We start from the raw sequence: 72,089 nt of genomic DNA on the forward strand, positions 1-72,089 counted from the left end.
TGATTTAAAATTTTTTAAAATGAAAATATTACATTATGCTTTGTCAAAATAAGACGCTTAAGTTTTTTTTTTGTATTTCTAGAAAAAAAAAGTTAAAATCCTTGCAGCAATTTTTCAATATAATTTTTGAAAATCCTTTACACATATTTCAATAATAAATTTTTATTGCATAAAGAGCAACTTTTTTTTTTCTTAGCAATGTGAATGAAGGTATAGAAAAATAAAAGAACATAACCAACATCCGATGATTTTCTTAACTGTTTTCAATAAAAGAAATGAAAGAAAACAAACATCGTATTTAACATCGTCATATTACGAAATTTATCGATTTTAAATGCAAGATGACTTTAATAGTCATCTTTTTTACTGTTCACTTATAGATTTTTCTTTTATTTTATTTTTTTTTTTAGATTTCATTTTATATGATAAATTACTGGTGTTTCTGTCGTAGACACAAGTTGTTCCATGTTAAAATGCCGACGTACATAAGAGTTATGGAAATGAAAATATTTTTTAAATTAAGTTTCAATTAAAGTTTTTAATTTTTGGCGAAATTTGTTTGACGAACTACATCAATAGTTCGGTATATAATCTAATTTATACTGTGCTTATACATATACTTTGTACGAAAAGAATTAAATTTAGTACGGAAAGAATTAAATTTGAGAAAATAAAAAAAAATAATAATTTTTAGTCAAAATTTGTTTAGTTTCATACAGAACTAAGAAAATAAATTTTTGTTACATTTCCAAAAAACTTTCCTACAAAATTCCTGCACCCTTTAGAAAATGAAGGTTGAAATTTTATATAAAAGAAATTTGTTTACCGATTTCCCTTCCTGTTAGGCTAAAACCAATTTAAGTCGTTTAAAAATACAATTTACTAAAAACTTATTATATTGAAAATTACAAAAATTTTCTCTATCTTGTTCTTTTTTCAAATTGGCAAACTACCAACTTTTTAAAATTATTAAATTTTGCAATTTTTTTGAAAGTGGAAAACTAACGGTATATTCAAATGTTAATTAATTGTCTTAGCTCACTTAATACAAGTATGTCTATTATCGCTTGTTTTCATACATGAATATATAAAAAAATTAATAAAATTAAATTATTATAACAAAAAAAACAAATCAATTAAAAGTAAACATTTGAACATGAATAACAACAACTTCAAATTCATTGTTTAGTAAATGTAATTCAAGTTAGACTATATTTAGTGAGATATTTGCATTTGTTTTTACCGACCGTATTGTGTATACAATACGTAGGTTATATGATGGCAAAAAATTTTGCATATCGAGTTTCGGTGGTAAAACACTTCTCCATAGTAGGGAAGTGTAAATAAACTATTTTTAGCAACCTGTCGGTTTGTCGGTCTGTGTGTGCACGCGTATATCTCAAGTTCGGCTGAACCGATTTTGATGAAATTTTATATGTAAGTTTATTTCCACCATGGCACGGATTGATCAACTTTTGGGATATATCAGGCCTCTGGAACTGCACTTTTGAGCGGGCCTGTTTTACATTTTTGAACATTTTGAAGAACATATTCAACCGATTTACTTGGAATTTCATATATAAGTTTTGCTTTACCGGCCGCGAAACCTCCTAACTTTTGGAAGAAATCAGGGTTCTGCAACTGAGCGTTTACTACGGGTCAAATATACATTGTTTTAATACGTGTATATAATTATACTCGTATTAAAACAATGAACATATAAATTTTTTTGGAAAGATCAGGGGTCGAAAACTGATTTGCGGGCCGATTTTACATTTTTCACCATATCTACTGAACGAATTGATAGAATTTCTTGATATTTGAAGAATTTGATATTTGAGTTCTGGTTGTTACCGAAAATAACTGGCGAGCATTTCAGGGAATTCTGGTAGCACAAAGCGAAACTCTACTAGGAGCCCAATTTACATTTTTCTAGGTATGTTAACTATAAGCGTACTAATGTCCTAAAAATTGGAAAGAAGTATTTAAAGAACATTTTTATAATATTCTGTAACAGTTTTACTTAACTAGGCAATACACAATGCGGTCGGTTATGTGTGGTCAGCACATAATCAGATTTTTTTTTACTTGAAAATAATTGAATATTTAAAAGGGATATAAATACAAAGGTGGCGGGGGTCGTACAAAATGCCCGCGGAGGTTGAATGTGACTTCTAAGTCGACGGTTCCCCTTCTTTCCATACTGTAGAAATGTGTTCCTTTACATATGAAACCAATGGTTTAATAAACACCACAAAAGTTCACATAAACGACAGCGATTCACACAAATAACGAAAAAATAGTAACAACAATAAAAAAATAAACATTAATAAATTTTTGTAAGTTTTTACAATTAAAGTATTTATTTGTAAAAATATCGAGACAGCCAATTATTTTTCAATCATACCATTTAAGACTCAAATGTTGTCACATAAAACAGTTTATAAAGTAAAATGAATTGAACATTGAATATTGAATAAAATAACTTTTTTAATAGCAAAGGGTGCAAATTCATGCGTAAAAATTCATTTTGCATATTTTTGAACACCTTGTACATATAATTTTATAAGAACGCTATGAAATTAAAATTCAGAAAATATTTGCTTTACGTAAATTCTTATACATATTTAAAATGTCTACAAAGTTATTGATATATCTACATATATATATACATATTGCAGGTACGAGTACCAATATTTTAATATGAAAAATTAAGTTTTACTTCGTTACTATTTTTTGTTTAAATGAAGATTCTTTTAATCAATAAGCTCTTGTGCACTTTTATACATTATGTATTCATTTATTAATATGAAATATGAAATATGTTCGTACACACATGCTGTATATTATATACATATAACCTATGACACTGTTAAAAGTAAGACTATTATTAATAATTTCATAATTCTTATCGCCCTTCGTTATTCCATATTATGTATGGGTAAGAACAAGTAATATACTTGAAGTTCATTTTACGCGTTTCACCTTGAAATTTCTCAAAATCCTTGAATTTTTTTTTATCGTCTTTGCTTTTGTATGGTGCTTAATTTTTAGTGTGATTCAATTAATTTACTTTTTTTCTTCTTGTTTAAATTATAATAAGATTTACTTTTATTTTTTAAATAATTGTAATCTTAAACACTGACAACATTTTATATTAAATGTTTTAATATATAGAAGTTAACACAAAAGTGAAATAGATGTATTCAAAATATTTGTATAGACATCAAAATCGAGGTACTCTTACGTTACTTGTGATATTATGGTAAAAATTTTATGACAATTTAATAAATAAATTCATAGAAAATTTTGTTTCGACTTCAGCGAATTCTCTTTGAAATTTGATTTTGACAATACATGTAATATTAAATTTTCTTTAAATATAATATTGCATTCATTCAAACTCTCCATCCATTGCTCACGAATAATTTAAATATCAGTAGATACCGAATGATCATAGATGGCGAATAATTTAAATATCGCTTTGGAATCACTTTGGAAATTTTCCCAATATCATTCGACTCAGCGGAGTTTAAGAAGAGATTATTAATTATTTTTAGCATATTATAATTTTAGAATAACAAGCATAAACAATGCAAATAATTCAATTTAACTAAGACGATTTTTAAGATTATCTTTGTAGATTTTTTCAGCTTTAATTTTTCCTATTCCAAATAATAGTAATCATTTATTTATTAATTAAAATTAAACACTATAGCTGTGAAAACAATGTCTACGTATTGTATATGTAAATATCTTTAAAAGATTTAATTATAAATTCTAATCGAATCAATAAATAAATAAATTTTTGCCTATGTACACATTATATGTGAATTAAAGGACCTAATAAAATTTAGAAGAGTTACAAAGGCCATAAATGACATCAGTACATGTATGTATGTAAGTAATAAATGACAAATTTGATTAGACGAATGTGTGAACTTGAAAGGAGCAAAAATCATCAATCAGCAATAATTTGTAAATTATTCAGGAGTAATTTGTAAATTATTGATAGCCGGTAATTATTTTCTCTTAATATACACACCTAGTCATAAAAATACATCATCCTGTAACATGTGGCTGTGACAGAGTTTATATACATTATATACATATGTACATACATATGTATACATACCAGTACGATGTAGTACATACCAGTACGATGTGAAAAAATGTCAAAAGAATAAAAAACAATAAAAATCTGGCTCGTGTCTACCAGAAACAAAAAGTATGAAAAGTCGGAATGATAAAACAGGATAAACTAAACGGAAGAACAAAAAAAAAAAATTTGCAAACAATTTTTTGAATAGAAACTTCCCAAATTTTGACTATAGTTTAAAAATAAAAGGATTGCATACTTGTACTATTGCATAGTCACGACTTTGAATAAATTTGAAATATTATAGAAAAACGTACTTATGCTAAAAGTAAGATTTAGCGAAGTGGGGAAAAATGGAGTTTACGGTATGTATGAAATTGCTTGTTTGTTCTGTCGGATTAGTTGCTATTAAAATCAACCTCCAAGGCAAAATTTGAGCTCTCTAGGTTTAATGGTTTCCGATATATCAGCTGTTAATTTTTTAGTTGTATTGTAGCTATTATAAGAGCAATAATTGAATTTTATCGGAATAGTGACTGTTTTACTCTACTCTTTAATACAAAATTTAAATATTTTAACCTTTATAGTTTTCAGAACATGTCCTAACTAGCTAATTCTATGTTCTATGTTAGCTAATTCTAAGTTATATGGCAATTACTGGAAGAACTTGTAGCCCCACAACCAATTTTAATTATAATACTCGTTAAATTTTTTAGTGTGCTATAACCGTATTGATAGGTTATTCAAAACTTTGGATGCATTGTTATTTTTTATATATGTATCCATTTTATATATTCAAATACATCAGTGGACAGATGGCGTAAGTCGCATTCTAATTTTTCACATTCAATAAGTAGTAAGAGTTATCAAAATGTAAGATTATATTTTTACTATATTAAATTTCAATTGTTTTTAAAAAAAAAAAAATCTGAAACTTTCGAGATGACAAAATTGTGAACAAGAAAAAGATGAAGAAGAAAAAGTAGAAATTTTTTACATATAATTACATTCGTTCAGCTACAGGCAGTTATATAACTAAAGATTATAGAAATTTAAAGTAAAAAAGTTTATATAATTTTTTTGTTTGGACAATCCAAACTAATGTGTCATTCAATTAAAAATTTAAATGAAAGTGGAATATTGTTTTTGATTTGACTGTCGAACGGAAATAAAATAATTCTTTTTGAATTCTGCAGTTATAGTAGATAATTTAAGTACATTAGATAGATAGACTGTTACTTTCTGATTTCAAATTCAATTCATAAAAATTGCTATAAAATAAAAAAAACTTGTCTAGTTAAAGTTGGTCATTCCAAGTTCTAATGATTAAACTTTTCATATTGAAAGCTAAAATCAAATTACTCAAACGCAGAATATGTTTTTTCTAATGCAAAACAGAGCCACAAGTTGCAATAACCCAATGAATTTAATCTTCTCTTAAACCATTTAAAAATAATTAATTATTTTTCTTAAAATTTGCATTTACAAATGTGCCCATTACTTTGAAGATCTATTTATTTTTTCAGCTTTTCATTGGTGTAAACCAAAATTATAAATATTGTACACTAAATTTTTTTTCGGTGCAAAATTATACAAAAACATTATTTTACTTCTCTTTTGTGTCTTTTTCTCTTTATATTCTTCTCTGAGAGTTTATGGTAAGCTTTTTCTTTAAATTCTCACTAAATAAAATTTTTTTCTTTAATATCAAAAGGATTCTCTAATGTTGAGCACTGCAGATATCAAATGAAAATTTTAATAAAAACTCAATAAAAAATTTTAAAGGATATTTGAAGGTAAATAAAGAATATTTTTTAAAAAATAATACCAATAAATAATAATTTCAATAGAAAATTAGTGAATTATTTTTAAGTATAAGTTTTTAGAACATTTAAAGTTTAAAAATTGTAAAGAAAATCTAATTGTGTAGATGAAGTGGTCAAAATTCATAGAAGGATAATCCTTTTGTTATAGATACTTTTATTTAAAAGATATATATATATATAATATTATGCTTTTATGTCTGTGAATACATAATTTATACATATATATGATGTGTACATAATAAAAAACTATATTTACTAACTTCGTTAATAATAAATTATTTTCGTTTTAATTCGAAGGTTAATAAAATTAAAGATTAAAAAAACACAGAAAAATGGCATGTCCTTTTTTTCGTCGCCAACAATCACAAACATCAACGGGAACAACTGATACTACAACTGGTTTATGGACTGGAGAAGATGATTTATCAGAGAGACCTGATGATGCATTAACTTTGACACATTTACAAATGGCAATACAATTATTAACTGAACCTTCTGTAAGTTTTTATTCTTATGCTATGTTCAAATTGAATATTTTCGATTATCAGTAAGGTTATTGTATATTTAATTATATTTTATGTTCTAAAAGAATGACGACCTAAATACTGCAGTATCAGCATTGGTTAACAAATATTCGACAAAATGGCCGAATCTTATATTCCTGTAGGTTGAAGAAAACTCTTTTTTACCATAAACTAAAGTTTCTAACTAAAATTTTTTATATTTATAGAAAAGTTAGTCCGGAAACACTTAAAACCTATCCAAACTATGATTATTTATCTGATATTCAAGACACTTTACTCGATATGGATGAAGACAGTGCAAGTGAAATTTTAGTTTTACTTGGCGAAGAATTAATAACATCTTGTTGTAATGGTATCATTGAGAGAGCATTTCGTTGTCTTGGAACTGATTTACAGGAATTTTTGGGATCATTAGATGGAGTTTATGATGTCTTAAAATTACAGGAGGTTACAAATAATTTTGTCTTTCAAATAAATAATTAAAATTTTATTTGATAATATTTTTTAGGAAGACGTAACTGATACTGGTTTTGTTTGTGCCGGTGACGGTGAATTGATTTTCACTTCAGAACGTCCTGTCATTGCATGGCTTCTCTTGGGATCATTAAAAGCTTTAACACGTATATTATACGGCATTAATGTTCATATTAAAATTGAACCTGTTGAAAATGATCCAAGACGATATCGTTATTTATTTCATTCAGCTGATGAACAACATGAGGCAGATGATGAACCAAAACTACAAAAAACTTCATCAACAAATGCTGATTTAAAAATTAATATGGCCACTTTTTGTAAACAATTTCCATGGCATTTCATTATGAATGAAAAATTGGAATTTGTACAGTTAGGTCGAGGTTTCAATAAATTATATAAATCATATTTCAGTACATATGGAAAATTGGCCACAACATACTTAAATTTTAAACGTCCAAAAAGTTTATCACTTAAATTTCGTGACATTGCTCGCAGAACTTATACTCCATTTTTAATTGCGCTTAAAAGTCCTCCAGATGTTACAGATTTTCCATCACAAGGATTAGAAATTAAAGGCCAAATGGTTTTCTGTCCAGAATCTAATTCACTTTTATTTATGGGTTCACCATTTTTGGATGGTTTGGACGGATTAACTGATAATGGTCTTTTTATTTCTGATATTCCTTTGCATGATGCAACAAGAGAAGTTATTTTGGTGGGGGAACAAGCCCGTGCACAAGATGGCTTGAGACGCCGTATGGATAAGCTTAAGAGCTCAATTGAGGAGGCAAACACTGCTGTCACAAAAGAAAGAAAGAAAAATGTCAGTTTATTACACATGATTTTCCCAGCAGAAATTGCTGAGCGTTTATGGTTAGGTGCTAATATTGATGCAAAAACTTACCCAGATGTTACTTGCTTATTTAGTGATATAGTTGGGTTTACAAGTATTTGCTCAAAGGCTACTCCATTTATGGTCATTAACATGCTTGAAAGTTTATATAAAGTATTTGATGAATTTTGTGGTATTTTTGATGTATATAAAGTCGAAACTATCGGTGATGCTTATTGTGTCGCTAGTGGATTACATCGTGCGAGTAAATATGACGCTCATAAAGTAGCATGGATGGCATTAAAAATGATTCAAGCCTGTTCAAATCACAATACACCAGATGGTGAACATATAAAAATGAGAATTGGTTTGCATACTGGAACAGTTCTAGCTGGAGTAGTTGGGAGAAAAATGCCACGTTATTGCCTATTTGGGCATAATGTAACAATTGCCAATAAATTCGAATCTGGTAGTGAAGCGTGCCGTATTAATGTTAGCCCAACTACCAAAGCGTATGTACAACTACTAAAGTTTAAATATATTAGAGAATTTTCGAAAGTATTTATAATTTGATTTTTCTTTTTTAGATGGCTTACAAAACATGAAGGTTTCAATTTCGAATTAATTCCTCGCGAACCAGAATGTTTACCAAAAGAATATCCAAACAAGGGTGAAGGTGATACTTGTTATTTCTTAGAGACATATCGTCATGGTACAGTAAATCAAAACGCATCATTGGATGAGCATATTGAAGAAGCGCTCAAAGCAATTATTTAAATTGCTGTAAATGGATAAATAAAAGCCGCTTTTAAGGGACCGTTTATGAATATTAATTGCTTTAAATTGTGTTTAAAGTTTGAAAATTACTATATATACATTGATGTTATTTAAATAGAGATTTCCTTACGAAAAAACTATACAAAATTTATACACAATATTCTTATTAAATTCTAAAAAATAGATTATCAATGTAAGTGTAAAAAATATTAAATTAAAAAATGTTTGAATAAGAATTATTATATCGAATGTTAAACCTATAACTTGTATTTGAAGAGAGTCTTCGCGCTCTTTAATTTAATGAGAAATTTATTTATGTAATGTTATTTGAAACTATGCTAATGAAATATTAAAATTTCAGTTGAAAATAAAAAATTATGTGTGTATAACTGTGCATGCAAGAACTTTTGTTTTATAAAAAATTGCATAAGTTTAGGATAAACTCACGTATGGGAGCCACATAAAACAATATTCAAGAATTTCAGATAAATTGTGAATAGGTACTTAATAATTCTTTGTTTGCTTTATTTCTTTTTACTAAAGTTTAATGCAATAGAAACAAAAATTGTAAAATATTCTGGAAAACAGAATATTTAATTAAATTCAAAATGTTTTTTTTCTTGTTCTCGAACTAAATTATTCCCTTAAGGATACAAGTACATTATTATGAAGGTCACTTTGAACAATACACAATAAAATTTTCGTAACGATTTTTCATAATATTAAAATATGTATTATTGTGGTTGTTATACAAATATGAGCGCTTTTACTATATGGCTCTATAAAATTATTAGTTAATTAGTTAAAAAATTAAAACATATGCCAATAATTGAAGGTCATGATATATAAATACTATATACACTTTTAATTATTTATGAATTAAGAATTCCCAAAAGGCATGAAAGTAGATTTTTTTATGAAGACAAATTATTAATGCTTTTAATTCCAATTCCCTGACTCAAAAACATTTCTTTTATTTTATATTATGATTAATTTTTACAATTTAAATAAAATTTGTAATGACTTTCAAAAAAAATAAAAAAATGAATATTTTCGTACTAAATATTTAGAAAAACAAAGTCCTAGCTATCATATCTATAAGAAAAATTGAAAATTTATAATATTAAATAGTTTTAAACCGTGCTAAATATTTTGGATAAAATATTTTTTATACATACATACAAGATACAATTTTTAAAGATTAAATTATTTTTAAAAGTAACTAGTACTTAACATTCAAACAGTAAAAGAGTAACAATTTAAACCTATAGTGCTCAGGAACAATTACAAATTCTCATGACAATTACAATTTGAGTAAACTGATAATAAAGCAATAAAATGCGAATGTCGCACTAGTGTGGTTGTCATTTTTAATCTAATTGTATAATAAGTGTAAAAAAGACTTCTATTTCATTTTTTTTTTTTCATTTTGTTCCAACCAAAGATTAACCTATCTAATAAAATAAATATTGAGTAGACGTGAGTAGATAATGTAATACACACATTATGGTCGAAGTTATAGAATATATATGTATATATATAAAACAATATATACAAAATTTTGTGGGTGCATAAATTTATGAATTTTGACTTTTTTGTTTACACATCACCTTTTATTTTGATTTACGGGATTATGCCAAATTATCTAAAAAAAAAACATAAACCACCTTAAAAACAAAACTCAAACATAAATAAAATATTATATTTATCTATACTTTTATAAGTAACAATATGTGAGAAAAGTATTTTATGTATGTACTCTCAAATGGATGAGCTTTTTCTTTTCAATTCTTTAATTAAAATCTCCCATAGGAATGTAGAGCGTTTGCGCTCTTCTTTTATGCAAAATAATAAATACTCTTTACTTTTTAGTTTTAAATCATACTGAATATATATGTTTTTATGTACCTATCATATTAAGTACCTATGTATGTGTTGCGTGCAAGTACTTTCGTTTTTTGCAAAAAATATATGAGAGTGAATAAAGTTTACTACGTGAAAGTAGCATTTTTGGTAAAAAAATATGAAAAAATTATAAAAGTACTACAATTATTTGCAATTTTAAAATTATTTGCTCTTTATTATCAATATTATTTATATTAGTGATTAATTCTCAAATGTCAGTCTTTCAAATAAAATATTTTATTGTCATGTACGAGTATACACATTATGTCTGCAATATTTACAAGAATTATCATGCTGTACAAGACGATTTACTTTGAAAGATTTTAAAGATTGTTTAAAAAAATTTCTAATTTTATCTACCGTTTCTCCCTGGGAATTTTTAGATTCAGTAAAAAATTTTTTTGAAAACAAAAACGATTGATTTCGTATTATTACACGTCTAGTTAAAAATCTAGTTTAAAGGTTTTAATCGAACCAAAACGATAACACCAATATGTACATTTTTTGATATTATAGAGACATAAAATTTCTACAAACAAACACTTATTTTTTTTTTGTTGTTTTCAATAAAAGCTCAATTTTATAACAAGCCTTTAAAATAACAAAAAAAAAAAAACAAATCTAAGACCATATGATTTTTTTGATTTCTTTCCTACTTTTTTTTTTATTATTAGTATGTGTGTAGTAAGAAATAAACACCCCACCGTTAAAGTAATATAAATTTTTCCAATAATAATAACATAGAAATAGAATATTTACAAAAAAAAAAAAAAAAATTTGCAAAAAAAAAATTTAAAGCTATACAGCCATGAAAACAATAACAGGCAAACAAACAACACTTTTTGTGAAGGTAGGTTTGATCGGAATTGTTTGCAATTATTGTGAGTGAGAAATGTCAATAAAAAGAAAGAAAAAATAAAATAATTTTCCTAAATAAGAATTTCAAAGTTTCTATAGTGAATCCCTGAACTTCCTTCGAATAATACACAACAAATAATGAAAAACAAATTTAATTTAAATGAAAATATAAATTTTTTATTAATTAAAATATAAAAATCCAAAAAAAAAAAATAAATTCATAATGAACAAAATAAAATCAATAAACCACAATAAAGGTGTTTTAAATTATCATAGGTTTTTGGTATAAAAAGTACAATGAAGAAGAAAAACATAATAGAATTTTTCATAAAATTTGCTCCAATGCAATTTTCTAATAAAAATATCTTAATAAAATATTGAGTCAATTTAATAAAAAACAAAAAAAAAGAAAAAAAAATATTTTGAAATTTGATACCCATTTAATAAAAATTTTTTTAATTGAATGAAAAACAATTTTTCTCTTTAAAGAAAAATTATGCAACGCAAAAATAAATAAAAATAAATAAATACATACACACATACGTATGCACTATACATTTCTATAGGTACATACGTTTACACATATGATAGTTTTATGTATAAACAAATAGGTATGTAATAAGCTATTTAATTTCCAAAATTAAAAAGTGTTTCCATTACGTGTATTTGAAATTAAAAAAAAAAATAATTTTGTCATTAAAAATAATACTTTTTAAAAATTATGCAAAGTTCATATTGAAAATCAACGGCATGCCTATAATTGCTAGTATATAATAATATAAATACATACGTAAATAAGAATGTTAATGAAATAAGTACATAACAGTATTACGTCTTAAAAAATGTTGTGAAAAACTAAAGCAAAAAAAAAAAACAAAAACCAAAAAGCCACCCTCTAAAATCAATTACTTGCACGAGCAAATTCATATGTTATTTATACTTACATATAATATAAATACAACAAATCAGTATATAATGTATATACTATAGATACATATTTATGTACATATTTTCATATTATTTAACGTACATATATAATATTAATGAGAATTTTTGATCAATGAAAATCATAATTTTTAGTGATAAAAAAATATTTTGTTTTTATAAACAATTGGGTTACATATACTTGTATATATACATATTATGTATATTAGGGTGGGTCGCTGGTGTAAAAGAAATTTTTGGTAGTAAATTATGCAATAATTATTTTGACGGAAATACATTTACCCTCAGCTTTTTGCTTTTATAGAAATTCGAATAAATTTAAAATTCCGGGAAAAATTTCGAATAAAATATCATATTAAGAATAGAGAAAATTAGACAAACTTACAGCTAAAGAGGTCCAACGTATTTTTGGGAATATTAAAATTAAACTAAAAGGTTACATAATACAAGTCTTGTCTAAACCACTTCAAATATTTATACAGAGAATAATTGACCTGGAAATACAAAATTTATTTTCTTATTGTAAAAAAATTTACTGCAAAAAAAAAAAAATCGGTATAACCTACCCGGTATATATTTTTATATATGTATGTATCTATGTATATATGAATGTACATATTACGTGGTTATAAATAGATATAATTTATTTAACCACTATTTAGTTAGAAATTTAAATATCGTTAGACAGGTATTCGTAACTGGTTTTCATACAATATGTTAAGCGCTTTGAAACAGTGATGTTCTGGGTTAACTTATGTCAATTATCCCCAAATATTTATTTTGATACTTATTTATTTATTTAGAAATATTAAATGTGCCCTAAAATTATAAAAATTATTTAAAAATTCCCCACATGAAACTGTTAATTTTTAATAAATATTAAAGAGAATGTAGTTTCAATTAAATCTTTCCTTTTTTTTGTGTTAGGAATAATTTAAACGAATTTAGAAAAAAACCGTTTTCAAATTGAAAAGATGCTTGTAGCTTGAGTAAAATTACGAACACGTCTGTATTACAGATTAAAAATTGTAAATTTTATTAAAATTTATGAAGCTTATATTAAAAATTTGATATTTTTATTTTAAGCATTAATAAGAAAAAATTATAAGTAAAAATTTTTATGAAATTAAGGTTAAGTAAGATTAAGTTTCGCATGTTAGAAATTGGAATTCTGTGTTAGAAAGGTCTTTTTTGATACCGTCAGGTCTTCGAAACGGTCAATATTATTATCTTCAAATTCAAAATAGTTATTAATGATATTATTATGAAATAAAACGTGGAAAACTGCTCGATATAAATCACAATATCAAAACTTTTATGTACATACATACAAGTATACATATTATATGCATTTATATTTTACACCAACCCTTAGTGGGTTAAGTATGTAATTCTAATATCATACATTCACATGTTCATTCATACATTAGGTATCATAAATTAAACTATATGATAATGAGGCAAAAAAGAAAACAAAATTAGAAAAAAAAATTAAAATATATGTACAAAAACTTGTACTATCGTTGTAATTTCAAATCAAAATCGAGAGTAATTTTAATTAAACGGAATCAACAAAAATTAATATGGTCAACACATAACTGATAGCAAATTCTAATAAATTTGATTTTATTAGGTTAACAAAAATGCGCTACAAAATTTCTTTATTTTAAATTCTAGAAACCCTTCAGTTAATATGCACATACTCTTAAAAGTGGAAATTTGTTGCTTAGTAGAGGCACGATAGGGTTCCAATTTTCGACTTTGTTAGTTAGTTTCACTGGGTACAATACTTGAATACTAAAGTTAAAAAAATTCTCTCACTTAATTAGATACTCGTATTATCAAAAATGTTAAATCAGCCCTTAGTTAAATTTTCAAGGCCTGATATTTTTTTGTAAAATATTGCAAATTTGACTCGCAATACTGGTTCAGTAGCTGAGGATTACAGTAGAAATGTACTTCAAAAATTGAACAATCTTTTATGTGGCTAAAGCAAATACAGGCATAAATTTTCATTAAATTCAGGACAGATAAGCTTCAAACCAATGAGATCGAAACACAACCCCAATTAGCCAACATCTCCATAAAAGCCATTTGATTACGTATCCCTATCATGAATCGTACAAATTCATTTTTGTTGAAAATTAGATATGTCAAATTGGCGCCATCAAAATACCTCTCTTATTGTATGCAATATGGTCGGCAAAATTAAAAAAAATCAAGAGCACATTTTTCTACTCTCAACTACTTTACTTTATAATAATACATGTGTTAGTGTTTACGTAAAATTTGTATTTTTTTAGAATTTATTGTCAGCTTAAATGAGCCTGAACTAAAATTCACGTGCGAAATGATGTGTACTATGTGTATATATATAAGTACATGTGTAGATATGGAGTACATGTATAATTATTTAATAATTGCTTCATAAATATCTACTATATAAGTATTTGCGGAAATATTTTATTACCATTATTTTGCTTCATAATGGGCTATAAAAGTTGCATTTTGTAAATTATGTTCTTTCTAATATTCTCAATCACTATTCATTACGTACATGTACATATAAAATTCATGTATTCATGTATAACTAATTATCATAATACGGGGCTGCCAAGTATAAAAAATAGATTAAATAAATGATTTATAAAAATTCATTTTTAGCTTTAATAATTTAACTTGGTTTTAAACATTGTTAAGATAAATGTATAAAAGTGCTAAAAACTTTTTTAGGAGAAATATTAATTTTGAAAAAAAATTATATGTAGGCACCTGTATATTAGCGTCACAGTTGATTACTAGTTAAATAGGTAAGAAATATTTCAGTGAAAAAAGTTAACGTTATTTTAAACTACTAAAATGTGAATTTTTCCTGAGTAGCTATGTAAGGAATCAGAATTCAATGATAAACTTATTTCAGATGGCTTTAAACTGTGTAAATTATTACATATTTGCAAACATAATTTTTTAAAATTAAAAGGAAAGGAAACACTAAACAAATGTTGCTTGTGGCTACGCTAAAATAACTTTTAAAACATTCATAATTTCACAAAATTTTAAATTTAGAATTTATTTTCTAGAGCATTAGAAATTTGCGAATAATCTCTACGTGAATAAGAGTAAATGAAAGTATACTCTGACACTATAGAAATATTTTTAAAGATAACATCATACGTAGTAGGAAAATTTGAGATAAAAAATTAGAGATAAAATGACATTTTTGATTATGAAAGTCGGAAAAAATTCACAGCTCTTATTTACGTACGTACATACATACACTTGCTTTTGATAAATCCGTATATTTATTTCTTTATTTGAACTCAAAGTTTTCATGTAAACACGCATGAAAATATTGTGCACAATTATTATTTAAATCTAATTCAAAATGATGGGGGATCTATCCTTTAAACATTGTATTGAATACCCCCAAGTTCTCAGTTTATTCTTTAATTAGAATAGAAAAGCTTTTTACTCAATTTTCTTTCCATTTTGTTATTTTTGTTTGTTTTTATAAAATGCTCTTTATCTACTAAAATATTTTTCTCTCTACTTTAAAATTATATTTTAAATTTCACATGCTAACTAGTCGCACGCAAATCTAAATAATAAATGAATTAGGATGATTCATTGTTTAATAAATAAAAGCTGTATAATATTTTTTTTTTTAGTAGCTATTTATATAAAATTATTTCGATTTGTCTTATATTCAAATTGTTTATACATATTAGAATCTATAAAACATTCAAATGGAATAGAATCTTTGCTAATCTTTAATATGTTAGTTTGTTATAAGCCTAAAATTAGTCTAAATTGATTCTGTTTTCCAAATAAGTGGTCTAAATTTAATATTTAGATTACAGAAATGAAGTTTTTTAATAAGAAAATATTGTTTTTAATATTCTTTACTCTTACGATAACTTGCTGTCATTGTAAAAGACATAAGAATTTGGCACAAAACGATTCTCCTAAGTACACTTCCTAGTATACTAAAGTTTTAATGCCATTAACGCCAAATTACAATACCCGTTCAGTACACGTATAGAATGAATCGTGTTAATTTTACTGTTTATATTATATTGAGTTTTTACTGCACATTCTCATATTTATTCAATCATGTATTCTCTTATTATAAAAATTTATAAAATATTGTTTATTCCTCACTTTGTTTAGACAACTATAATAAATTATTATGAACAATATTTTTTTTGCAAACATTATTCTTTTACTAAACAACATATGTATGAATATATTTGCTTAATAATGTGAAGAAAAAGAAATTAATTGGATCACCCTAATAAGCACATTTATCAAAAAACTTCAAAACAAGTAGAAATAAACAAATTAACAAAAAGGGTAACAAAAGTTAGTAAAAATTTCTCCAGTAAATAATATAAACAGGTTTCAGTTTTCAAGTTCATTTTAAGTTCACGTAAACTTGAAATATTCTAAAAATGTATAAAAATGTTATGTAGAGTATGGTAAACATATGTATGTTTGTATGTATTGCCTATATTTATAAGTCTTTTGTATACAAAATTTATCAAATTAATTAAAAGAAAAAAAAACGCATTATGTATTTAATAAAACATGTGTTCATAAATTTTTTTGCTGATCAAGAATAAATTTGAAATTCTTATCGATGTTTTTAGCCCCAAAGTCGTATGAAATATTGTTTTGAGTCATTATAATAATTTATTAATAAATTTATAAAATTTTTAGTAGAACGCTACAAAAAACAAAAATCTAAAACATAAAAGGGTTGTCGAAGTGTATGAATTACAAAATAATATAATTGGTTTTTGAGTTGTAAAACTTTCATAGAAACCTTCATATAAAGACTGCTATTAAATTTAAAACTTACTATGTAATTTTACTTTACTATGTAACAAGAATTACTCAAAAATTCAATTTTATTACATAGCTATCATGTTTATTATTTTACACCCCTGCTTTGAGACATGCATTTGCATATTTACATGTGTATTGTAAATATATATGTAAATATGTTCGTAGCTGTAGCATACTATTTATAATTTTACGGTCATTCACCACAGTTACGAACTTTTATAATGAATATACATAAATACATAATTACATACAACAGATTCTATATTTAGAGCTTTAGTTTTTAATCAACAAAAAACTATTTTCTCTCAAAAATAACAAAAATATTAATAACAAAAATGTGGATACAAGTTACAGTGACTGTAAACAAACAATAAAATTCGCGAGATAAACTTGAATTTTAAAAGAAAATTGTAAAAAATAAAAAAATAAAAAAACTTGACAGACAACAATGGCGTTGTCACCAGTCGTCTCATTATTTGTAAATAAAATATTTTCAATATTTTATTTTATTTAGTCTGTCAATTTATAAGGGATACATTGAATGACAAAGAAAATAATTTGTCTAAAGACTAGAAACAAAAACTGATTAAGTCATTTCTGGGATTTCTTTGTATACATATACATATACTTATGTATTTACGTATTAGTTACCTTTGCTTCGAAGAAAATTTCGAATACTTAAGATTGTAAGATTTAAGGTTGAATTGATTTATTTTACAAAAAAAAACTGATTTAGAATAATTCACATGCCGTTCCGGATAATTGACATCTTTTCCAAACAATTTTATTTTTACACATGTAACGTAGATCTAAAACTAGTATCTTACACAATTGTATCTTGAATTTAGTAATTTATTTGGATAATATACGGTATTTACTTAAATTTGTTGAGATATTATCATATGTATAATATATTTGTTATACTACATTATAATAACGATGTCTGCCTTATTTTACAAAATCCACTCATGTTATGAACTGTGTTCGTTATATACCTACATACATATATATATTCATATTTTATAATGAGAACTTAAAAACAAAGCAATATTCGAAAAATTTGATGAAAATGAGAGTTTACAAAGTTCTTCGAATTTATGATTATACTTTTAACATTATTTTAATTTTTTCTCTTAGTAGCTTTTCATTATCGACCCATTACTATAGTTTTATTACAATTTTACTGATATTTTCAAGTTATCATTTTATGAACTAAAATACCATAATAAAATAAAAATACATAAAAAAAAAAATGAGAAAAAAATAAAATAAAAAATCGGACCCCAACAAAATAAAGTGCAAAAATTTTTAATACTTTAAACACAGTACAAATCGCACGCTACTTGCGAGAAGATGTTTTCGTGAGGGAATGTGATTTTTTGGTTTTTCTTCTTTTTTTTTTCCTTATAGTGAAACAGAAAAATTAATTTGTTAATTTTTTTTAATTTTTTTGTTAATTTTTCTTTAAATAAACTTTTCTTTAATGGTTTTAATGGATATTAAAAATAAAACAGTTCATCATTTACAAATAATATAAACGAAAATAGAAAAAACATTTAAGAAAAATTAATTATTTTAAAATTAAACAACAATTAAGAGTCTGAAAATTTTAAAACAAAACAGCCAAAATGGAGGAACACATAAATTTAGTAAGTATAAGCACGTAAATAAATAATTAAATACATGTACAGATTTTTTTTTGGTTCACATTTAGAATAATTTAGTTAGTGTGTACTTAAAATAATTTCATTCTAGAGAAATTTTCAAAATTAAACGTTAGTACACTGTATGAATATTAACGTATCTTTTATCTTATGATAACGTAATTAATACAATTCAGACAGAAAACTTTGAATTCTATTGCTGCTTTACGAATTGTAATTTAATTTATTATTTTTAATTACCAAAATTATTTCATTAACAAATTAAAAATCAAGAAACACATCACAACAAAATATGAAATAAATTGCAAGTTCTTCAAATCTTTCTTATTTATTTAAGTTAAATAAAAAATATTTTTAATTAAAAAAGCAAATCAATTTTAAAATCTAATTAGGGTTCAACTTTTTAAAACAAAATAAGAAAAAAAATTGACATTCCAATTGTATATTTTGCCTTCAGTCGGTCAATTGGCCTAGAAAAGTAAAATCTTTAAAAAGCAAAAAAATTAAGTTTTAAACATAAAACAAAAAAATTGTATAATTAATTGTTGGAAAAATTATATAATGAGTCTTATGAGTTACCAGTATTGTACGTATTTTGAATCTTTATTATAAAAAAAAATATTATGTACTTCGAACAATATTAAAATTTCTAATAATTCAAAGTATCATACATAAAAATTAATGAAAATGCTAAATTAAATTTTTTGCTCTCAAAAAAAAGCACATGTGTGGTATTTGCCGGTTATTCTATTCTATTTTAATTTTGTTTTAAATTTAAATATTTTTTAAACATATTATCAAGTTTATAATAACCTTGACCTTAAAATAAAAACAAAAACTTTGTCTGAGCAAAATTTTAGTTGCTTTGTTTTATAATAAATTTTTTCTTGGAAGAAAATATGAAATACCGGTACGAACAAGTACTGAATATTGACTTTATTAAAAAAAAAAATTAATTTCAATTAAAACTTATTAATTTTCCAAAAAAAATTTGAATCTGCGTTTTCAAAATTAATTGAAATTCAATTGAACTCAATTTCACCTGATTAAATTTTGTTCACATCAATTTATTTTGCTGGTGTATTTTGAATTTTATCTTAGTAACTAAATGTTTAAAAATAAATTTAAATCAATTGTATTCTATGTTCTATATTTGTTTTTACTAATGTGTATGCGTATAAAATGTATATATACATCTTATGGGTTATAGATATCAAAATGTTATCATTTAAGAAATAAAGTGAAATAAAAATACGGGGCTAAAATGAGAAAAGACTTTCGAAACATCTAATGAGGTTTAAGATATTAGCTATATGGACGAATTGAGAATTACTCTAGAGCTATAATATGATTATAATTTATGAAATTATAGTAGTAAGTTGATATTGATTTCAATTCTCATATTTTTCATAATTTTTAGGAGAGACAGGAGAAAATCGAGCTTTGTTGTGTTTATAATTTATTTAATAAACATACTACATTAATAAGTCAAATTTTGAGATTTACATTTCATTCCAAGTAGTTTCCATACTTTTGACTAAGAAAACCATAAAATTCACAATTTTTTTAGTTTGATAACAGAAAAAAAAGCTGTAATAATTTTGTAAATTTCAATAAATTTTTTTGTATTATTCCAGAAAAACAAAAAATAGAATTTGAGAAACATTAATTTTAAGCATTTTCTGTTTAAGTTGCGTCGGTTTTTAAGTACTAAGAGCTTATACATAGTAAAGAAACATTTTTTTATGCATCATGTTTTCAAATTTTCATTATCATTTCTACCCTTACAAAAAATTTACCACCCTGCTTGTATTAAGAAACCAATTTTTTATGTCAGGGCAAACATGTTCTCGAACAGAGTCTAAAAGCGCGTTGAATTAGTTAGCCAAACCTTTACAAGCCATACTCGGAAATTGCACAATGCACGTAAACATAATATACATATGTATGTATATAATTACTTTCTGGATTAGTTGGCAAGTTTTGATTTGATTTTATAAATATGTACATTATATTGTAATTCTATTTCAAGTTAATTTTCTCATTTCATAAATATATGTATAATATAACAAAAACTTTCAAAACTCATTTTTTTATAATTAAGACAATTCTATTACATTTCATATTCAAAATTAATTAATTAAATATTCGCAAAAACCATTTAACAATTTAAATTTTAAACTTCATTTGTTTAGTACTAGTGTACTACATAGTCGGTTTTTTTTTTTATAATTTATAATTAAAAAAATTTATTATGGTAGTCGTGTGACATAACATGAAATTTGAACCTGTTTGTTATCGTTTCTTTATTTATTTATTTAAAAATAAAAATTTAATAAAAATATAATATGTATACATAATACTTACATTATTTTTAACTTGATTCCTAAATTTTTAACGAATTGCTAAAATAATTTTATTAGCACCATCAAAATTGTTAATCTATTTATAAAACTTTTCTTATTTATATTGGTGTTAATTCCTTCAAATAATATTGGATGCAAATAAATATATGTACATACAATAATCATACATTATATTAATACTTTTTATTGATCGTTGGCTTAGGGTAACTAATTTGATAAAATTCCATTACAATCCATTTTTTATCTTTCGTTTTTTTTTTTAATGATTTGATTAACGTTTTGAGAACTTTTGCACTTGAGTAGCGGGCATAATAAATCGTCATCTAAAATAAAAAAAAATATATTAATAAAATAGATATTTACAATACGTATTGTATAATAAATTTTTTTTTGATTGTTTTAATAAGTAGCTAAGGAAAAAAATTAAAATCATGCTTTAATAAAAATCATAATATTGTCATAATAAATAAGTTAAAATAGCACCATACTTTTGATAAGATACTACGATAATGGTACGATAGTTCAATGAAATTTCATATAAGTTCTTTATTCGAGAAATCGGCAATTTTATGAATGGAAAAGAATTTTATAGTTATTTAATTTGCGAAACTCAAAATAAATGCATGAATGATTACAACTTTAAATTTAAAGTGTAAAATACTATTAAAATGGTAATTTAAGTGTTAACTGAAGAATTAAATTGCTGATATTAGAAACCAATTTATTTTCTTATTCGTTTTCAAGTAAATTAATTTTTTGTAGAATGATCAAAATTAACAAGAACATCGTTTGTCTACCAAGGGCAATTCACAGAATTCTAAAATTAAAAACAATTTATTTCAATATGTATTTCAAGATTATTGACACTTTGTTTAGTACCTAAAAAAATAAAATCAATTATCCAGCTTTTTGCTCTTTGAGCTGGATAAATGCTCAATTATTGAGCATTTATCCAGCTCAAAGAGAAATGCACAATAATATATGTATGTTATAAGTTAATATTAATTGTTTAGCAATGCATTTACGATAAAAAGACAAATAAAGAGGCTATCGTATTGTAATATAATGCTATATTAAACGATATTATACATTTTAAATTCACAAAGTACATTTTTATCAAAAGTTGTTTTATATTGCAAATGGTATGTAACATACAATTTATCTTACAAGTTCACTTTCATGCAATGGTGAACTGCAATATTGCAATGGTAAAACTGAACTTTTTGAAATTCATTGTATAAATATAACTACTGCTATACAATATATTTTTAAAATTTCCTCTTTTTAAGCTTATTTAAGTTAACTCTCTTAATGATATAAAAAATTTCTTGATGCAATATAGTTTTTAAAAATATTATATAAGATCAAAACTATAAAATAGAATTATAACATAATATGTACGTATTGTTCTTTATTATAATTTAGCTGAAAACTGCTGGACCACGTATGGTGCCATTTATCAAAGCTGTTACAATATATTTTATGTTAGTTACATTTGATCCAAAAGGTGAAATATGGACAACAATATTGAAATGTGCTCCAATAGTATGCTTAATGTTTTTCATTCTATTATACGGATTTAAATTTACAAAAAAGTAAGATAATTTTTTTTGATTTTCTAATAATTATTCTGGTCTTTGTTTAAATTATGTATTTGAAAATTTTAGGAGCAAATATTGTCAACGCATTTTATTTGGATTAATATTTTCTTGTGTTGGTGATGCATTACTTAATGTTGCATTATTTCCACATGGAATGGGATCATTTGCAGTTGCCCAAGCATTTTACATATCAGCATTTGGATTTCAGCCATTTAAACCTTGGATCGCAATAGGATTATATGCATTTGCAATTTCATGTAAATTTATAGCAAACATTCTACTATGTTCTAATGCTTTTTTTTTAAATATTTATTCTAATATTTAATTTATTTTTTCTTCAGTTATTTCTTTAATTTTTCATTCTCTTGATGAGATACTTGTTATTGGTCTTCCGATTTATGCATTTCTTTTAACAACAATGTGCTGGAGGACATTAGCACGTGCTGGAGATAAACCAAATATAATAAATATTTTATGTGCTATTGGCGGTATTTTATTTGTAATAAGTGATGGTATAATTGCTGTTGACAGATTTTATATAAAAATTCCAAATTCAAGGGTATATCTAAAATTATTTTTTTTAAATTAATTTAATAAAAACGAAAATGTAAAATTATTTTTAAATGTTACATTTATACAATATTTATATTTTTCTTTATAGATTTATATAATGACAACATACTATGCTGCCCAATTTGCAATTACTTTAAGTATAGTAAATGAGAGAAAGGCTGAAAATCAACAAACAATGAAATCAAATCCAAATAGTCAATTAAAGACTGGTTTAATTAACTCAAATAGGATAAGTGTTAATGAGAATGACAAAAATAAATAAGGAATTAGAAGTAATAGTAAGTGATAGAGTACATAAAAAAATTGAACTAATTTGTATGTAAGGGGGACATTTAATAATAGTATATTATATTATATTTGGAAATTTTGTAAAGAATTAAGTGATTTATTATCAAAATAAAAATTGAAAATATCATATAGAAATTATATATACATATTTGCATACGTAATACATATATATATATATTAATCTACATACGTGTTATATATCTGTATGTTGAAATATGTAGGTCAGTTTTTCGAGAGCATTCAGAAGCTTTTAAAGCTAAAAAATAAAATGCATTTAAAATTGTTTTTATAAACAAAAAATTAATTGATGAACAGAAAATATTTTAAATTAAAAATTACGATTTTTCAAAATGTTCGTTAGTATATTAAAATAAAAATAAGTGAAATAAAAGTAATTTAACTTTATTACTTATCATGGAAAATATATTTCATATAGGCCAACTATAAATTTTGTGAACATTTCAACAATAAATTTATCAGCATGTTAATAGCTTAGTTCATTGGTACTATTTTCATATTACCTTAATGCTGCATCAACATTAGGTACTTTTTTAAATTCATTTTTGAAAAAACTAAAAATTAATTTTTGTTAAAATTTATTTTGCGAACGTTTGTTTCCCTAATACTATTACGACTTCATTCTTTTCAAACAAAAAAAACCAATTAACTTTCTGATACTTGTATAATATTTAGTTTGATTCATCCGTTAAGAAATAAATAAATTTCTAATTTTGTTGTAATTATTTATCTACATTTTTTAAAAATTATTGAAATTTGTTAACGAACTAACGAAATCCAATTCTTAAAACAACTTTTTTTTCAGAAAATTTTCATTTCAAAATAATTTTATTAACAGAGTTATTATAAATTAATTTGTAACAAAATTTTCAAAAAATTTTAGAACCTACCTGTCTGGGTAATTTTGTTAGGTTCGTTTTACAAAGTTTTTAATATAACAGTTTTAAAATTCTAATCAAAATTTTAATACATGCTACTTTAGTATTCATTTTACTTGGTTTCAAATTAGTGTCAGAGTTGTATTCAAATTTTTGAGAAGGATGTTAAGCTCAATTAAAGCGCTTGTATTATTAAATAAAGCAAAATTGCATTTGTTAAGCAAAAAACTTATTTTCTAAAATTAGACTCATATAGTGATATTATTTTATCAATTTCAAAATGGCTTACGAATGATCTTGCATTATATAAATTGTTATATTGATTACAAAAAATTTATTTAATTTAAAATTTAAATTTAAATTGATAATATATATAATACAAACACATATACATAATATAGAAAAATTTTGTAGAAAAAGTTTAAAAGTTTTAAAAAATTAGAAATATTATTAAAGCCAAATAATAATTATTCAAGTTATAATCTTGGTACTTCCGATGTATTTAATACATAAAATTATAGTAATATATTTGTATGAAGATATTTTTATATTTTTGTTTTATTTCTTTTAAATTTTAAGTGAAAAATATTGTTGTAACAAAATTTGGAAAAAATTAAGTTGCAATAAAATCGTTTCGAAAAATTATTTTACACAATTTATTTATTTTGCTGGCCTTATTAATTAAGCATTTAAGTAATATTATCTTTTATATGCTGTGAAACAGAATTAAAAATCAAAATCTAATTTTTTCATGATTTCGGATTTTTCTGTAATAACAATATTCTTTTCAATACACATATTTTTTCGGTACATATGTATGTATGTAGATTATACTTATGTATAGAGTATGTAATTCTTTTTACTTGAATTTAGAGTGCAGTAATGACACAATTGAATCACGATTGTAAAAATGTGATGACACAATTCGCTAAAGCATAAAAATCTTCATTTTTGAAAAAAATAAAAATTCATTTTTGCTAAATTTTATTTCGCGAACGTTTTTTCTCTAACATTCAAAGTAATTTTTTTGGTTTGGATTTTATGGCCCTCTTATTCTGAGTCGATATTATGTATGTATGTACATGTAAACTTTTAATTTAGAATATTTAGCAATTTGGAAAATTTACTAGATTGTTTAATATCATCATCGCTTTTAGTTATTCGCATGGTTAACATTTGTTTTTATGGGAGCGTATATTAGTGAGTTCCCGTATAAAAATGCTGAATTCGAAATTTTTCCATGAAACTTTTTTTGTTTAAAAATGCAGGTGGTACCTTTACATTTTCAGGATATCGAGATGTACGTTGCAAGGTAGGCGCCTACATATACCAAATTCTGAACTTTACCCTTTTAATTTTAAAACTTATATGAGATTGAACAAATATTAGGATCCATATTCTTGTTCAAGAAAAACTTGGTTATCAATAATTGAAACCGGTTAATTTCGCTTCTACCGAGTGTTAAACAAAATGTTTTGAAAAAACTTCCTTACGGCCTCTGATCTTTTCCAATTCTTCATCACCTCCAAACAAATCACTTCGAGGTTCAGGAACTTTTGTTTTCTATTAATTTTAAATTTTTTAAACTACGAAAAATCACAAATTTTACATTTTAAAATTTATTCAGTTAATAGAACAATAATAAAACAACACCTAATTTGTTGTTTGGCTTTCAATTCAATAAGCGGGATAAAATAGGAAATTTGTGTTTTGAGCGCTATTAAACGTTGTGTGAAATATTAAAAGTCTGGAAAAAACGAAATGGAACAAATCAAAACAGAACAGTTGACATTTCGAAAAAACCACGTCAGAATTATTCCGAATTTCTTTTATAAACGTCAAATAAACCAAGCAAAGCATAAATTAAATTCTTTTGGTTAGCCGATCGGTATAAGGATACCTACATAATTTTTTTTCTTTAGATATCTGTTTTATTTTTATAAAGTTCCAAAATCTTAACTTACTGTCTTCTTTTAAAACCATAAAATATTGTTAAGAAATTATCATGGGCTTAGCTGAAACATTACAAGTTGATGCATTACTTAGCGATGTTCAAAGAATGGACAAGCGACAGGTAAGTCCACGTAAACAAAAAAAAAAGATACGCCATATCTTATTTAAAGTACAGAATGAATAATAATTTTGTTTTAGTTTCTCTATCAAATACTAAGTTTTGGTATGATTGTATCATCGGCTCTAATGATTTGGAAGGGTTTAATGGTTGTTACAGGAAGTGAATCTCCAATTGTAGTTGTACTTAGTGGTAGTATGGAACCAGCTTTTCATAGGGGGGATTTACTTTTCTTAACAAATTACCGTGATGAACCTGTTCGTGTAGGAGAAATTGTTGTATTTAAAGTAGAAGGTCGGGATATACCGATTGTTCATAGAGTCATTAAATTACATGAGAAGTGTGTTTTTCAAAAAGTATTAAAAATTCAGTTTTAATTTTTTCTTGTAATAAATTTTAGGGAAGATGGAACTGTTAAATTCTTAACAAAGGGAGACAACAATTCAGTAGACGACCGAGGATTATATGCGCCAGGACAACTTTGGCTAAATAAGAAAGACATTGTTGGAAGAGCGAGAGGTTTCCTTCCGTATGTAGGAATGATAACAATTTATATGAACGAATATCCAAATTTAAAAGTAAGTGAAAAATTGCTAAATATCACATTTACATTTACATGATGGATGATATCGATCGCATCGATAGTTCTAAATCCACGGTCTTGAGACAACTTGCTTAGTTATTTCAAGAGTGATTAATTTTTTTTATGGAATAAGAAGAGTTAAGCAAAATGATTACTCGATTGTTTTATCAGATTTGAATTCTTATTGCCTTCCATAAACAAAAAAAAAAACTACATATGTGTGTACATACCTATATGTACTTGCAAACTTAGTAAGTTACTAGTATAGTTTTTTGTTATTGTGTATAATATTTTAAAAAATATCGGGCATTTTCTTATAAAAATATTAAAAATTCCAACTTTTAAATGAATACCCATTTCAATAAGCATTTAAACTTAATGAGTAAATGTGTAACTTACAAGTATATTCTTTACATAGCAATTAATTTTTAAATATTTTAAATGAGAAGATTTTTGAAAATGAAGCCTTGTATATTTATTTCATTTTATACAATTTGAATAAACATAATGTATGTTGCTAGGTACATAACAATTAGAATTAAAAATTTAAAAAAACAGACTGCAATGGACTTTGTCGTCTATAATTAATTTGAAATCAATTTTTTTATTTTTAGTATGCAATTCTTGGAATATTAGCTATTTATGTGCTGCTGCATCGGGAATAGTAAATGTATTATAAAAAATTTTAACATCCATTTGAATGAAAGTTGTTGTAGAAGTAGCACAAATCCAGTAACTCTTTGAAAACATTCTTCAACCGTTCTTCAATTTTCAAATAAAATTTATTAAATAATGTTTATCAAATATAATATGGGAATTCAGTACCGTAAATTAAAAAAGATTATTTAAAAACTGAAAAATGACAATTAGATAAACTAAAGGAAATATATCCACATGAAAATAATGCATTTTTTTTATTAATATAGTGCGTATGTAACAAAAACATGTTTTGATTTTTAAATTTTCGTTATTTTTAGCATAACAGAAATCGTTTAATGTATAATAGTAATAATAATAAAAATTCATATATTACAGAGAAAGAAATTGATGATAATTTTAAGTATATTAATTATTAAGAAGAATTTCAAAAACCTGAAGAAAAAATGAAAAAATAAAGAAAAAGTTAATCTGATTGAAAATATTTTATTTAATTATGTATTTATAATATAAAATTGTCATACTGCATATTTGAATTAATATGTAATAACTGTCTAAACGCATTTATGCAAAATTATGCTGTTAAATGCAAGTTAATCACGACAACAATGAATGTTTGGTAAGCTTTTTATTAAACAAGTGCCTAGAAATGTCTCGGATTGCTCACCGTTCTGGAATGATGACTCTCAAAAGCCGCATACATTACAAAAATTTATAGAAATATAATTTGCGCATATATTTAAGTTTCAAATTTTTGATATAAATTATACATCAAACTTAGTTCGATATTTTTATTTATTCTTCTAAAAGGTTTGTAAGATGCTTCTGGTTAATGTTATCGCACATTCTCCTTTTTTTTTGCATTGTGGTAAATTATTGTATATGAAAACACGAAAATAAATAATTTAAATAAGAAATCCAGGGGTTATTTTAAAAAACTGCAACATATGAATGATGTTCAAAATTTTTATGAAGTCTTAACTGGAATTTGATCTGGAACTTGTAACCCGTTATCTTATCGAATTGATACTTGAAAATATAATTAACGAAATTAACAAATTGCTGGCCAAATGTTGTAAATGTACGAGTATAAATGTTAAATTTTAATACAATAATTTAATTTTTATTTCTTTGCGCAGAAGATGACGGCCAAACAATTATGCTTTGTCGCCACATTATTATGATGAGAATGATATTATATTATGTACTAATTATGTATCTATCTGTATGAAAATTTGTTTATTTGATTTTTTATAGTTAAAAGATTTTATTAGCACACAATAAGTACTAAATATCTTTTGTGGACGTCAACAAGTTTTTTTTTTCATCAAATCCAAAATTTTATTTTATCCTGATTTTGCCGGATTTTACCCTACGGATTTTAAATCACTGGGAATGTAGAATTTTTTAAGTTCATTGTTTCTGAACAACTTCTACATTACCCCAGATTTAAATAATACGATTGATATACGAAAATTCTAATTTGCATATTGAAGCGAATCTCATTGTGCCAACTATATGAATTTAATTAACATACTATCTATCTTTTACACACTGTTTATCAAAAAACACTTAATAGTCTCATATAGTGAGTTATAATTTAATCATCTTTATACACAATTAAATTATCAAAACTTTTAAGTTGAAATAACGCAATTTGTTTTAAATAAGAACCCTAGTTCTTGTTGCGTTTTTGTTTTTAAAAATTAAACAATTGAATTTTCTTATCAGAATACTCTGAAACTAACAATTTTTGATTGATGTTTTATCAATACATACTTGAATAATATTTAATCATAATTGTAGTATTATTTATTTAATTAATATCAATATTTTTTCTCTTATTTAAAGTATTATAATAGAATAAAAAAAACATTTTATTAAAAAAATATAGTTTCGAAAAATTAAAATCTTAATAAAATTATAAACTGTGGGTCAAAATATGAATGAACTAAATCAGAACTACATACAACATAAGTTAAGTTCAAAAGATCAGAGAGCACCTGTCGTATATTATTTGATTTGTGAAAATTATAATAAACTTTACAGTCGATAGAATAAATACGAATTTTTTAAAATATTTTGTATCTTTAAATAGTTATATGACACTATAGGGTAGATTTAAGAAATAATGAAGAATCTCCTGAAAAATGATTCAATAAAATAAAAATTTAAAAAATCATGTATTTTGTTAATATGTATATTTGAATCAATCACATTGAGACTACACAATCAAATTTTATAAATTTTCATTATTTTAGTTTGCAGATATTCCTAAGATGGGCAGGTATTCAAGGTTTTCGAATACAGTGTTCCAAAAGACATCTGGTGAAATTTAGCTTTTTAACTCGAATTATGAGATCTCAAAGTTAAGATTTCAGAAATCTGTCTAATTTTTGTATTTTTATTAATAACTCGGGTAATACTTCTGGTATTATCCTGCATATTACTTAAACTTTTGTCGAGAAACCAAAAATTATATTAGAATAAATTTTGAAAGAATCTAAAACACTTTTTTCGAAAAAATGACCTTATAACTAAAAAAGCATTTATAGTATGCTTGTTTTTAATGTAAATATTAAATTTCAAAACTTTATGTAAAGAGTATATACATATATAAATCCTAGACTGATTGTGATTTTTTTTTTCACTATAGTTTGGCGATACTATCGAGATTAAGATCTTTAAAAGATATTTTTAAAATTAGTATCTTCTAGGATTTTATACAAAATGGTTTCAGTAATAATATTAAGTTTATTTGCAATTTCTGTGGTATATTTTTTTTATAAATATGGTACAGATAAGCCGTATAAATATCCTCCAGGTAATGTAAAATTATATAAATATAAATAGGAAAAAAAATTTCTATTGAATATAAGTGGAAATTCAATGTAATTTTACAAATCAATGTTAAAAACTCCAAAATCTAATCAATAAATTAATATCTAATATTTTTCTAATAGGTCAAATTTTATTTCTTGTGTTAGACTATCAAATCAGTTAAAAAAATATTATAAAAAAATTCTATTTCTATGTTATTTTCTTGAAAAAAAAAAAAACAAAGTTATTCCAATATAATTGATAACAACAATAATTATAAATTGTTATTGAATTTTAATTTCTGGTTATAAAGTTTTTTAAAATTATAACCACGGTAGTCATATGTACATCTTTTTGTATATAATATTATATTAGTTATATAGAGGAATATTATAGAAGTGTGTATGTATAAAAACTCAATATGTATTTTAATCAAAATCGAAATTCCAAGGATTTTTCCATTTTAGAATTTAAATGCACTGTTATTGCTTTCATTCATATTTTTTTTTAGCTTTCAGTTATTCTAAAATGAAAAATTTTGTTCCGTTTTAAAAGCTTACGGAAATACTTTTTTAATTTTCCTCTGTTCAATTTTAACGCAAACTGTTATAACATTGAATTTTGGAGAGTACAGAAACTGAACAGTAGTAATAAAAAATTTTTAAAATATTGTAATATTTTTTTATTTAATTGGTATGTATAATAAACGTATCATAAATATCAGAAATACAACAAATTAAATTACAAGCAAATTAAAACTGAAATTTACCTATGAAATATTTTCGTAGATATTAAAATGATATTGCAGTATAAGTTGTTCTTTAAATTTAAATCTCAGTTAAGAGCAAGTTCTTGGTATAATATTCATATCTACGCATTTTTAAAAGATTCCTATCTTGTCGTTATGTGTATTTGTTCATGCAGTTTTTTGTACTCTTTTGTAGCTTTTCATACACTGTATCATATAGATATTGATATTCATTGCTTTGGGGTAAAGGCCTAAATACTCCTTTGCTCTCCATTTTCCATATTTCAAATAAATCCACACTGTAAACTATTGAAATCATTTCATTCACATAATATTTTAATTTTTTATGAGTCTTTTGCCAATAAATTCAATGAACATTACATACCTTGTGCATAATATGAAAAAAGTTTGTTAATGTGAAAAATTTTGTAAAGTAAATTATGTATTACATATATTTTATGTATGCATTAGAGTTGCCAGTTTTTTAATACAAAAGGATCGGAAATTTTTTACACTAAATGTAGTGAGAAAATAAATAGTGTTTTTTAAAAGACAAATAAAACTGTGATAGAACAAAATGCAAAGGGGTACTATAAAAATTTCAATTAAAAAACTGACATATTCAAGATTCACTTCAGAAAAATTCTCGCCAAAATTAAGATACTTGGCAAGTCTAATATTAGCTTTAATAACAAAATGTTGTACATTATAATTATTATAAATTATATTGTATAACGCATAAAATGTTGTCATATGAAAATAAACTATAACCGAGCAAATAAATTTTTTTGGGCAATTTATTTAAAAAAGAATTAAATTTCTTAATCCTAGAGTATACATTTATATGTATGTATGGAGGTATGTACGTATTTTGAGATTTTGAGGTTACTTACTACAATCATTATTTTTGTTACACTCGCTATACTAACTGTTATATGCGTATATGTATGTAAAATTAAACACCAATTTTTACGTTTTTTTTATGTTATAACAGCAAACTTTAAGACTTTGCGATTAAGTAAGTTTAAACTTCGTAGTGATTTATGACTAACTATACGTCTGTATAACATTTATAGCTACTCATGTATGATGTTAATTGATATGTGAATAATTTAATGCGATATGAATACTAAAATTTTCTCAAAACTAAAATTTTTATAATATGTAGATTGCAATTACGTTCAAATAAATAAAAAAAAATTGATATTTGTTTTCAAAATCTTTTTGTTCTTGCTACTAAGTGTAATATACATACATATGTAAAAATGTTCAAAAATATTTGCACTTTTTGTTATTGTCAAAACAGTGGACAAGGGTGAACAACGAGAGTCTGTAACGATCACCGCAGATCAGATTTGTAGTTACGATAAGGAATAAGATTCACATTATTCGCTTATAAAACTAGCTAACATTAAAATTATTTGCGAGCTCAGACTATTAATTAAAATGAAAAAGTATTTACGTACTTTATTAATCTTATGAACAGCAGAAATGAAATTTGACTATATTAGCTTCATGGATTGTTCATAATAGTGTATATCGTAATATGTTTTCAGTTTTTTTTGTAAATTTCAGGTCCTCCCAAAATACCATTATTTGGTAGTTATTTATTTTTATTATTATGTGATTGGAAGAGAACAAGTCGTGGTGCTATGATGTTGAGTAAACTGTATAAATCGGACATAATTGGATTATTTTTAGGAGAATTTCATACAGTTGTTGTCAATAGTTATGATGGCATTAAAGAAATGTTTTCTCGACCAGAATTTGATGGAAAACCTGATGTAATGGCAGCTCGTTTAAGAGATCCACATTATGGAAGAACAGGTAATATATTTTTATAATTGCTACCCTCATGTTTAATATAAAATTTGTAAAATTTCAAATATTTAATTTACTTACATTTTAAGGAATTTTCTTTAATGATGGTCCCATTTGGAAAGAACAACGTCGATTTATATTACGTTACTTAAGGGATTATGGATTTGGTAGAAGATTTGATAGTGTTGAACAATTTATAAATGATGAATTATCATATCTGATAAATTTAATAAAAACTGGTCCGAAATATTCTCATGAGAAGGAATTTTTCCCAGAAAAAGGAAAGGTTTTATGCCCATATTTTATGAATAGTTGTTCATTAAGTTCATTCTTATATATATGTTTTAATGAAAGAATACCACAAAATGATCGTAAAATATTTAATGAATTAATTAAAGATTCTATTATATTTAATAAAACCGGTGATCCATACGGTTTATTGTTGAGTATAATGCCATGGATTCGCTTTATTTTTCCAAATTTAAGTAGTTTTAAACCACTGAGAGAAACATCCAAAGGATTATATATATTTATTAAAGATTTAATTGATAAAAATATGAAAACGTATAAAGAAAATGAAGAAAGAAATTTTATTGATTTATACGTGAAAGAAATGAAAAAGATGGAGAATCAAGGTGTCAATAATTCGAGTTTCTATTGTAAGTATAATTCAGAACAATGCAGTCCTTATAATATCTAAACCAATTTTATTTTGTAGATGATCAATTTGTATTAAGTATTGTAGATTTTGCATTTCCTGCAAATTTGGCTATTACAGTACAATTATCTTTAATGTTTCAATGGTTCATTTTGAGACCAGATATTTTGAAAAATATTCAAAATGAAATTGATAATGTTGTTGGACATAGTAGATTACCAACACTTGATGATCGTAAAAATTTACCGTATACGGAAGCAGCATTACGTGAATGTATGAGAATTGAATCATTAACACCTTCAGGATTTCCACATAAAGCATTAGTTGATACTGAATTTAAAGGATATTTTATTCCAAAAGTGCGTATGTACAAATAAAAAATTAGAAAATTAAAATTTTTTTTAAACGAATCTTGAACTTTGATTTATATATATATATATTTAATACATTAAATTCTTTATTTATAGGATACGCTTATGATACCTGGAATTTATGCGTTTCACATGGATAAAAATATATGGAGTGATCCAGATGTATTCAAACCAGAGAGATTTTTGGATTCAAATGGTGAATTGTGCCTCTCAAAAGATAAAACACTACCATTTGGAGCGGGTAAATATAACAGATGTTGAAATGCTATAATAAGAGAAAATATTCAGAGCAGATATCACGATTTTAAAATAATAATTGAGATTTTGAATTCTTCTTATACTCTTAATTTCTATAATAACATTAATTGTCTTTCTATTCATATTGGATTTTGGTACAAGCTGTACATAATACATAATTTCAATTTTAACTTTTCAATTATTATTCTTAACATATAATTTACATGATTCCTGAATACGTACATATGTACATGATATTAACAATGATAAATATTAGCAACTAAACTTTTAAACAACTAAATTTTTAAACTTACAGGAAAACGATTATGTGCTGGAGAAACATTTGCCAGAAATATGATGTTTTTAATATTAACAGCAATATGTCAAAATTTTAACGTTATTTTAAGACCAGAACAATCTTTACCTGATATGACAAAAGCATTTAATGGAATATCAATAGTACCACCAGATTTTTGGCTATATTTAGAAGAACGAACAATTTAGGATGATTAAATTTTTATTATTAAAATACAAATTAAATTTCCTTTATTTTCACATTTTTTTCTGATCCAATAAAATATCGATACTATTATATTACAAAGGTTTAATTTAGATTTTTCTTTGGAATAATTAGTTTATTCAAACAATAGACGACAAATAAATATGATAATTATTTTTATGATGATTAGTAAATTTGTGATCTAATTTGATATTTTTTGATGTATGTATGTATAAAAAAACAAAACACAAAAAGTTAATTTTTATTACTTGATTTATAACCTAAATTGTTATTTACTTTCGCGTTATCATTTCTGGACTTTCAATACAGTATTATAAAGTGTTGGATGAAAAAAAAAATATTTATTTATTGTTGAAAGTGAAATTAAAAACAGTGGAACAGGTTTTTTATCATCTTACTACATAAATCTTTTTATTTTTTTTTTAAATAAGTATTTAAAGAGGAGGAGAATTTATTTAGAAGTGTTATACATTTGATTTTTAGCTTATAACAATATTTGTCAAACAAGCAATTTTATAAATCTTTAATTAAAATTTTAAGTATATCTTTTGGGGTCCTTTATTCCCTTATAATAATTTCCATAGTCCTTTCAAGTCTTTTGTTAAAATAATCCTTCAAAATGTGTTAAAAAAATCCTTCATATTTCTGAAGTTTAAATTATTACGGACCTATGCAAAGCGATTTTGATTAATACGATTTAAGAAATTTTTGTGCGACTAAAGCTTTGATAATTAGGTTTTACTCTAGTATTTTTGAGTACAGTAGTCTTACCTTAACTCTTCTTTCTGTGTCAACTAATTTAATATTAAACTTGAGGTTTGTAAAGTTTACAATTTCTCCTGAACAATAATTAACACAACTATATATTATTTTTCATATTCTATTTCATCATTAACTTTACTCATTATTATAACATATTATGTATACCAAAATTGTATTACATGTACAATCAACATTTACAATATTATTAAAAATTTATTTCAAAAATTTAATTTTTTACGCAACCTAGCCGAATGTTGGGAGTGTAACTAAAAAATATAACATTATACAAAAAAAATTCATTTTGCGTCCGTTTTAAAATTTCTCTCCCTTATAATCTTATTTTTCAAATTTATTATTTTTCCGGTTAATAGCAGATTTTTTTACATCTTTATGGTAGTTAAAACGCATATTAAATACTGCAAAATTAATGGCCACTTAATAATTTTGCGGTTGCGTATAAGATACATAACATGTGAAGATTAATGTTGCCAACTCTTCCTTGTTCAATTTATCATTCTTAGAAAATTAAAAATTCCAATTTTTACCTTTATAAACCCTACTTTTTCTCATATAATTTCCCTTAAAAAATTTTTTTATTTATACACATACATATTGCATTGTATTTAAATAAAATAGGTATTTAATCATTTAACAAGACAAAAATATTGCATTTTTATTCTATCGCATACCTTAATTAATAACGTTAACTTAAACAGGTACTTTCAAATTGTGATAAAAGTTATACTATATTAGTTTAAGAGCTTCAAAGTAAATAACAGAACTTTTTATTTTTGATCAAGTGTCAAAAATGAAAAAAGAGGAATTAAAATAGGTAAATTAAAAAAAAATAGGGTTGTTAATTTTACTACAATTGTAGTATTTTACTACATTTTGGCATTCTATACTACTATACTACTGCAAAGCCATTTTTACTACTTTTTTGCCTTTATACTAAAATGTCATTATTTGCATTGGTTTATGAAAATACCATTATTGTATTGTTAAAAACATCACTGGCACAAAAATAAGAAGACCTAAAAATATGTTTTGTTATATAAAATTTTTGCTTTTCTAAAATTAAAAATTGTTTTCCAAAAAAAGTTTATATTGTTAATGTTTGAGTGCGCGCTTTACGCAATATGTGAATTGATAGTAACCAGATCATTTTATTTCGGTTTTTTGATTTTTTTTTTTTTTGTTTTTTGAAACAAAAAAAAAAAAAATCAAAAAACCGAAATAAAATGTACCTTGCCAAAGCCGAAAATATCAATACGTCGCATAGGCGCGTAGCTCATTTGGGTGACTTGATTTTACATGTGCGGATATAAAAACATTTTTACGCAAGCATTTCCTGCTAAGCATCTATTTAGTCAGACGCCTTACTATTCTTTTGTTTGGTGTTAATGATAACTCCAAATTACTACGCTAAAGCTCTCCATACTACTATTTTTAAGACAAAATGCTACTGAAAAACAAGTTGAAATTAACAACACTGTATGTTAATGAGAAGTTTTCAAAGGAATTCCCCACGAATTTTGTGCTTTTTCTCTTGAAGGTTTCAAAATTCGCTTGAAACGGGACATTTTCTATGATTTGACAGCACTAGTGTATTGTATTTGTGGCTGTCAAATTAATACCTTTTTTACTAAAACAAACTTAAAAATGGTATCCTTTATCCTTTAATAAAAAATACTTTTCTACTTTTGAATCTAATTCTGTAAGTTAAAATAATTATTTCTGTCCTTAATCTTATATCCTTGTTTATTTCAAACTTTCAAATTATTGTTTAATATTACTTAAATTTATTTAGAAAAAAAAATAATTATTTTAAAAAATTTTTCGGTGTGTACTACACAAGCAATATTCAAATTCAATTCAAAATTTTTATTATCGTAAGTTATTAGCTTACGTATATAAGTACAGAATTTACGCTAAATTTTTATTTCAAAACTGATTTAATTCCTAAAAATGCTTTTTATATATGAGTAAACTGATTATAATTTCTTATATACGAATGAAACTGATAAAAAGCAAAAAGAGAAAATTGAATAATTATTAATTAACGCCGTGACGACATAATTAAATATTTATACCTACATATTTAAGTATATATGTAACTTTGGCGTAGGAACAGCAGTTTAAATATTTAAAAATTTTTAATAAAAAAATATTACTTTATTGCTTACATTTATTTGTAAGAATTTTAATGAAGTACGTTCCGATTTTATAACAACTAATTTTTTGTGCGTGTTTTCAACGCCGAATTACCTAGTTCCTAGATGGAATATCCAATTCCATTTAGTGAGTAATCAATTACAAGTAAGTAAGTACCCTTTTTCAATATTAGAAAGCAATATGTGTAATTGACGATATTTCATATAAATTATAAGATCCTGGGGCCTTGCTATGTAATTCGATTTTCGTGAAACGACTTTCGTATTCGGATAGTATCAATTATGGTAAGATAGCATCAATCAATTTGTATTTTGAAAATCAAATTACATCGTAAGACCCCAGATCTCTTTTCGATATAAACGGCAACAGCATCAATAAAAAGAGTTCAATGTTGTGTACAAACATAATAATATTATTCAATTCTCCAAAAGCGAGACATTTTCCTATTTGTATTAGAAAAAAATATATCGCATTCATGTGTACATACATGAGACGCAGGTACCTAAAACATATATAATTACAATTAGTTAACTATTAATAAAAATTCAGATAGCTATATAGTTACGATTATTTTCTATTTACACTCGTGCTACTGATAATTAAATTGTTTTTGTTTCGATAATATTTATACTTTATAGCGAATTTAAGTAATAATTTAGTTGAAAATAAAAGCAAATAATTTTTAATTTATTTTAACATGTGTCAAATATTAACCAACATACATACATACATACGTTGTATATATTTTTATTCCTCTGTGCCGAAAGAATTGATTTATCATTTTATGAATTTCCAGGTTAGTGAGACTTTGTGTGCGATTAATATGGTCATTAAAATTAATTTTAAAAAAGCAACAGTCAAATTTTTTTGATACATGTACTCATATGTATGTATGTATAAATGTATAAACAAAGAGGATGTTTTGAAAATATTTTGTTTTTATTTACGTTTTATTTGCTTAAAATCTTCAGTCTTTGCTTTTATACCACAGTTCTCGTATTTTAAATACACTAAAAAAAAATTAAAATATTATTATCCTCGAATTTAATTACCACACAATACAAAGTGTTCATATTAATTTTAAATGAAAAAATAAGATAATAAAAATTTCGACAGCATCTTCATTGAATTTCAATTAATATTTTATTTTTTAAAAATATTTTTTGTATGACAACAAGTAGCGAAGCAACAAAACAAAAAATGTAATGTGCAATGAAAACCAAATGAACTTTAAAAATCAAAAATCAAAGAAAAATATTTCCATACACTTATGGGTATTTAAAATAAAACTCAGATAAGTTTTGACTATTGTTTTCTTTTAACAAATTTTTATGAAACGAAATAAACAATAAAAAAAAAATAAAATAAGCGCGACAGCGAATTTTTAATTATTTCAAAAAAAAAAAAATTTTTTTTTTAGTCAACTCGTAACTCTCAACGGAAAAACATTTAAATTGTGCGGCGAAAATTTTTAATAAAATAAGAAAATAAAGGAAAGAGTTAAAACAAATTTTATTATTTTTTTGTTATCGCAATTTAATTAATAATTTTCATGTAATACTTAAAATACTTAAATCATAAATTTATAAAAAAATGGTTTCCCCAATTATATTAACAATTTTTATAGCCATTATAATTTATATCGCATTAAAATGGTCATTTGAAAAACCAAAAAATTTTCCACCCGGTCCTCCAAGAATACCGTTATTTGGTGCTTATCTATTTTTATTAGCCGTTAATTATCAATTTTTACATAAAGCTGCATTATTCTTTAGTAAATTATATAAATCAGATACAATTGGATTGTATTTAGGTGAATATAAAACAATTATTGCAAATAGTCAAGAAGGTGTAAGACAAATTTTATTTAGAAAAGATTTCGATGGTAGACCAGATATATATGCTGGTAGATTAAGAGATCCACATTTTAATAGAAGAGGTAAGATTTTATAAATATTTAATTAATATAAATTTAAAAATTTTAAATTCTCATTAAAAAAATTTATTTTGCGATTTAAGATATTCTTTTTTCAATCCTGCTTAAATTAAAATTCAAATAGATCTACGTATTTCGAATAAAATTTTTTATATGGTACTTAACTGATAAATTATTATAATGAGAACATAAAGCGTAACAATTTGAATTGTTTCTAATGTAATTTTCAGATTTGTATTTATTGGATTAATTATAATTATTTTTGAAACTGACTTAGCTTTTCATTTTTTTGTACAATGACTTCTAATATACTAGCAGTTAAAATTATTTAAAATTTTCCAATTTAATTTTGAACAGTGTTTTGCGAATAAATTGTGTAATATTTTTATGAATTATTTAAGTAAAAATTAAAAAATTTTCTCTTCTCTTCCCAGCTATTTTTTAAAAAATAGTCCCACTTAGGGCACACCAAATTATCTTTTTCATAGTGGATTTTCCAGAGTACAAAAACTCTTCAAAATTCAAACTGAAACCTTTCAAAATTTCTTTTCAGTAACTTTTACTCATACACCTTTGTACTTAAATAGATTCACCTTAATTTTGATATCAAATTTGCGCATATTACTCAAGTTGCGTATATTACTCAAGTTTTATGAGTAGAATACGCATAGAAAGCGTAACCAAGTCAAACTATTGAAAATTTTATTATAAAAAGTTTTGTTGAGTAAATTTTTATTTACTTGTGAAATGAAGTACAAATAAGCTCCCAAGCAATTTATTCAAACTTTAAAAAATTCATTCAAACATTTTTCTTAACTCACTATACTAAAATAATTCTCAAAAAAGTGAAAAAAATAATTATAATTGTTTTAAATAAAGTTGAAAAAATAATTCGAATTTTTTCAATTTTTAACAAAAATTTGGATATAAAAATATTTTTATTTTTAAATTTAATTTCGAATTCAAAAATTTCGAACAAAAATAAACTCTTTTAGCGCAAACAAAGTGTCAGCTGAAAATTTTAATGATTTATTCATGGAATATTAGAACCTTTTATGAATAAATAAAAGGGCTATTTATTAAGGTACTATGTGTACGAACACTTAATGTACGCCTAATCATTATTAAAATTTGCGTATAACGTGAAATTATCATATTATTTTTGGACAATATAATTTGTATGATATGTTATCAGTCACAAAAATACTATCGAAATTTTTAAAATTATATGTAGAACAAAGAGAAACAATTTAAATGCAAGAGGATCATGTGTTATCGTCATAGTTAATTAATTATATTTCATCACTTATTGCCATTTATTATATTATGTACCTAATTCGCTTTATATTGTTTAATAATAAACGGAAAAAATACATTTGATTTAGTTAATTCCAACGATAATAAAACTATAATAAATGAAGTGTTTATAATCTTATTCTAAATTTATAATTATGGTTCCTATGTCGTTTTCTTTCAATATTTCCTAATAAAAAAATTGGGGTTCTTTACATACTTATGAAAGTTATATATTTTACAAGCATGAAATCTATTCCGGTCATCAAGCCATTTTTTACACATCCTTTTAACATTAACATTGTGCGCAAAAATTAAAAAAAAAAATTCGCTCATTTTTGAAGCTCAAATTATTTCTTGATACTTTCAGCTTTTCACAGACAAATCTCCATTTCTCCTTAGCTAGAATATCTTAAAATTGTTCATTTTTACATTGGAGTTTAGAAAATCATTTAAATGCTATCAAAAACAGTTTCTTCTTAAATGTTACCATAAGGCGGAACCATATGGCTTGCACTGTCAAAAATTGATCATATTTCATGTAGCTGCTAGCTCTATACACGCCGAAGCTATACAAGCCCTGAGTTAGGAATCCCAACTTCGCAAGTAACGGATAGAGAACATTTCCATTTAAAATTGTATGAGCAGATGTATGTTGCAGATGTAAAGTACCATTTTAACCTCATAACATATTGTATTGATATTATTGCTGATAATGATTAAAATATAAAAAAATTTTTTTAAAAACAAATTCTAATTGGTTTATGTCTAAACTAAAAGAGTTTCTCATGTTCTCATACTGTTCACTCATTATCGTTCCTATTAACCACCAAATTTAATTCGAACTTTTAAGTTTTTAACTATGTAGTTTGGACATAATACATAATTTAAAAGGATGAATCAAAGTCATAGAACTACTTTAGACTAATGGCATATCCATTAAGTTTCGCAAACGAAAATTAACTGTTTTAAAAACAGATTGTATCCTTGTTATTATTTAATATAAGCTTTTTTTTCAATTTGAACGTTAAAGTTATTTGAGTTGAAAATTCAAAAAAATTTCTTGATTTTCGGGTTAAAATAATAAATTTTTTTTTACAATTGTTTGGTTCCGAACGGTACCAAAGTTTAAAGTAATATGGTTGATTAACATTATTGGTGTAAGCGTTAAATAATGATAGTTATTGGCATATTAAGGTGGAACAGATTAAAAAAATTAAAACTAATAAGAAAAATTACATTATTTTCAAATTTAGGTTACTTAGCTCATATTAATATAGAAAGATAATGTTTGTCATAAAAATATTTAGTATTTATATTGCATTATTTCATTATAATTTTAATCCTTTTTTACTATAATAGGAATATTCTTTAATGATGGAATATTATGGAAGGACCAAAGACGTTTCGTTTTACGATACTTACGTGATTTTGGTTTTGGTCGAAGATTTGATGAATTAGAAGCAGTAATGAACGAAGAATTAACTGATTTGGTAGAATTAATTCGAAATGGTCCAAAATATCCTCATGAAAAAGAATTTGTTAGAGATAAATTACAAGCTTGTTGCCCAAATTTTATGAGCGCATGTTCAACAAATTCATTTCTTTATATAATGTGCAATGAAAGAGTTCCACGTGAAGAACGTGAAATTTGTAATAAATTAGTTAAAGATGGTATGATTTTTCAAAGAGCTGGTGATGATTATGGACGCTTGCTAAGTTTTTTGCCATGGATTAGACATTTCTTTCCGTACAAAAGTGGATACAGACAATTAAGAGATTCAACGAAAACTTTATGGAAATTCTTTAAAACATATGTAGATAAAAATTTGGAAACATACAATGAGGATTATGATAGAAATTTTATGGATATGTACATTAGAGAAATGAAAAAAGCTGAAAAAGAAAATGAAGTAGATTCGACATTTTTTTGTAAGTAAATTAAAAAGAATTTGAAATAGTCCTTTAGAGATGAAAAATTTTTGCATGATTTAATTTATTTTTATTCAAAAATATGAACGTATTTTTAGATGACCAGTTTGTACTAAGTTTAGTGGATTTTGCATTCCCAGCGATTACTGCTGTTGGAGTTCAATTATCTATGCTCTTTCAATGGTTCCTGCTAAGACCAGAATTATTAAAAAATGTTCAAGAAGAGTTAGATCGTGTTGTTGGTCGTGGAAGATTAGCATCTTTAGATGACAGAAAAAATTTATCGTATACAGAGGCATGCCTTCGTGAAATATTGAGAATCGAAACTTTAGTACCCTCAAGTGTTCCACATAGAGCCTTAGTGGACACAGAATTCCTCGGTTATAAAATTGAAAAGGTAAAATTATAAATTTAATTATTTATACTCTCTATATTATATATATTTCCTTTATTTCCAAAATTTAAAGGATACAATAATGGTACCTGGTTTATATGCTTTTCATATGGACGCCAGATACTGGCAGGATCCAGAAATATTTAAACCGGAAAGATTTTTAGATGAAAATAACACATTATCATTGAAAAAAGATATTAGTTTACCTTTTGGAGCCGGTATATTTTTCTACAAATGGCCGTAAAACTACTTAAAATATCTAAAAAAAATTATTCTTGTAATTATAGGCAAAAGATTGTGTGCTGGTGAAACGTTTGCTCGTAACATGATGTTTTTAATATTGTGCGCTATCTGTCAAAACTTTAATATTGTATTGGGACCTGGACAAGAATTACCTGATATGAGTAAGAATGTTAGTGGAATAATTCAATCACCCCCAGATTTTTGGATTTATTTTGAGAATCGTTAAATCTCAAAATTTTTACTTTGTGATTATGTGTGTATACATGTATGGATTTGCAGTAATTATTGTTGTCTTGTCTTATTTAAAATGTTTTGTTATTAATTATGTTTGTTCATATTTGAATATTACTACTGAGATTTTAAAAAGATCTGAGAGGAATTTTTAAATTTGCCTCGAACCAACATTATCGCATGTATGAGATCTTACTTAGTACTTCTACAGTTTGATTATGCGCAAATGGTGTCTCTTGGTTGCATTTTGAAAATTATAATATTAAAAAATTACCTTGTATCTTAATATAAATTTTTTTTATAAAACAATAAAAAATTTGTTATGAACATTTTTGTTCTGACAATTTTTCATAAAAAATTTTAAATGGATTTTTATTTTCTGTTATTTCTAACAATTGCTTTATAACTGATTTTGGATTCAATAAAATAATATTTTAAAATTTTGAAAATAAATTAAAATTGAAAAAAATTAGTAGCACTTCCAGACGAAGCGATGAACGTACACGAGAAAAATTAAAGCATCTTTAAAAGTAGATCTTCTTCTAAAATTCACCTTAAACTACTAAACCTTAATTCACCTTAAACTGTCATTTTTGCTAAAATTCAAAAATCAGGAAAATTATATGTTATGTTTGTAGATTTAGAAATTTATAAAAAAAAAACTGAACCTTTTATTTTTCTACTTTTCAGCTTTTCAAATCTACTTTTCAGTTTTTGGATGGGAAATTTTTAGTTTTCAGTTTTTAAGAAAAATATACTGAAAGTTAGAAAATATTATATACATACGTGTTTGTAAATATTCAAGTGTTTACATGTTTAAAAACCAGATAGTAAAATTATAATTTCTAAATTGAAACGATATTCTTTTTAAAAAACTGAAAAATAGAAATTTTACTTAAAAAATGTGAATAAAAACCGTTTTTATGTGTGCGCATATTTATAAAAAATACAAACGCAACTACAAATACCCATCGCCACATACTTATAATAAATACCTATACAATTCAAAAATTTTTCGAAAATTTACAAATTTTTAAAATCTCGAAATCATAATGTGTGTAGACACTTATCCATTAGATATTTGTTTTTTATGAACAAAATAAATTATTTACAAATTGAAAAGATTTCTTATTGAAAATAGTTAACAAAAGTTGGTTACAATTAATGGTTTGTAAAGTATCAGTTTTCCAGGTGAGAATACTCCTTTTAAAAAAACTAGGAGCGTTAACATAATGCTCAAATTCAAGCGTTAGTTGCCTTGGTTAAGAAAGAAAATTATATTTTTTGTGACATTGTATTTATTGTTAATTTTCATTTATAGAAATTTGAAAAAGCTCGCAGTTTCGGAAATATATGCTGCCAAAAATACGACTTTTACAAATTTTGAGAGGCGATAACTTGGTAGCTATGTAAAAGCTACAAAAGTTTCAGACTCCTACAACCTATTGTAGATGGAGGAGGACGCGTGTAAAACTGTTCTTCTACGGAAATAAGCTTCTTCTTAAAGATCTATTTATATAGTATGAAATTTCAGTTTTCTACCTTCAAGGGTGTAGAAGTTTTTTAAACGGGCAACGAACGGACAACTAATAAGCATTTATTTTCAAAATTTAGAAGAGTCCTAAAAAAACGAAATCGAAATAAATGAAAGACGAAATCATCAAAATTATTTTTAAAATTACAACTATTTTTTAAAATCCTCAAAATATTGAAATTTAATTACGTATTGTTTTTATGTTTATTTTGTGTCCAAAAGAAAAAACGTCCCTTTTTAATTTTCAGATATAGCGACATCTAACCAAACGAAATGTTTCAATTCAGTTTTACTTCTTATTTCTGGTAATAGATTTTAAAAGGATTCTTGTCTCTACTAACATTTTGATCATTTTGACGATTATTTGGTAACAATACGTTTTTAATAAATTGTTTTTATTTGTAAAGTACTTAATCAACCCCAACTCTGATGAATACTTTTAATAAAGAAATTGTAACAACAAAATTACATTTCGAAATTGTAGTACTTTTTAGATTATATTTATTACTATGAGAAAACGGCAAGATTGGTATTATAGAAACTTAGAAAGATTTTATGAAGACCAGTGACTTTCATTTAATTTATTCTATTATATTGACCATTAATATTAATGACAGATGTTGGCAGTAAATTTACTACAATTCCAAAATCAAAATATGAAACACTTTGAATTGAAATCTTCGAAACGGGATGGAACAAAGCCCAAATGAAATTATTTGTTTTATGTCAAATTTTTTTGCTATTTTGTTTACTAAAAATATTAAGGAAAAAGTTTTTTAAAAAATTCTGAAAATGGATAAATGTGAAATCGCACTTGAATTATCTAATTTAATAAATTCTTGTTTAATGCCCGAACTTAGGGTAGATGTTGGTGAAGAAAACATTTCTTCCGATAATTTTAGTGAGTTTAGGAAAATTTTAGATGGGAATTTAATTATCGTGTTTGATATGATACAAGCTAATGAAGACTTACTCTATGAAGAGGATAGCAATTGTAAAGAAGTAAATTTTATTTGAACTAAGTTTTAGATCCAAAAGTAAATGCTTTACAATAGCTTCAGATGCGTTTCATATTATTGTTATGTGAGCAATCATCGCCTTATTCAAACCAATGGCACCAAACAAGGAGCCAGCATTTGCTTGATAATGTGATAACGTTAATTGACAAACATTTTAAGAAAATATTAACTTTAGATAAGGTAGAAAAAGAAATTTTTGACCATTATAAAAGTAAACTAAATGTTTCTTCATGGAAAAGAAATATTGGAACTGTAATTGGATTTCAGCAGTACCTGGATGTAAGTACCTACCTAGCTAGGTAGATAAAATGTTAAATGTTATCTTAATTTTATATTTTAAAACGTTTAGCTTAAATATAATAAATATCACATAAAAATTACAAACGATGCGGTAGCATTTATGTTATCAGTTGGTTTACTTTTGCAAGATTTTTTTGATCCAAACTTTAAGGGAATGGCAAACAAAATATTTAAATTAATTTTGTCAGAAACGGTATAGATAACTTTGTTTTTGAGCTAATGAAATGCTTTTTACTCTACTTTAGGATAAGGATCATTTAATTAAAATGAATATCAATAATTTAATTTTTGAGGAATTAAAAAGAGACATTTACAAATGTGATTCTCATGAAAATCTGGAGCTTTTGTGGGATAATCTGATTAAATGTCAGAAAATCAACAATTTTTACACATTTGAGAAGGTAACATTTTTATTATTTCAAATGATAATTCTAATGTGTAATATGTTTAATTTTTTTTTGATGGAGCAGTTTACTGATGTAGACTATTTAATAAAAGATTTGTGTCACCAAATTGTACTAGCAAAATCGTTTGAAATATGGTTAACCCTCATGAAAAATTTGGTGAGACTCTTTTTAGAATTTTCATTAAATACTTTCAAAGTCAAAAGTTTAATTGTGGAAAAAGAAGAAAATTGTCTGGAAAATATTTGTGAACTTCGCAAAGAATGCCTTGATATTGATCCTGGAATTGCATATCGTTGGGCCAAAACAATTATGGAATGTTTAATAGCTGTATCGAATTATTTGATGGGAATTTCTGGTAAAACTCTACAGGCTTTAAACGTAAATATTTGGTTTTGTATTTTTTAATATATTTTCTACTAGATAAATTTGATATTTTCAGATATTTCACATATGTTATTTGGTTTGGATTTTACCGATGGATATAAATATTTGTGATGACTTATTAGAAAATTTCTTTAAGAAGTTTTCCACTGTATTAATGGAAGTTGTTAAATTAAATAAACAGAATCCAGTACTTTGCGATGGTGTTAATGAATTTTTTAATACCTTCATTTATCACATTAAAAATAAAGGGCAAAATTTACATGACGATTCTAAATTTAGAAAATTCATAACAACATTTGAAGAAGTTATCCTATGTGTAAATAATTATTTAAAGTTATAACTATTAAATTAAAAAAAAATATATTACTTTTTTAATGCAAATGTTTTTTTTTATGATTTTGCATCTGAAAAGTTTTTGATGGATTCCTCCTCCAAATTACTATTTTTACGTAAATTTTCTATAGGGCAGGTTTGTTCTGCATTGATTTGAACATAATCGGTACTAAATTTACTTAACTCTCTTTTATAATTTTCCAAATTTGTTTTAAAATATTTTAGATCTGGACCAAAAGGTTCATTTGTGATATTAGATTGGGATTTTGAATAATTCAAAATCTTGCGGCATTCTTCAATATGAGTTTTGATGTTATCTTTAAAACACAAGAATATTTTTATTTAGAATGAGGACTATAAATTAAGAATGGTTTATGCAAATAGAAAATATTTTAACTTCAATTCTTTTAGAATTCAGTAAAAAATTTTAAAACTCCTATATTTAAAAATATCTAAATGAAAAAAAAGTGCATTTACGCAAACATGCGCGTGCAATAGCTTTTTTTATATCTTCTATTTAAAAAATAATGTGTGAAAAGAAATAAAAGACATGTAGGACTGCAATATGTCTTTTATATAATGCTCATTTACTAAAAAGAAATTATATAAGTATGTATGTATAATGCACTTTTTAGTAAATAAAATACAAACCATGACTTATATTAAGCGGGTTAATAACATCTTTTTTAATAGAAGAGTAATGATTTCTTGGTGTAATTTGTATTTTTTGATCAATTTCAAAACCAGCAGCTTCTTTTAACATCAATTTCTCATATTGCATTTCTTGTAGTAATAACTCCATATCTTTTTCTAATAATTTTCTTCTGCTTTCTAGTTCAAGTATTTTAACTTCTGCTTTATCTACACTTTGGTATATTTCAACAAATCTGCTTCTCGGTGAATCCGATTCAATATTTTTATATTCAAATGACGATCCCGTTTCTGGAGCAAGAACAGAATAATTTCGATTTTGCTCATTGAATTCGATGAATAAGTTAGAATTTTTTTGTTCATTTTTATTCTTTAAATTTACTTCGCTTAGAATTTCAATCCCCTTATTTTCTGTACGAAGAATATTATTTTGCTCTTTTTCCATGACCAGCAATTTAGTTTAAATCTTTCGAATACGAATACGTTGTAATCCAGAAAATTGCATTTAAAAAATTGTAAGATATCTTATTTAGAACAAATGAGAAAAATAATAAAATATATGATACTAAGACGTCAACTCTGGTAAGTGTTTTCTTCCTATATGGCTATTAATTATTTATTTGAATTGAAAATATATTTTGAGTTCAAACAAAATGCTACTTTTTTATAATAAAAATTTTCATAAATACAAAAGTGTAAGTGTATAAGAAAGGATAGAGAACACTTTACATTTAACTTGTAAAATCTCACTAAAAGCATAGCAACTTAAGGATATTTCCAATTTCCATTAAATTTATTTTATTTACACGAAAATTTAAACTTAAGAATTAATTGAAATTTGATTACTTGTATATTATATGAAATTTAAATGTGTCGAATCCAGATCACGATTTTGTAATTCATCTTTATCTTTAATATTGTGTATTGTAATTATAATTTGAATCGAATTCTGCTTAATAAACTTATTTGAATTAAGATTTCAGCATTATTTCCAGCAATTTTAATCTTAGAACTATCAGCTTATTTAGGTTACGATATACTTACTTTTAAGTAAGTTCTTAAGCTTTATCATAAATCTAACTGCTGTTTTATTTGTAAAATTTGTTTGTAAACATTCGCATAAGCTACATTTAAATTAATTTTAAATACAACCGCTACAATAAAATTATTTATTATTAATTATGTAATAGCATTTAAAATGACGAAAATTGGATATTTCCGTAATAAAATAAAATTAAACAGAATCTATCTAATATTCAGACTATTTAGAAAAAAACAATGTTTCGTGCGTCTATAAAATTTTGAATCATCTCACGTGCGTAAAAGTTAAATAGATGTGCTCTAATATCAATTGTTAAATTATCGGTTAACTATTATAGCTCTATACGTTTGATTTTTTCTTTTCAATAAATAGATCATCGAACTGTTTCTGATGAATAAAAAAATTATAAAAAAAAATAATATTGAAATAGATATTTAGTCAAATCAACGTTATATGATTTTAATTTTATAAACAAATTCAAATAAGATATTAATAAAACTGGATAACATAAAAAATAATCTCAAAAAAAAAAAAGTATTCAGGCTTAGAATAATAAGTATCAATTGAAAAATAAAAATAATGGAAAAATTTTTTAATATAAAAATTTTTGAAACGTAATAAAATTATGTTATGTTTAACATAGCAGGTTACATGTTTAATTTTTAGTAGCGCTTTTATTTTCTAAATTTCCTGAGTATATTAAGAATACTTCTAACTATTTTTACTTCTAATATTTGCTTTTGAATCCACAAATTTCTCTTAGATTGAATACTCTGCGTTAAATATTATAAAATCTAATAATTGTTATTATACTGTATTTAAAGAAATAAACATTATTTTATGAAATTTAATTTAATAATTTAATTATGACTAATGAAGCCGAAGAAGTTTCATTCGATTAGAAATTTCCATATATAATTTACAATATATAATTTGTAAGTAAGGGTCTTTTCTAAAAACAAGAAGATTAAAAGTAAAAGACTCAAAAATAAACTTTCATTCAAAATGAAACTTATAAAAGTATAATCAATTAATTAATATGTTTAAAAAATATTGTATTTTTCTTTATTGTAATTCAAATTCAGTTTTTAATTTTATTATATTATGATGAGTTTTTGATTTGGATTTCCCTATTATTGATTTTTGATTTTGAACAAAAGTGAAATTTTAAAGAGAAACCGGTAAAGTTTTAATAACATACATAGATGCCGCAACGATAAAATTTTTTAATTTTTAACTCTTCCAAGATAATTAAATTGCGAGTATGTATTTCATAATCGTATAATTAAAGATTTCTACAAAAATAATTATGTGTACATTTAATATTGCTATATAATAAAAATTATTGCTTTACATGTACAATAAATAAATTTTTTCATTTTTATTATAAAATAATATTATTTTTTGCAAAAATTTCCTTACCCTTATTAGTATTCTTAATTGATTCAATATTTTTTTTTTATTCTATGTCAATATAAATTTTGAGTGCTTTTACTTTACTTTCATTTTAAATAAGTAAATTTCTTAAATAAATTTATGTAATCGTTTAAGAATAAAAATAATATTTACTTATATTTTTAACTAAGAAATAAAAAATTAGAATAAAAAAAATAAATTAAAAATTTGGATTTTAAATAATCTTAACAGATTCACGATCAATATCACAAAAAGCAATGATTTAAAATCATACTTAACATATATTTTGTTTTTTAATAGGCTTGCTTAGCTTTAAAATATTCGAATCAACATGATTTTTCGGAAGAATTGTGAATATTTTGGTTTGCCAATAAAAATTTAACTAAAAATCAAGTAAATGCAGAATTTTCTCATTTAACAGAAATGTTAATAGATACACTCTTTTTATTTAAACTTATTCGTGTATAAAATATGATCAAATGTAGTTTAATATTTTTATCTTTTTATAATACTTAAAATACAAAACTGAGATCTATGATGGTTACCCATAATTTAACTTCAATTATATTATATGAAATTTTATAAAATTCGTTAATATGTACATATGTACAATTATTATTATACCTTCCTGCCTATATACATATAAATACAATATTACGAGCATGTATTTATTAATGACGGCAAACATAATTATTATATATTAATATACCTACATAATAAGTGCTATTTATGAAAATTCAATATTATTGTCAATGGATGACCAGAAAGGTGCAAATTAACACAAATTAACACTAAACTTCTAAATACACTAAATGAATGAGATTGACGATGTATTAACAACAAAAGAATAAAAAAAAAATTGTAATTATAAAAGATAGAGAAAAAATTCCATTAAGAACCTGTAATAATTAGTAAATAACAATAATAATATTATGTATTGATAAATTCCTGTTTATTCATTTACTTGGAATGCTGCTGCAATTAATTTTCAATTTTTATTTTATATATACATATATCTATATATATGTATACACCTAAATTTTCAATTTAAATTCAACTACTTATTATATTAATAAATGTATAGCAAAGGTACGTTAAACCTACATTTAATTGCGAAATTATCTTATAAATTTAATCAATATTATAGGATAAATAGATTTTATATTTTGATTATGGTAAAGTATACCCTTTTAAAAATTAAAATGTAAATCAATATACATAGGTATACGCTATCAAAATTAAATTATTCCTCCCGTGAACGATAAACAAGCATGAAAAAATAAAAAATTGTAAACAAAATATTATTTTACTTTGTTATTACCTTTATTTTGGAGACACATCTTATAATAATCACAATAACGCGAGCTGGTTTTTAATTAAAATTCAAAAATGAGACTCATATAACTATTATTATATGATTCTGATTCTATTTTAAGTAAATATATAGATGGACTCAGCTGTGGGCAAAAACAAAATTTTGATTATAGTATAAGAGGAAAAAACCCGAAAAAAAAAAATACAAAAAACAAACGAAAAAAGATATTGTGGAATAAAATTGTGCCGTATAGAAAGTTACCTATAAAGCAAAAAAAATTTAAACAATTATGAGACTAATATAATAATCTTGAGAACAATGAACATGTTGTATGATAACGAGAATAGATTAGACGAGAATAATTTTAAATTAGGATTAAATATAAATTTCTGACTTTGTTTTAAATATTAAGTTACTACACAAATTGTAGAATTCGGATTCATTATAATTCTCATAAAATATATCCAAGTAATTTTATAAATCAAAGATGTTTGTTTTGCCGTAAATTTTGATTTTAAATTGCATTCGTCATTTGCTCTAAAATTCATTAAAAATGCTTTTGTTTTTCTTTTTTTATTGATTGTTTTGGAGGTAAATAATTTTTACTACAGCTTTCATTCATTTACTAAATAGGTATTTCAAAGATGGAACTGTATACATATAAATTTTCTAATTAAAAAAGTAGCAAATTTTAACTTTTATTTCAGTTTTTTTACTGTAATTTGGTAAACTAGGTAATAAGTTTTCACGGTTTTCATTGACTACATACGCATGTATATAATGTGTATATGTATTAAAAATTATGTACTAAAAATCACTAATAACAAATAACGTAACTAATATCAATTAGATCAACCCCTATTAGAGTGACTATCATTACACTTTGCACATGTGTGCTCTTCGTCTCAAGAAAATACGAAATAAATATGTAAAAGAACTTATTTTGGAAAAAAATATAATTATTGTAATATTTACAAAATTTGAAGGACGGACCAAAAAAAAAAACAACAAAACCTAAATTAAAAAATGATTTTGAATTAAAAAAAGTTTTAATACAGTGCGGCGAAATAAAAATTGAAAATTAATTAAATTAATAGAAAATAAAAAATTATCATATGCATGTGTATAAATCTGCTTGTGTATTCAATAAAAATTCAAAATATAAAAAAAATTAGCCGGCTCGAACGTATATAAAACGATCGCGTTTTCGTATTTCTGTATCATTCATTTTTCAGTAGTACGATCTTACGTTTTTTCGATATCAAAACCATAACATTTCTTTTAGTAAAAATGAAAGTTTTTATTGCACTTTTTGCTTGTGTTGTGATTGTAAGTTAAAGTTATATAAAATACGCAATTTATAATACTCGTACCATCAGTAATGTTAATTAAAATTTAAAAATAATTCATTAAGTTTAATATATAAATTTTTTATATTTAAAAATTAACAGGCTAGTGCAGCATTCACTAAGAAAAGTCCTGAAGATTTACTTCGTTTCCGTAAAGAATGTGATGCACCAGATAATTTAAATATTCCACAAGAGCTTCAAGAAAAATATTCAAAATTTGAATATCCTGATGATGAATTAACACATAAACATATAAAATGTGTTGCACTTAAATTTGAAACATGGAATGAAAATGATGGTTATGTTCCCGATTTAATGTTACAACAATTTGGTGATGATAAAAAACCAATATTAGAAAAATGTTTAACAAAACGTAATCCAGATTGGACTGCAGAAAAATGGGCTTGGAATGATTGGAAATGTTTGGTACAAAACGGAATTTCTAAATAATTAATTTAGAATCTAAAAAGGAAATATGACGATAAATGTATAAAATTGTCAATTATTTTTAAATAATATTAAACATTTGCTCTCATAGGTATCATATTGGTATTTCATTTTTTTTTTTGTTTAAAATAAAGATTTTTTTATAAAAATTTATTTTTTAAATTAAATTTTAGTTGAAGTTTTATTATTCAAATAATTAGAAAGAAACCCATATAATTTCAATATTTTATTAAAAATTGTTTCTTAATCCTTATTATGAGATTCACTTACTTCTACTTTGTTCAAATACAAATCTGTTATATATGTGAAATGAGCTTAATATAAATGTTCTATAAAGCTTATGGCGTAACATTGTTTTGTGAATTTCACAGTACCTACCAAAATTTTGCACTTTGCATGTTATTTGCAAAACTGTAATTGTTTAATATTTTCAAGACCTCCTCGAGACATGCAAAAAAATACAATATGTAGGAAGTTATTTTTGATTTATTAAATTAACAATTTTTAGCGATAATCTGTTAATTTTCTTCGAAATATGGTTTTAAAACTTATTTTAATAAATGGCTAAAGCCAATGCTCAATAAAAATTCTAGTTAATTAGTTGGTAGCAAAAAATATATACTATAGCAACTTTAATGGCTGGAGTTTAAGCTTGTGCATACAAAATGAGCGTTGCGGACTGTATTTGTAATAATTAATAATTTCTTACTACAATATTACGTTGACAGGTGCTATTGATATTAAACTATTTTTATAGTTTGAAATTATTAAACTATTTAGTAATTTTGAAAATATAAGCAAGTTTATCTTATTAAAAATTCTTGGAAGAAATGTGCTCAAATTTAATACCATAACTTTTTATTAAAACTTAAATTACTCATATGACCCATTCAGTGTTTTTAGTATTCCTGCTTGAATCTGTTTATAGGTACAATAAGAAGGGTATTGTTTTCGTATAGAAGAAATAGTTTTAATAAAATGTTTACTTAATCTATTTGTTATTGTAGCTCTAAACATGTATTTCTGGACAATCAATTTTAGAGCAGCATATCTTCCATAAAATGTACATAAATATGGTTTTCTTATCAACTAGATAGAATATTGAAAAACTAGAAAGTAAAAAGGTTAGCGTTAGAGTAAGAGTTTTAGTAAAAAGCTATATGACAGAGGGAATTGATTAAATTTTCATAGAAATCTAACTGCGAAAATCTAGATATATCAAAATCTTTTTCCTAGATCTTAAATCAATTAAATTACTTAAAATTATAAATTTTTCTTGATATATTAAAACATTTTCTCCAATTACTAAACTTTTAGTAAAACCCGCATTAAGTAAAAGTCACATTTTCAAAGAAATCAGGTAATTTCGAAACTTTTATTTCACAAGATATTATTTCAAGTTGTTATAACGTTTAGGTTTTAAGAAGTTGGGTTTTTTTTAACAACTTATTGCGAATTTAACAATAAACGAGAACAAATAGAGTTAACCGTGTCAACTTTGTGATACCCCTGTAAACTTGTTCCTACGGGTATCATATATCCTATGTATCCTATGTACGAATAAATATGCCATAACTGACTATGGGAATTTTAACGAATTTTATAAAACACATCGGCCCTATTAATATATGCGTTTGTGTGAAATTTCAATACCACAGCTCTTATAGTTTCTGAGATATAGCCAAATAACTTTTGAAGTTGTACGGCAATTACCCGAACCAGTACCCCGATCATGTCCAATTTAAATAGGGTTCTTACACTTACTACAATAAATCATTTGTGAAAATTTGGTGAACTTAGCTCAATTAGTTATTGAGTTATCGCTGGGACGGACGGACGGACAGACAAAGCTAAATCTACTCAGAATTCGACGCTAAACAAAAACATACACTTGAGTCAACATCTCAGACCATTATTTCTTAGCGTTCCAAACGGTAAGGCACATTTAGTGTACCCTTCGAACATACGTTCGTACGGGTATAAACAGAGAGTCTTGTTAAAAAATAGGGTTCTGTATTTGATGAAAATTCACAGAAATTCACAGAAAAAATTTTTTGTCAAATCTTGTTGTTCATAACTTCGTCTGTTGAAAAATGAAACAGTGTATAATGTGTACAAAGTATATGGATCAGAACACCGTTTTATTTCTCAACAGACGATTCAACACTTTTGTTTTTAAATTGAATTTGATTATATAAATTTTGTAAATTTTTTGTTCTTTATAAAAAATTCCTGTTTTCTTCTATATTTTTATTAAAAACGAATTAGCACAATTACGAAATTATTGGAAAATCCAACAAAAATTCAAGGAATCGACTGACGAAATGGAAATTGGAATTAAAGAAGAAATAACAACAGTGTTTTTATGATTGTAGTAGGATTAATATTAAAATTTAATGAAAATAAGAAGAAATTATCATAAAATATTTACATATATTATGTTTAACATCATATAAGCCATTAATACATGTTTTTAATAATAATAAGAAGAAAATAAAAGAAAACAAAATGGGCACATTCACGGTATAAAAACGATAGCATTTTTGTTCTAAAGTGTCATTCGTTTTTCCGTAGTTCGATCTTACGTTTTGTTCTTGAACCGGTTAAGAATTTTGTTTGGATTTTTACAAAAATGAAAACTTTTATTGTAATTTTCGCTTGTTTTTTACTCGTAAGTTGATTACCAAATTATTAAAAATTTATTATTATTGTTTTAATTTAAAATGAAAAGCAAGTTATAAAAATGATTTTGTTAAATATTTGAATAATTTTGAATTTTATATAAAAAGTACATGAATTTTTTAATGCAACATATTTTTTTTTGTTTCCTGTTTACGTTCAAGGCTAATGCAGCGTATATTAAGAAAACTGAAGAAGATTCAATTCGTTTTAATAATGAATGTGAACAATCTTTAAAAATTCCAAAAGAACTTAGAGCAAAATATGATAAAGATGAACTTCCTGATGATGAATTAACACATAAATTTATTAAATGTATTGCACTTAAATTTGAAACATGGAATGAAAAAGATGGTTATGTTCCAGAATTATTGGCAGCACAATTTGGTCAAAATAAAAAAGCATCAATCGAAAAATGTTTAACAAAACGTAATCCAGATTGGACAACAGAAAAATGGGCATGGAATAATTGGAAATGTTTATCAGCTAATGGTGTACCAAGAGTTTAATTTATAAATAACAAAAATAAAAAATGTGTGCATAACATTGCGAAAAAATAATTTAACAAAAATTTAAGCACATATTTTTAATAATTTGTGCCTTTCAATTTTTTAATCGGAATAAATTTTTTTTTAAAAATTAAATATTTTCAAGAGTGTTTAGTGTTGAATAATTGCTACTTTTTGTAAAATGGCTCAGTATTTCAATATTATTATCGGAATATTTAAATAGATTCTTCCTAAAATTATAAAACACAAAAGTAAATTCTGAGGCACTGTCATAAGTTACGAAATTAAAAAAAAAATGCTCTGCTTTGTTTTTGTTCATAAATTTTAAAGTTTTTGAAACAAGGGCTTACAATGTGTACATAAATATGTACATAATATGCAAGCTCACTTGAACAGGAATAATTTATTAATTTATAATTTGGTTACAGCAGCTATTTGACATATTTATTAATTAAGTAACGTTCGTAATGTTAGAAATTAAAACTTCACAAGATTAAAATCTTTCATCATTCCGAAATTCAAATTCTATTTTGTTAAATAGACATAAAATTGGAAAATTATGTCAAAATCTTCTAAATTCATTTCTTTAAAGAAGAAAAAAAAATTAAGGTTTTTCACATTTTAAATATCGATAGATAAAAGAACGATTTAAAGAGCACCTTGACCAGTTTTCAGAGGGAAGCTAAAAAAAATAAATTCAATAAAAATTTTCCATTCTTTGCTTTCCTCTAAAAATACAAAATCACATCATATAATAGCAATAATTTCTTATAAATATGATGATAGCTAAAAGACTATGCAATATACATATAGCTGATGTATATAGCGTATAGGTACACGTAAATACTATATGTACCTTCACATATTCATATGTATCGTATCTATACTAACCCGTATTACTAAATATATATATGCATTTTTATACGATTAAAACTCTTTCAAATCCTTTTTTTTTATATTGATTTTGAAGTATAAGAAAAGGAACAACAGGCGGCAGCAATATATAATAAACGTAATGCCTTCATAGTCAATTTTAAAATAGGATTTTTTTTTACATAATTTTCACATGAATTTTGTAAATTTGAAAAAATGAAATTGGCATGTTATAAATTTTATGTTTTCATGTTATATATTACATAAATAATTTTATGTACATATACATAATGTATAATATATAATATACTATGTTATGTACAGAATATTATACTGTATAACATAATAAAATGAAGGTAACTGTCTACATAATCATTAAATTACACAATATTATAACAGTATGCGTTGTATATTGAATAACATAAGATATAATAATCACTATCATTGGATGGGGTGTTGAATTTTATGATAATTCTACCTCAATGTAATATACATGTAGAAATGTAGATATGTATAAATGTAATATGTAATAAAAAGATATTCTTCAAAAATTGAATTTATGTTCTTGTACAATATTTCATATTAATATTTCCGTCTATGAGATCGTAAGTAGCTTAGAAATGTAATATTTTTTTTAAATAATTAAGAGTAGCAAAAAGCTTTAACACCATGAGTTTGTCGACTTATTTGTACATTTATTTAGTGTGTTACTTATGTAAGACAAGGGGGTACGTATACTTACTTTATAAAACTTAAAATTTTGAAAATAATTATTTTATTGTTGAATTTTTCAATAATTTTTTAAAAATCTGATGGAAGAGGAATGGGAACACCAACTGAAGCTTGAATACTTTCAATAAGTTCAATTTTTCGTGATAAATTTTAACTTTACAAATGTTACCGTTATTAAATCATGGCAAATAATTAAAGATAAAGCACTTATTTCTTTCAGTGTTATTCTAAGACTACGATATTGTAGATTTATTTTGAGATCTTAAATTTTATTCATATCACAGAGATATTTTATGTCAACGAGAAGGATTAAATTCCTTTTTTTTTCAAATTAGTTAAATTTGCTTGTATATCGCATAAATGTAAGTAAATAAATTTTTTTCATACTGTTTTCTTATTTTTCATTTCCAATTCGATTTTATGTATTCAATGTAAGAAATTAATTTGAGTGACAAGAATATTGTTCAAAATATTTATGGGTTATTACGATGGCAATTGTTATAATACGATAACCGCATGTGTAAAGTATAATATATATACATATGTATACATATATGCTATATGCAAGTATGTATGTAAAATCTAGTATATAATATTCACATCCTAATACATATTTATAAAAATTTACAGGAATAGGTGCATGATGTATGAATACACGTATGTTCTGTTATTTGCGCAAAGAAAATTTAAGAAATAAATGATATTTTGATTATGAATTCCTGGCACACTTCAGTGGTTTTTGCCTTTCGTTATTCTCGCCATAACTATAAATTTTACAAATCAATTGCCTGTATTTTCATATGTATGTTTTTATTCCATATTATAACATTTTTTTTTATAGATGCATACATGTGTACATATATGTTAACTTTAAACACAATATATGTATATATTTTCCAATGGCACTTATATCATATAGAATGCACAAACTATAACAATACGTACAGCTTCTTTATAGCAGAAAAAAAAAAATAAGAAAATCATAAGGCACACCTGAGTTTAATTTTAGTATTCAATAGAAAAAAAAATATTAAACATTGTTGTGCAAAATCATATGAAGACATCAAGAAAAAAGAAACAAAAAAAAAACGGATCATTATTGACAGAAGACATCATTAGAATGACATCGTCAAATCAAATGATGTACAATGTATAATACTTTGTACAAATATCACATTAACTGTATGAGCATAAAATATCTATGTACACATAGTGATGTAACATGGAGGAAAAAAATTATTAGTTGTCTAGGAAAACTTTAAGATATTCGAATAAGAGAGTAGAATTTATGAATTTTTAATATGTTAGAGTAACTGGTCACAGATGAAAGAAATATCTTATTAGTATAGCTGATTTAAGAATATTATTTACATACATACATATGTAGATATGTCGTTGTATGTGGAAAAATTTATTAAATAATTAAATTTGGAAGCTCAGAGAAAATTCTACTTTTTTAGTAAAAGAACTTAAAGAAAAATTTGCTTTTTTCTTTCGAATACTAGTCCAAAAATTGCAGTGATATTGACACACTATGAAAAAGTCTTAAGGCAGGTATTTTCAAGTTAGCTTGAAGTAATTGGAAATGTAGTCGATTACAGTTAATTTAATAACTAAATGAGGTTTAAAATTATTATTTTTTTATAATTATCATAGTGGATGTCTTTTACAAACAATGTTGTCAATTATTACATACATAACTGTATTGGCATATGTATTTAATAAATATGTTATGTCATAAGTATGTCAACTATGGAATAAGTATGTCAACTATAAATTTGCTATGTCATATGGATGTTAATAACAATTTATACATCCTAGCAAGTTTATCAATATCAATGTCTATAGTAAGATTAAAAATATTTCAAAACGGAATTACACTTTAATAATACATTTTTCGTGCGGTATATAACGTAGGTGCAAGAATTTTAAAATATAGTCTGTTTTTATAAATGAATATGTTTAAGTATTTACAATATCTGGATGTGTATGTTATGGATTAAAATAGAATGGATTTAAGTTTGTAAAGATTTTTGCTAAAGAAAAAAATTCTTTTTAAATTTTCTAAAATTGTAGTCACTAATAATTGAACAAGTTGAAAAAAGGATAAAGAATTTTGTTAAACATATGTTACTCTATTTTTAACATGAAATAATAAAAAAAATAATTTTTTTTCACGGCGAGCACTTCGCCATTATTTTCTTTTTTACTTTTCATATTTGTTTTTAATACATATAGTTACATTATTATAATCTGCACGTCTAAAACGAGGATAATAGAAGGAAATGAAGCAAAAGAGAAATATTATCAATTATTTTGAAAAATTTCATTTCAAATGAATGTTTCACATATTCAATTTGATATATTCTTCTTATATCTTTCTATTATAAGTCAGTATTAATGATTTTCAATAAAATGAGTATGGAGTGTTAATTTGATTAAATTTTCGATGTCTGTATGCCTAGAAAAGCGATTAAGTTGAAAGTTTAGCACTCCAAATTCTAAAATTTATGAAAGGCTTGCTATAGTCCATTACGTTTTACTGGTATGCTAGAAGAAAGAAATTGACAATATTTTTTTATTTATATTTCAAATGCTTTCAAAATTTTTTCGAACGAATGAACATCTCTTTCTTCATACGAGCGGTCTCTTGAAAAATTTTGTCTTAACCCTGCTAATTAGAACTTAATAGAACTACATGTTTAATATATTTTTTTATTTAATCGCTTTTCGGGACTTTAAGCCTCACAAGGTTGATTTCCAAAAATCTCTCGGAATCAAAGTTATAATATTTCTAGACCTTTCGAATAATACCCGGTATGACCACATTTGTTGATTTTCAATTTCAGTATAACAAAGCTCGGAAGATCGATTTTTTTGTTATAACTTCAGAATCGAAAATTTTTTTAGAATTATTTAAGAAGTGCCTTTTCTAAACAATCTTTCAAAGTTTCAAGATGATCACATTTGCGTTTGTTTAGTAATGAAATTTATAAAGGACACACAGGCAGACACATACATTTAACTTTTTACATTATATACTTTATAAAATTTAAAATTACTATACTAAAGGGCATTAGCGATCCTTTTTAAATACATTTTTTTGAAGTATGTTACAAAAGTAAATTTATTTGAATCTTAATCCGATTATAGAACACATAAATTTTAAAACAAATTAAATCCGTATTATAAAACAATAGTAACTACATATTAATTTAGTTCATATACATTTTAACGATAATTTTAACAAGAAATTTAATAGAACTAATCATTTATTTGAAAATATCTATAAATATATAGATATCTATTTTGTAACGTTACACGTACATGATGTAATTAATGAGTATTATGTGATGTCTTTAATAATTGCATAAAAGCAAATAGGTTTATATTTGCCACAAATATTTTAATATATTTTAGTAATATCTTTAAAATCAAAATTTCTTTTTATTTTTTGTTATTTAATTTGCTACTGAACTTTCATATGTTGGTACCATATATTTAATATTAATATAGGCATCAGGACCACCAGAACGTTCAAGAATTTGTAGGGTATCATCAATTACATCGCCGAGACGATTATCACGTTGTGTGTCAACTTCAATTCCAATATTGGCATTATCATCTTTGAATAAGTTACAAACAGGTAAAAGTGTTCTAAAAAATGGTACCAATGCTCGTGCAATAGAAGGATCTACAACAAATGATTATTTATACAAATAATATCTACAAATTTATGTATGTAAATTTAATTTTTTTTATTCTATGATACAACCTAATAATACCATTTTTTGTATTATTTTCAATACTCCAACTACAATTGGTGGATCTTTAGTGTTTAAGGCTCTTTTTAGAGGTAATATTAATTGTGGTATAATTGCAAGAATCTGAAAAAAAATTATATTTCACTTTCAGAATAGAATTAGAATAAAAATAAATGCTTCAAATTTTTTTAATATTTCACCTTTTTCGGATTTCTCAAAAGTAAATCATATGTAGCGTTAAAAGCTAATTCTCTTAAATCTTTGTCGCTTTCACCTAGTCTAGAGACGCAAAAACTATACTTATTTTAATTTCAAGTAATTATTTTAAAAAATCATTAAATTTAAATTGAATTTTATTTGAAAATATTTGAAAGCTTATAAAATATTGAGTTTTTGAACATATTAAAAAATGCGATTTAAAAATATGTATGTGCATTTGAAAAATATTACCCATCCATTAAAATTGGTAAGTAGTAGAAATAATCCAATTTATTTGGATCACAGAACCATTGAACGGGAAGTCTTTTTCCATTTGGATATTTTGATGTTGATAATAATATTGAAGAGCATAATGGAACGTCTCCACGTTTAAAATAAAATCTAAATAATGTTGTTCGGGTTGGTTTTTTACGTTTTGGATAGCTCCTAAAAAATGGCAAAAACAAATTTAAAAAGCAAATTTAATTTTATTGGTGAGCAACCATAATTAAATAATAATAACGAATAAAAAATCTTTTTAAATTTTTTTAGTAAATCATTAATAATTTTCAACACGGTATTTTTTATCAGTAATTTTTTTAAAATTATAATTTTTAAGAGTAGATTATTTTTAAGGAGTGTAAAGAAAATTGAAAATTCATACTTCGGGGGTGGATAAACAATAGTTGCTTTTTGTATTGATTGATATGAAAATGGCGGAACAATTCGAAAATTTGCCTGAAACGGAAATAATTAAAAAAAAAATCTAATTAAATTTTCAAGAAAAATCATTTTTACCAAATCCTTTCTATTTCCACAACCACATTTCTTATAGAATTCTCTATCTGATATTGATGATACTTCCATATTTTAATTTTGTTGTGTTTGTAAATTGTAAAATTTTCTTTTGTTGAAGTTTATAGCTGAAATAAAATAAAAATATATAAAAAAAATTTTTAAAAAATTTTAAAATATTTGAGTTTCTTTGAAATTATTATAAATTTTTTTCAATTGCAATGAGATTTGGTAAAAACCTAATATTAAAACGAAATCAAAATTTTTTAATTTTAAATCATGGAATTCTAATATTACAAAATCTCCGTCGTAAAATTAAAATTTAGTTATTCAAGTTTGAGAGTTTTGTTGAATTTTTTCCAATTAAGTGAAAAAATTTGAGCATTGAGTTGCAGTATAATATGTAGGTATAATAGAATTAATGATTTATATTCGCCAAAAGTTATGCAAAATAATTTCTTTTCAATTAATTTTCAAAATACTTTAGACTTGCGTTATTGCAAGTTTAAATTCAAGTGATTTTGAATAAAAATTTTTAATAATTTTTGTGACAAAGTAATTATTATTTTTTAAAGATAAATACGGGATTTTAAAAAACTTACGCTTAAAAAATAACAAAGAAGGTAAAATATAAAATTGCAGAATGTTGAAATGCAACTAAAATCAGAGAATGTAGTGACGGAAATTTGATCTAAAATGAAGTCAGAGAAGGTGAAAATTTTAGCAATATTATTTTTTTTATGTTAAAAAGGATTTTTCTATGTATTCAAGGAAAACCCACAAATTGTGAGAAAAGTAAGCTTTGAGTATGTTTTTAAAACATGATTTTCCATTTATTTCCTTTATTGTCAAACAAATTCTTGTAGGAATTGTATGTATGTTAGAATTGAAACAAAATAAATAAAAATAAAATTTTTGTAATAATTCAAATAATGAACGGAACCTATTCTCAAATGCCACATTATGAAGCACATAAGCGTTATATAACAGATATTGATAAAGTACAATTTTAACATTTGTAAAAAGTTATGCATTTTTACATTTCAAATTATTTCTTGACGTTTCAGATATCCTGTAATCAAATTATATTTTTAAAGAAAGTAAGTGAAATATGTGAATTTGTTAAGATAACCTACACGTGTAATGAATTCCATGGTTTAATTAATTATGCCAATTTTGTATTTTGTAAATCACAAAATTTTTTTGTACTTAAAGAAATTCTTTGGGTTTTTATTATAATTTCATTGCTGTTTTTGATCTCACTTCTGTTAACAGTGATTTATACAAGGTAAGTTTTTTTTTTAATGTGGTAAGAAGATGAAATTTACTAAAAAATATATACTTTAATCCTGATGACATCATGAGAAATTTAATGTTGTAAAAAAATTTGGACATTACGGAACATTTTCTTGGATTATGTTTATAATTTATTTTAAGTTTTAAATTTTGAGATATTTTTACATTTTGGCCTCATGTTCATTTAATGAAGACTAAAATATTGACAATGTGCTCATTTTATTCTTTTTGTACTACTTATCGATTTCGAAATTTTAAAAAATTATAATTTTTATAATTGCCTTAATTAAATATAGTTAAAAAAAATCAATTATATCAAATGGAATAAAATTTAACACTTTTTTTTTACAGGTATATCACAAATTTATTAACAATTGTTGAATTAATTGGTGTTTCTCAATACAATTCTGGATCATTAATACTATCCACTTTAAATGCATTACCAACAATGATAATACACATTTATAACTATTTAATTGCATCCAAAGAACTTAATATTGTTTTAATTGTAAATGAAATTTATGGTGCTACAATTTATTTAACAATATTTCAAGTTGGAATTTTAATACTGACCGTGCCATGTGTAATTAACTCATATTTCGTTTCAAGAGATTTATTATTCTTTTTAATTTATTTTCTAATTTATTGGATTTCCACAAAAAATTTCACATATTCTAATTATTGGTCGTTATTTTTCATATTTATGTTGAGTTGTTATATTTTTGTAGTCATAATTGACGAGAAATTTATAATTCGGAAATTACGAAATTGTAAGTCAACTTTACTAAAATATTTTTTTTTTTATAAATCTATTAAATTTTTACTTAAACAGCAACTAAATACATCAATGACAAGTCCATACAACCAATTATTTTTCAGTATGAAGAAAAATTTAACTCAAATATCAAAACTATAGAAGAGAATACATGTATTAGGAAGAAGCTCCGGGTTATGTTAATACAATTTTATGAATATTTAAATCTGAAAAAAAATGTTTCCTCTGACACTAAACCAAAAGGTTTTTCTAAGAAAATTATGGTATTAATTCAAGTTTTGTACAATATGCAGTGAAAGTTGATGGATGTTTGGAAATTACTTTTGAATTTAATTTTTTTTAATTTTAGTTACCATTTCAAATAATAGTTGCTATATTTATACCTATTGTTGATAAGAAGTTACAGTTGAATGGATGGTGTAAACTTGCTAATATTATTACTTTAGTAACAATACCAGCTTTAATGCATATAGTATTGAATTTATATATTGGAATTGCGATTCAACTAGTTGGATTGATGTTGGCAATTGTTGTTATATTCACTAGTGAAATTTCAAAACCACCAAAATATAATGTGGTGCGAAAAATTTTGTAAAATTTATTGAAAAAATTAAATAACATAATATTATTGTGAACTAAAAATTTATTTTTCATAGATTTTTGCGTTTTATGGATTATTCGGTTCAATTTTTATAATTTATTTGATAACATGTGAAATTTTTGGATTATTTTTACTTTTCTCAAATATATCAGGATTTTCGAGAACAACAAGTGGTTTAACAATTGTTGCTTTTACTGGCACATTAACAAGTATATAAGTTATATATGACTTTTATTTCTACAAAAAAAACAATTGGCATTTTGAATTTTGCTCTTGCAGATGTGCTTACGAATATTTTGTTAGTGAAACAAGGTTATAAATATTTGACTTTCGGATCATATTTTGCATCTGGAACATTTTGTAAGTTATCAAATTCACTTTATTACATTTTAATTAAAATTAAATTTTAATTAAAATTAAATTTTAATTTAATTTAATTAATTACATTTTAATTAAAATTAATTCTTTTTGGAAATTAGACATTATTAATATTTTATAATAGTATATTTTTAGGGTTTTTATACCGGTACGAACGTATGTGCGAAGGGTATACTAATTTGTCTTTGTTTAACGGTCTGAGATATAGACTCGAGTGTATGTTAAGCGTCGAATTCTGAGTCGATTAAGCTTTGTTTGTCCGTCCGTCCGTCAGTCCAACCCAGCGATAACTCAAAAACTAATTGAGCTAAGTTCACCAAATTTTCATAAATGATTTATTGCAGTAAGTGCCAGAACTCTATTTGAATTGGACATGATCAGGGTACCGGTAGGGGTAGCTGCCATACAACTTCAAAATTTATTTGTCTACATCTCAGAAACTATAAAAGCTGTGATATTGAAATTTCACACAAGTAAATATATCAGAAGGGCCAATGTGTTTGATAAAAGTCGTCATTAATAAATTGCTTGGCTCCCTCTAGTAGCTGTCATACAACTTCAACAGTAGTTTGGCCATATCTTAGAAAATATTGAAAAAAAAACTGAAATTTTGCATAAATTAAAATGTTAATATGGCAACTTAAAGTGATAGTCTGTTCTATAGGCAGGTATGACATATTTATTTGAACATAGGATAATAAATTCGTACGGGTATCTATTTTTTCTAGTTTTTAATTGATCTTATTTATTTGACATTTAATATTTTTATTATTATAGACGTCACTGTAATTTTAGGATCAGTTACAACTATAAAATGTTTTATGAATTCTTGCAGTTCTTTAATAGTAAGCAATAATAAAACAGAAATTATTTCATAAGTGTACAGTACACAAAATGTATGTAACAATAATAAACCTTATAATTTTAGTTGCAGTTAACAGGGTATGGTGAAACATCTATAATTTTTTTATTTAACTCTATAATAATGATTTTGTTTGCAATGTCTTTAACAAAATTTAATTTACGAAGATCAATGGGAGTTTATTTCATATTACTATATTTATTTTATATATTATTTATATTATTAAATGAATGGGAAATAATTCATCCGTATGAAACAAGACACGTAATGTATGATGATAGTCTGGATAAAAAAGTTGAATGGGCATAAAATATTTTTTGTAATTTTAATTTAATTTCAAGTTTATTTAGGTACCTACCTCAAATTGTATCAAAAGTGTATTAACTGCTTTAGATGTAATCATAATTATTATTTTAATTTTAAATGTTAAAAATATAATATTATTCTGTCGTACGTGATTTTTATGTTATTTTGAAATAGATTATTACACAAATTTCATGAAACCATAAATTTTTTTTTTGAAATAAAATTTTAATTAAAATTTAATTTCAATAGGAAAAATTTATTTTATTTTATAAATTTTTATGTAATATTGCATTTATTAATTTCCAATTTGTAATTATGTGTGTTAAGCGACTATTATATATGTACAAAAAATGTTCTATTTTTTTCTATTCGATAGAAATGTTATTTTAAGTTAAATTTTTTAATATTAGTTTGATTATATTTGATACATTTATGTACACGTTTTGTTAAATTTTCTCATTAGGTCTCATTATGTCGCAATGAATCGTGATAAGTTTTTTTGTTTACGCAGTCTACAAATTCTGAAATTTCTAAATAATCTGTCGTTCGAAATTAACATAAGTGACATCGTTTATGAAATTATATCCCAATACTTTTCGCTTCCAATTCCCTGCAAAATCAGGAAATTTTAACGAGATTTGAAGACTTGAAGAAAACTTACTTTAACACCCTTCAATATCTGAATTTGCCATTTTAAAATTTAAATTTTTTTTGATTTTTAAATTTAAACAAAAAAAAAAATTCATGAGGCAGCGACAAAATTTATGCTAGAGGTCTGCGCTACATTTCTAACATTTCTTTATTGCACATTGAATTTCCGAACGCACTTTATTGCAGCCAGTAATTTCCGAACGATCTGTATTTTCAGTGTATGTATCGTGAATTTTTGAACTTACTACAAGCTAGAACTATTCTAGAACTGAATAAACGAAAACCACCAACGTATATACTTTAAACCAATGTACTTTTCGTCTTATACCCTGTTTTGCCCGTTTTTAATTTTTAGATGGTTTTTTTTAATACGATGTAAACTGTGTTCTGACTATCAGTGTTCTAGCAAAAAAATTTAAAAAGAGTTTCAATATCTGAATGTAACTTCCTTAATTTAAACTATTAATTCGATTTTGATTTAAGCCATTTTAAAGATGAGCATTAAGTTGGATATATTATAGAAAATTCGAATGTATATATTAATGCACTGTGTTTATAAATAAGACAAATCCATTAATAATAGGAAAACATTTTATTCTCAGGCCACAGAATTTGACGAACATTTTTTTAACATTTCAAATAAACATTGAATACTTTTTTTAGAAAAACATTTAAATATATCGTATATTTGATTTAAATCGGGTTATAATCGATTTATTATTTTTGCTGAATCCATTAATAAAATTAGAAACAACAAAAATTTACATAACGTATAGAGTGTCTCAATATTAAATTAAAATTTAATAATTTACATAAATTTACTCTTAAATTATCAAGTTTAAAGTGACTTTCAGTAAGTTTTTTGGAATTTTATATATACATGTATGTATTTAAAAATTATTTTTCAAAAGAAGTGGGAAGAATAAAATCAAAGGACAAAACGTAAACTATATATATCTTCAGACTTTCGATCTGTAATTTTGTTTATAGTAATCTACTTCTTCTGATAGATTAGAATCTATTATTGCTAATGGTAATTTCAGATATTCTTATCAAAATATTTCATTCCGAAATCTTGAATTTTACGTTAATTTTTGGACACACTCTGTTATTTTATATCTTGTTTTCTATGTATTAATTTCTGAAATTTTTATATTAGTTTTTATAAACAATAGAGAGGGAGAAAAAAACAAAATTACGTGCAAAAAGTGAAACTATTTTACATGTCCGACCGGACACCCAAGATAATTTTAAGGGATTCTTTATTTTTTGTTTCTTTTATACTTTTTCCCTATTTATTTTTCATTCCAGTGAAGAACTAATAAATCAACTTGAGAACCATAAAAGCCTTCTTTTCTCTTCTTGTATTATTTTGATTTCTTTTTTGTTTTTTTATTCCTTTTCACTTTGACGAAATGAAATAGGATATAAGAATATATAGAGATGTTACAAGTATCTTGCGAATTTAAGATTTTCATAATTTTATACACAAACACACATACATACATAAAATATTTATAAATCTTCTTTAGAAATTTAGTAAGTGTTAGTAAAAACTTTTTTTGGTAAACTTACACTACATTATAGTATAATCAAAATCCGTTGGTGTTTTCCGATTTTAAGATTGAAAATAATTTTTCATTTATTTTCCTTTTGATTTTCTATTTTGTTTTTCTTTTCCATTCATGCCGCCATACCAAGTGTATATTTTTATATTCGAATTAAAAATTTTTTGTAATGGCGTGTGTGAATGTGTGTGTGTGTGACGTATAAAACATTTATAGTGTATGAGATGAAGAATTGAACTTCAAGAATAAAATGAAAATAGAAAAAAAGAAAACAAAAAATACGGGGAAATGTGTTTGGGATTTTTGATGTGACGTGTTACAAGAGTCATCAAGTATCCGATTTTCTTTCTATTCTAAGTGTGAACACTTGATGGATATTGTGTAGAGAGCAAGAATAGAAGAAAACCATTTATATATAAGTTTTCATATATTTTTTTTTGTGTTTTTTTCAAATTTATTTATTTTTTTTTCTTCTTTTTTCTTTAATAAATTTCTTTTTAGGGGCGAATTGGGAGAAACAACTGACATCCATGATAGGTTAATAGAAAAAAATGAAATGTCATGTGAAATGTTATGTATATTGTCGTCTAGTAATCTAGTATATATATAATATATATTATGTGTTATATAGAGTTTATAAGTGAAAATCTTTAATAATGTCTCTTTTGCGTGACTCAATTTGTTCACTATTATTAACTAAAATTGATTAATTTTATAAAGAATAAATAAAAGATGAATTTTTTTTATATAGAAAATTTGAAGGGATAAAGATTTTTGTTTTCCTTTATTTATATATTTCATTTTCATTTAGGAAATATACATATACATACATATATTCTTATATATATATAATGTAGAATAAATCTTTGAACGTGTTTAGATTTATTGTTAAAATTAATATGTATGAATATAAAATTTTAGTAAAAATATAATCCAAGTAAGCATATATGTATGTATGTACATTGTTATATATATAGTATGTTTGTATTCGAGTAAAACGTGTTTTATTGTTTTCTTCAACAGTAGAAATTTCGAAACAAAAAAATATTACAAAAGAAAAGATTTAACAAAATCAAAAAAATGAAATTTGATTTGAAAATATTGAGATACAGAGAGAATTGATTAAATGAAAAGATCTAAAGAAATTTGATTAAATAGTTTTGTAAATTTGGAAAATTAAAAATACCAAAATGGAATGCCATTTCGTTCCTTTTGTAAATTGTCATATTTTATAAAATGGGTAAAAAATGTTAGATAGACGATTCTTAAACATCATGTCATAATTAATTTATTAAATGTTTTCATAATATTATGGTTGACGTGTGATTGGTACAGGGGGTTTTTTTATAACTAAGTTAGACTACTAAAATGGCAATTTAGTTCTTAATACAAAGAAAATTCATGAGATAAAAATTTAAAAATGTGGCATGTTCGATAAATCTCTGCAACAAAAGAAGCCCATTCGAAAACAATAGTTGTTTAAAATTCTAAATAATTTTAGCAGATTTTTTTTAAATACTGCTGTAAAAAAAATTATTTTTGTTAGGGAAACATCATTAAAATAGAAAAATGTCGAATGTAAGAAAAATATTACAAATTTGCAAAAGTAAACTCAATTAGGGCTATTTTGATGATCTGCTCACAAAAACTTAGCCGACAGATTGCTTAGTCAACCGTAAGATTGTTTAGTCTATAAGGAGCTTATTTAAACTTCTGAAATGAATTTTTAATCCTTCATCTAGTCTCGTCCCGGTTCAATTATAAATATTGTAGCGAATTTGTTTTTTATTATTGTCAATTTTTATGTACATATTTACATACGCATTTAATTATCGTTTCAGACTTTCATATATTATACTTAGATTCGGTGATATTTAATTTTAATAGTTTATCGTTTAAATTGATAACGTATACAAAAAACCTTATAGAAATTAGCTTGTAAGAAAAGTAATAATTTTCAGTTGAAAGAAAATT

General features: G+C 24.3%; 9 protein-coding genes across 9 annotated transcripts; 8 read left to right on the forward strand and 1 right to left on the reverse strand.

The window, feature by feature from the left end:
• Nucleotides 1–5,812: 5,812 nt before the first annotated feature.
• Nucleotides 5,813–8,664, forward strand: LOC129614495 (head-specific guanylate cyclase). The gene is made up of 6 exons (XM_055529123.1): nt 5,813–5,895; nt 6,223–6,422; nt 6,515–6,588; nt 6,656–6,896; nt 6,958–8,270; nt 8,346–8,664. Exons 2-6 carry the CDS (start codon nt 6,258–6,260, stop codon nt 8,533–8,535), a joined length of 1,983 nt encoding a protein of 660 aa, XP_055385098.1. The 5' UTR covers nt 5,813–5,895; nt 6,223–6,257; the 3' UTR covers nt 8,536–8,664.
• A 9,935-nt stretch (nt 8,665–18,599) lies between these two features.
• On the forward strand, nt 18,600–24,977 carry LOC129614518 (lysoplasmalogenase-like protein TMEM86A). Its single transcript, XM_055529166.1, has 5 exons — nt 18,600–18,740; nt 22,547–22,716; nt 22,789–22,979; nt 23,064–23,281; nt 23,384–24,977. The coding sequence occupies exons 1-5, from the start codon at nt 18,720–18,722 to the stop codon at nt 23,555–23,557; spliced, it is 774 nt and encodes a 257-aa protein (XP_055385141.1). The 5' UTR covers nt 18,600–18,719; the 3' UTR covers nt 23,558–24,977.
• Nucleotides 24,978–26,326: 1,349 nt separating this feature from the next.
• Nucleotides 26,327–28,253, forward strand: LOC129614529 (signal peptidase complex catalytic subunit SEC11A). The gene is made up of 4 exons (XM_055529179.1): nt 26,327–26,553; nt 26,631–26,890; nt 26,951–27,128; nt 27,748–28,253. The coding sequence occupies exons 1-4, from the start codon at nt 26,485–26,487 to the stop codon at nt 27,796–27,798; spliced, it is 558 nt and encodes a 185-aa protein (XP_055385154.1). The 5' UTR covers nt 26,327–26,484; the 3' UTR covers nt 27,799–28,253.
• A 2,256-nt stretch (nt 28,254–30,509) lies between these two features.
• LOC129614456 (probable cytochrome P450 304a1) lies at nt 30,510–35,057 on the forward strand. Its single transcript, XM_055529043.1, has 6 exons — nt 30,510–30,614; nt 32,934–33,185; nt 33,269–33,838; nt 33,898–34,196; nt 34,305–34,449; nt 34,762–35,057. Exons 1-6 carry the CDS (start codon nt 30,521–30,523, stop codon nt 34,947–34,949), a joined length of 1,548 nt encoding a protein of 515 aa, XP_055385018.1. The 5' UTR covers nt 30,510–30,520; the 3' UTR covers nt 34,950–35,057.
• A 4,404-nt stretch (nt 35,058–39,461) lies between these two features.
• On the forward strand, nt 39,462–43,926 carry LOC129614457 (probable cytochrome P450 304a1). Its single transcript, XM_055529044.1, has 5 exons — nt 39,462–39,841; nt 42,494–43,063; nt 43,162–43,460; nt 43,531–43,675; nt 43,745–43,926. Exons 1-5 carry the CDS (start codon nt 39,496–39,498, stop codon nt 43,924–43,926), a joined length of 1,542 nt encoding a protein of 513 aa, XP_055385019.1. The 5' UTR covers nt 39,462–39,495.
• A 2,259-nt stretch (nt 43,927–46,185) lies between these two features.
• LOC129614534 (uncharacterized) lies at nt 46,186–47,915 on the forward strand. Its single transcript, XM_055529185.1, has 6 exons — nt 46,186–46,467; nt 46,521–46,763; nt 46,834–46,977; nt 47,030–47,185; nt 47,255–47,569; nt 47,631–47,915. Exons 1-6 carry the CDS (start codon nt 46,258–46,260, stop codon nt 47,913–47,915), a joined length of 1,353 nt encoding a protein of 450 aa, XP_055385160.1. The 5' UTR covers nt 46,186–46,257.
• A 5,707-nt stretch (nt 47,916–53,622) lies between these two features.
• Nucleotides 53,623–54,131, forward strand: LOC129614553 (general odorant-binding protein 99b-like). Its single transcript, XM_055529243.1, has 2 exons — nt 53,623–53,661; nt 53,784–54,131. Exons 1-2 carry the CDS (start codon nt 53,623–53,625, stop codon nt 54,129–54,131), a joined length of 387 nt encoding a protein of 128 aa, XP_055385218.1.
• A 2,544-nt stretch (nt 54,132–56,675) lies between these two features.
• Nucleotides 56,676–57,415, forward strand: LOC129614552 (uncharacterized). Its single transcript, XM_055529242.1, has 2 exons — nt 56,676–56,799; nt 56,972–57,415. The coding sequence occupies exons 1-2, from the start codon at nt 56,761–56,763 to the stop codon at nt 57,314–57,316; spliced, it is 384 nt and encodes a 127-aa protein (XP_055385217.1). The 5' UTR covers nt 56,676–56,760; the 3' UTR covers nt 57,317–57,415.
• A 4,867-nt stretch (nt 57,416–62,282) lies between these two features.
• LOC129614540 (parkin coregulated gene protein homolog) lies at nt 62,283–68,068 on the reverse strand. Its single transcript, XM_055529195.1, has 7 exons — nt 67,949–68,068; nt 63,682–63,806; nt 63,548–63,621; nt 63,136–63,330; nt 62,886–62,964; nt 62,697–62,808; nt 62,283–62,615 (listed from the first exon to the last, which is right to left on the reverse strand). Exons 2-7 carry the CDS (start codon nt 63,748–63,750, stop codon nt 62,383–62,385), a joined length of 762 nt encoding a protein of 253 aa, XP_055385170.1. The 5' UTR covers nt 63,751–63,806; nt 67,949–68,068; the 3' UTR covers nt 62,283–62,382.
• Between the last annotated feature and the right edge of the window lie 4,021 nt (nt 68,069–72,089).

This window comes from Condylostylus longicornis, unplaced genomic scaffold (genome assembly GCF_029603195.1).
Source record: "Condylostylus longicornis isolate FDR11 unplaced genomic scaffold, ASM2960319v2 ptg000110l, whole genome shotgun sequence".
Lineage (NCBI taxonomy): Eukaryota > Metazoa > Arthropoda > Insecta > Diptera > Dolichopodidae > Condylostylus > Condylostylus longicornis.

What these genes read in the sequence shown, in the direction of transcription:
- LOC129614457 (XM_055529044.1), top strand. Translation starts at nt 39,496, where the DNA reads ATGGTTTCCCCAATTATATTAACAATTTTTATAGCCATTATAATTTAT. An exon ending in TCGGTTATAAAATTGAAAAG is followed by an intron (nt 43,461 to 43,530) that starts GTAAAATTATAA and finishes CAAAATTTAAAG; the next exon opens with GATACAATAATGGTACCTGG. An exon ending in TAGTTTACCTTTTGGAGCCG is followed by an intron (nt 43,676 to 43,744) that starts GTATATTTTTCT and finishes TTGTAATTATAG; the next exon opens with GCAAAAGATTGTGTGCTGGT.
- LOC129614540 (XM_055529195.1), bottom strand. Translation starts at nt 63,750, where the DNA reads ATGGAAGTATCATCAATATCAGATAGAGAATTCTATAAGAAATGTGGT. An exon ending in TTACCAATTTTAATGGATGG is followed by an intron (nt 62,965 to 63,135) that starts GTAATATTTTTC and finishes TTGCGTCTCTAG; the next exon opens with ACTAGGTGAAAGCGACAAAG. An exon ending in ACAAAAAATGGTATTATTAG is followed by an intron (nt 62,616 to 62,696) that starts GTTGTATCATAG and finishes CATTTGTTGTAG; the next exon opens with ATCCTTCTATTGCACGAGCA.
- LOC129614552 (XM_055529242.1), top strand. Translation starts at nt 56,761, where the DNA reads ATGAAAACTTTTATTGTAATTTTCGCTTGTTTTTTACTC. An exon ending in TTTTCGCTTGTTTTTTACTC is followed by an intron (nt 56,800 to 56,971) that starts GTAAGTTGATTA and finishes TTTACGTTCAAG; the next exon opens with GCTAATGCAGCGTATATTAA.
- LOC129614553 (XM_055529243.1), top strand. Translation starts at nt 53,623, where the DNA reads ATGAAAGTTTTTATTGCACTTTTTGCTTGTGTTGTGATT. An exon ending in TTTTTGCTTGTGTTGTGATT is followed by an intron (nt 53,662 to 53,783) that starts GTAAGTTAAAGT and finishes AAAAATTAACAG; the next exon opens with GCTAGTGCAGCATTCACTAA.
- LOC129614529 (XM_055529179.1), top strand. Translation starts at nt 26,485, where the DNA reads ATGGGCTTAGCTGAAACATTACAAGTTGATGCATTACTTAGCGATGTT. An exon ending in GTCATTAAATTACATGAGAA is followed by an intron (nt 26,891 to 26,950) that starts GTGTGTTTTTCA and finishes AATAAATTTTAG; the next exon opens with GGAAGATGGAACTGTTAAAT. An exon ending in ACGAATATCCAAATTTAAAA is followed by an intron (nt 27,129 to 27,747) that starts GTAAGTGAAAAA and finishes TTTTATTTTTAG; the next exon opens with TATGCAATTCTTGGAATATT.
- LOC129614518 (XM_055529166.1), top strand. Translation starts at nt 18,720, where the DNA reads ATGGAGGAACACATAAATTTA. An exon ending in ATATGCATTTGCAATTTCAT is followed by an intron (nt 22,980 to 23,063) that starts GTAAATTTATAG and finishes TTTTTTCTTCAG; the next exon opens with TTATTTCTTTAATTTTTCAT. An exon ending in TAAAAATTCCAAATTCAAGG is followed by an intron (nt 23,282 to 23,383) that starts GTATATCTAAAA and finishes TTTTCTTTATAG; the next exon opens with ATTTATATAATGACAACATA.
- LOC129614534 (XM_055529185.1), top strand. Translation starts at nt 46,258, where the DNA reads ATGGATAAATGTGAAATCGCACTTGAATTATCTAATTTAATAAATTCT. An exon ending in AGGATAGCAATTGTAAAGAA is followed by an intron (nt 46,468 to 46,520) that starts GTAAATTTTATT and finishes GCTTTACAATAG; the next exon opens with CTTCAGATGCGTTTCATATT. An exon ending in GATTTCAGCAGTACCTGGAT is followed by an intron (nt 46,764 to 46,833) that starts GTAAGTACCTAC and finishes TAAAACGTTTAG; the next exon opens with CTTAAATATAATAAATATCA.
- LOC129614456 (XM_055529043.1), top strand. Translation starts at nt 30,521, where the DNA reads ATGGTTTCAGTAATAATATTAAGTTTATTTGCAATTTCTGTGGTATAT. An exon ending in CAATAATTCGAGTTTCTATT is followed by an intron (nt 33,839 to 33,897) that starts GTAAGTATAATT and finishes TTTATTTTGTAG; the next exon opens with ATGATCAATTTGTATTAAGT. An exon ending in AAGGATATTTTATTCCAAAA is followed by an intron (nt 34,197 to 34,304) that starts GTGCGTATGTAC and finishes CTTTATTTATAG; the next exon opens with GATACGCTTATGATACCTGG.
- LOC129614495 (XM_055529123.1), top strand. Translation starts at nt 6,258, where the DNA reads ATGGCATGTCCTTTTTTTCGTCGCCAACAATCACAAACATCAACGGGA. An exon ending in TGGCCGAATCTTATATTCCT is followed by an intron (nt 6,589 to 6,655) that starts GTAGGTTGAAGA and finishes TTATATTTATAG; the next exon opens with AAAAGTTAGTCCGGAAACAC. An exon ending in GTTAGCCCAACTACCAAAGC is followed by an intron (nt 8,271 to 8,345) that starts GTATGTACAACT and finishes TTTCTTTTTTAG; the next exon opens with ATGGCTTACAAAACATGAAG.